Source organism: Schistocerca americana, chromosome 3, assembly GCF_021461395.2.
Source record: "Schistocerca americana isolate TAMUIC-IGC-003095 chromosome 3, iqSchAmer2.1, whole genome shotgun sequence".
Taxonomy (NCBI): Eukaryota; Metazoa; Arthropoda; class Insecta; order Orthoptera; family Acrididae; genus Schistocerca; species Schistocerca americana.
Window position 1 is genome coordinate 482,480,621 of NC_060121.1, and position 72,089 is coordinate 482,552,709.

The window sequence follows — 72,089 nt, forward strand, 5'->3', positions numbered from 1 at the left end:
TTGGGCAGTATGTTTCCAAAATTCTTTATGATTACAATCAGTGCAGAAGGTTTGAAACTGGCGAAATGTTTAATTAAACTCTCCTCCATCATTATTGAAGATACAGTAGGCACAGTCCCCGCAACATTAAACTGTTCACTGTTAGGACTACACGTTCCTGCCTGTACCCCACAAATTGTGTTATAGGTGGCGGAGAACGTCGGGTTTTCGTGTGAAACATGAGAAGCAGGTATATAAATGTCATCCATTCTCATGTTATTTACTCTTCCTGGTCTGGCTGATTAATCTGACCAGTCGAGTGAACTGTACGAATTGCGCGTGTCACTTCTTTCTCTGTTTTATCGTCTATCTGTTTCTCTTTATTATCTATCCATTTTTCTACGACAAACTTAGTATGTTCCGGTAGGCAATTCTGTATTGTTTCCTCATTTCCTATCTCTATATTGTCTACCTTCCCGCTATTTTCCCTTACACCCCCCCCCCTCTCTCTCTCTCTCTCTCTCTCTCTCTTACTCTCTCCTCCTGCTGTCTCTCCCTTCCTAACCATACTCTTTCCCTCTCTCTTTCTCTCTCCTCCTGCTGTTTCCACATTTCTAACTGTATTCTTTCCCTCTCTTTATCTCTCTCCCCCTGTTGTTTCTGGAACTGATCTAACTTCATTAGGATTGCAGTTACGGCGTCGTAACCCTGAGCAGCGTACGTAACTACTTAGTTGCGGGAGCGGCTGTTTCATCCGCAACAGTTGGCAACACGCTGCTATCAACGCTACGCTCTCTCTCTGCATGATCATCTGCAGTCTCTACTTCATGACCAGTAATTTTCTCTTGCATTTTTCTATTGGATGTAGAGTCCATAGGGATTTCCTTCAATTCGTTATCACTACCCTCTCGTGAATCTGTTTACATCTCAATTTCTCTCCTAGTCTTGTTACCTCATCTCTTGGACTCTGAACGAGACATTATTCTATCACAATAATTTTCACATGTCTATCACCACAATAATAATAATAATAATAATAATACAATCTACACCGAGCGAGGTGGCGCAGTGGCTAGCACACTGGTCTCGCATTCGGGAGGACTACGTTTCAATCCCGCGTCCGGCCATCCTGATATAGATTTTCCATGATTTCCCTAAATCGCTCCAGGCAAATGCCGGGATGGTTCCTTTGAAAGGGCACGGCCAACTTCCTTCCTCTTCCTTCCCTAATCCGATGAGACCGATGACCTCGCTGTCTGGTCTCCTCCCCCAAAAACAACCCAACAACAACAATACAATCTACAATTTCTAATTCTACACAAAATTTACAGGAAATGCAAATTTTCTTTCCTTCTTGAATTACTGTTTGCAAAACACTACCACGCGGTACGAACCATGAAAATTGGCAAACAACATGAAACACGAAAGCCAGAGATATTTTCAGAAGCCCTTACCTTAGTTTTTACTGTCCGTTCTATTCTTATTCAAATCTATGGTGGGTTCCAGGTCTTCAGTTTCTCTTAATATCGAAAGTAATAATCCTCGTAAACATGAAACATCTTAATAATATATTCTTTTCACATACATAAATTTTCTGGAACATCGATCCCCACGCTGGGCGCCAATTATAGCGTAATTTGTTTTTTTGTTTTTGAAAGAGAATATTCTGACAACTAAATGAAATGTTTTGTTAAAAATTTTCTTTTATGTTTGTTAAAAGCCACGGCTAAATTTTCTCAGGGCGCTATCGCCAGATATGTCATACGTATTCCAACGTGAAGACATCCGTCTTACTCACGATGGATAACAACAAGGCTTTCTTTAATATTACGCAATAAGCCAATTAATCACAGTGCTTAATTTTTTTCTGTGAGACTTGATGCTCCAGGATAGCTGCCTATGTGCAATGGTAGCATACACATTTATAGAAATGTACACATTTGTAGAAATTACTCCTAATAAAACGGTACCTCTGGCCAAAAATGAATTGAAAAATATTACAAGACGCCGTTTTGTATTTATTGAGATTATTCTTTTTGATATCTTTAGCATTAAATGACTATTAAAATAGCTTATATCATTTTTATCACTAATGGCGTCGCTACAACAATGACCCTACACAAAATGGCCAGAGCAACATTTAATTATTACGTAACTAAATCATGGATAGGAAAGATACTTGCTACTGACAAAAACACAATGTTTATGAGCAGTAGTTTCATACATATTCAAACTATTCTGATAGCGCATTTAACGCTTCCATTGTTGAGTATCGATAATTTAATTTATACTCTTTTATTCCGGAGGCTATGCTGTAACCTGACATTCCACGCTCTGATCAGCAGGAAGCCAGTTTGTTTCTCCTGATGATGACGTCCTCCTGAAGAGTCCCCGCCCGGAGATCCGAATGGCGTACTATTTTACCTCCGAAATATTTACCCAAGAGGACGCCATCATCATTTAACCATACAGTAAAGCTGCATGCCCTCGAGTAAAATTACGACTGCAGTTTCCCCTTGCTCAGCCGTTCGCAGCACCAGCACTTCACGGCCGTTTGGCGGATGTTAGAAGGCCAGATCAATCATCCAAATCTGTTGCCCCTGCAACTACTGAAAAGGCCGCTGCTGCCCCTCTTCAGGAACCACACGTTTGTCTGGCCTCTCAACAGATACCCCTCCGTTATGGTTGCACCCACCGCACGGTTACTGTTACCTGCATCGCTGATGCACGCAAGCCGCCGCCCCCCCCCTCCCCCCCCCCCCCCCCACCAACGGCAAGGTACATGGTTCATGAGGGGAACAGAAACTCTCATTCATACTCTGGAAGTGAGCAAAGTAGTTTCGTTGGATTCCTTGACTTCAAATTAGATCGTGGGTGCCATTTTAGTAATCGATACCTTCACGCGAACTTTCACCTTCCATTAATCTCTGTGGCACTAAACGAACATCATTTTAGATTACACAGGTATTTGACGGTAAAGAAAACATATGAATTTTGAAGGGTAATAATTCTTACCGTTTTTTGTCAGTTATTGGTTGACATTTAAGGAAAAAGTAAACGAAAGTGAAATATGTTGACGCTACGCAGCAGAATTGTTAAATGATGTATGTGGTCAAGCGAACTTTATATGTTCGATGTGTCACTGTTTCAGAGCAGCAAAAGGCTAATCTTACACGACGAAGACAATTTGTTACAATGAGGAGAAGAAAACAGTCTTGTTTCCGATTTTGTAATTAGAATTCAACACTACCTTCAGATGGACCGATAAATGTCAATAAGCAGGTTATTTTCGATATAAATTGCCTTACTTTTGTGGATGTTTTATCATCGATATCAATAAATTGCTGATCAACATTTGTTTGCTAATCACAAGGAGCTTTGAACTGGGCGAAGTATATTTTTGCGGATGTTTTATCATCGATGCTCATTGCTTGTTTATCAACATTTATCGGCCAGTCTGAAAATGCTTTGAATTAGGTGAAACACGTATCATTGATGAATTAAAAAACAATAATCTCGACGTCGCAACCAAGAGTGTTTTCTTCTCCGCATTTTATTTACCGGTTGCTGTATCATCAAGCCATCGAGTGGAAAACATTTAAAATGTGCTTTTAGTCGCTTGTAGTCAAAGAAGATAAAACGAACATGATTACCTATATTTAACATAAATAGGAACATGTACATGACAAAGGAAGATATAACATTACTTACGTAGAAATTTTCGTACGAGATGTACTCCAGTCGATAAACACGGTCATGTACGTTATCAGAATGGTTCTTTGAGAACTCGCTATGGCAAAAAAGGCATTTCTGGCCAAGAGAGGTCTACTAATATCAAATAGCGGCCTTAATCTGAGGAAGAAATTTCTGAGGATGTACGTCTGGAGTACAGCATCGTATGGTAGTGAAACATGGACTGTGGGAAAACCGGAACAGAAGAGAATCGAAGCATTTGAGATGTTGTGCTATAGACGAATGTTGAAAATTAGGTGGACTGATAAGGTAAGGAATGAGGAGGTTCTACGCAGAATCGGAACGGAAAGGAATATGTGGAAAACACTGATAAGGACAAGGGACCTGATGATAGGACATCTGCTAAGACATGAGGGAATGACTTCTATGGTACTAGAGGGAGCTGTAGAGGGCAAGAACTGTAGAGGAAGACAGAGATTGGAATACGTCAAGCAAATAATTGAGGACGTAGGTTGCAAGTGCTACTCTGAGATGAAGAGGTTAGCACAGGAAAGGAATTCGTGGCGGGCCGCATCAAACCAGTCAGTAGACTATTGACAAAAAAAAAAAAAAAAAATTCAAATGTCGACGTTTTACTTTGTCATGAATATACCAACGTGTCTCTTGATTAATTGGATTAATTGAAAGTAGAGAGGCTTTCAGTTACTGAGATTGTATTTGAGACAAGAGTGAGTAACCAGTGGAAGAAGTATCGCGACTGGTAACGGGACGGATCTCCTCAAAGTCTACTGAACATGGGCTATAAAGTGCCTTCTCTAAAAGCTACGGACACTTGCTCATCTTCGCTTCTGTGAAACACATTTCTTCTGCTGAAGAATTACTTAGAGCATTTAACGTATAGTCAATCGGGGTAACTTTGTACCACTTTTTACAATTTTTAGTAAGTACTGGACAAAAAATAAATTACACATCGCAACAGACATTATGACATGTTACATCTATGTTTACTGACTGTTATCAAAAGTGAAAATGTACACTAACTGTGCCGCATTAGAGTAAAATTTTACTTCTAGTGGTAGTACAAAGTAACACTGTCACTCAGAATAACTTTAGAGCACCATTAAAGAACAAAGAACATTTCCCATGTCTAACGCTGTGGGTAAACTAAGATCGTACCAGAAGGAAATCGGAAGTTAATAAGAATTAAAATAGTGTTAATTCAGTACTGCAGGTTTACTCTCAGATATCAAGATATTTGTACTGATCTGGAATTGCTTAACTTAAATCACTGTCCCTACAAGGTCTCTTCACAGCTATCGCAATTAAAGAATATTCTACAAGCCTTTAACACTAACCATTCCACATTATACACCCTCGATATGTAAATTTGTTTAAAGTGGTTTCTCCGTATAAGTTTATCAGTGCTATTTTTTGGCTGTTACCAATTTACGTACAGAGCTGACTTAGAAAGTTGTAAGTAAGCTATTTAGGTTTTTTTATTGGTAACGCCACGTAGCGCTCTGTATGAAAATCACTGGCTGTGCTGTGTGCGGTCTGTGGCTGGTTTGCATTGTTGTTTGCTATTGTAGTGTTGGGCAGCTGGATGTTAACAGCGCGTAGCGTTGCGCAGTTGGAGGTGAGCTGCCAGCAGTGGTGGATGTGGGGAGATGGCGGAATTTTGAGAGCGGACGGTCTGGTCGTGTGTCCATCAGAAAGAGTAAATTTGTACTACTGGATATCATGTATTGATATATATATTATGACTTTTGAACACTATTAAGGTAAATACATTGTTTGTTCTCTATCAAAATCTTTCATTTGCTAATTATGCCTATCAGTAGTTAGTGCCTTCAGTAGTTTGAATCTATTATTTAGCTGGCAGTAGTGGCGCTCGCTGTATTGCAGTAGTTCTAATAACGAAGATTTTTGTGAGGTAAGTGATTCATGAAAGGTATAGGTTATTGTTAGTCAGGGCAATTCTTTTGTAGCGATTATTGAAAGTCAGATTGCGTTGCGCTAAAAATATTGTGTGCCAATTTAGTGATGATCAGAATAAGTAAAGTGAGAAATGTCTGAGTACGTTCAGTTCTGCTCAGCTGTTTGAAAATCAAATAATGTGAGAGGTTTATCAGCACAGTAATTCATTAATTTTTCTAAGGGGACGTTTCAAAGTAGACCTCTAAAATGCTGAGGAGTGACAGCAGAAAATGAAACTAGGAGGACATAGTTTCATAAAAAATTTTATTGCTCCTCATAATTACATACCACAATTTCTTTGTTTCTTTTTTTGTGACTTTCAGCTCTTTTAAGGCTGTTTTAGTTAGTCTTACTGCATGGGGGCTTAATTATATAATGAATGCAATGTAATTTTTAGTAGCTGTGTGTCTGGTTACGAAGTCTCGTAACCGGTTGGCCCTGAGTAGTATTAGTACGCAATCTGACTGCATAAAATAACAATAAAGAATGAAAGGAAATTTCCGTTAACACAATTGATTATTTAAGGCCCCTGAAACAATAAAAGCTACGAAACAATAAAGCACAAGTGTAACTGTTCTGCATGTGGTAGTGTCACTCAACGTACATGTATCTGGTACGGTTCTTCCTCAATACAACAAGAAATTTTAAACACCATTTACAATGAACTAATTGAAAAACCAGAAATACTATAATTGCACATAGAAACCAGAATTACAAGTCTAATACATGAACACGAGCCAGATGCTTTGTTGACTGAACCTGTGACCAAGAGGCATTATTATTAAGGAGATTTCAAATAAAAAAAAATTGTTGCCTCCATATATATTGACGAAAAATACACTGTGATCACTGAAACATCTTCCATATATCCATTACACCAACCGAACAGCATCTACTCTCTCGCCCAGCAGAACAATAACTGCACACGACATGCCCTCAACTAGTACTGCTCTCGACATCCTCTCAACAAGCACTGCCCACGGCAACCTCTGAACTACAACTGCCCTCGACATTCTCTGAACAACTGCTGAGCCAGTGGAGGCGGCGGAATAATACTCTTTGGCGCAATCTGTGGCGCTGTGACTCAGTGTAGCCACCTTTCATATGCCCCTCCTCCACGGGCTAGAATTTGATGGTATTTTTGCCAGCATTGGTGGTGAAAATACCACCAAATTCGAAAAAAAATACAGACAAAAATAAAAGATAATATTAATAAGTAAATATCACATAACTAAATAAATTTTGGCTTTACACTGACCCTTCTATAACCTAATGTATAAAATACAGTAAGGAATACAAATGCTTGCATACATGTGATTTTACATAATAGTTTACACAAGTATTATTCAATCAATGGCACCAGCAATGACGAATAGGTGCAGGTAAGAGTCTCATAACATTTCATAAACAGTAAATAAAGCAAAAATCAGTTTATACAAATATTCACACAAAATCTTTTCAATAGTTCAATAAACAAGTAGCACTCCTCAGAGTAGTTGACAGTTCCAACAGTAGCACCTAGCAATGGTCAACAGGTGCAAATAGCAGTCTCATAACATTTCATTAGCAGTATTTAAACAGCTCCAACAGTGGCACCCAGCAATGGCGAGCAAGTGCAGACACCAACAAGTGACATCATCTCAGAAAAAGCAGTTCCATCAGTGGCACCCATCAATGTTGAACAGCTGCGGACAGCAATAAGTGACATCATTTCAATAGAAGCAGTTCCATCAATGGCACCCAGCAATGTTGAACAGGTGCAGACACCAACAAGTGACATTTTTCAGTAGAAGCAGTTCCAACGTTGACAAGTGCAGGTAACAGTCCATAATATTCACTATCACTAATTAAACAGTTCATCAGAGTTCATTAGCAGAATTAAACATTTCCAAGTGGCACCCATCAGCGTTGAACAAGTCCAGGTAACAGTCCATAATATTCACTATCAATAATTAAACAGTTCATCAGAGTTCATTAGCAGAAATTAAACATTTCCAAGTGGCACCCACCAATGTTAATACGTGTAAGCATGAACAACACACAATTGCTTTTACAAAATTATTATCAATGCTCTTACATTAAACATACAAATTATAATAGACACACAAATGATATCAGATAATTGTCATATTAACTACTACAAATACACAAATATCAGTAAACCTATAATATTTATGGGTGTCAGTGCAAGCCACAACAAACAAGTAAAATAACTGAATAACTGAACAACTGTCAGTGTGCCAAGATATGCAAATACTTCCTCTCTCCAAAAAAACATTTACTGCTTATTGATTTAACAAAGTGTGTGCGTAGGCAATCTTCCTTCTACTTGAGTGTTCTAGTCTGCCATCTTCATCCCCCTTATTCCATATAAACCAACAAAAAATTATTCTACTCACTTACTTTACCTCTTATCCACCAAAACTCGAATAATCATCAGCATCACATAATCTTAATACTTCAATAATACCTCTTACGGCGATACATATAAACCTTATCATCAATATCATTTACCTTACCTCTTGCCCACCAAATCTCCAATAATCATCAACTGCACACAATCTCAATACCTCAATAATACCTCTTCAATACGTCGATACATATAAACCTTATCGCCAATATAATTTCACTTCCATAACAACTCTTTCCTCTAGTCAGTCTCCTTGAACAAGTACAGATAAAATCCTAGGGCAAACTTCAGTTCATCATCCCATACAATCCGAAGACACAATGTCCACACACAACCTTTGTGTAATCCACCTGAGCCAAATCTTTTACTCATTATGAATTATAAAATACATTTTGGTCACCTTGTCCATCATTAAATAAAAGAAATGCATACATGAGCTCTAACAGCCTTTAGTTTGAATAACCTTCAGTAAGTAAGTATGAGTACGGAGTGTGAATGATCGTAATATTTCACAGTGTGTACACCACTTCAAGAATTATGGCAAACCAGAAGCAAACATGTGGAGAATTTCTTCTGTCACGCGTCACTTTCTATTTCAATTGCTCACGAAGAATGCACTGTAATAACTGTCAATGGTCTAAACCTAGTGTTGGTATGTCATGTCGTTAGCTTCCTTTCTATTAGCATAAATTTATACACCTTCCATAAAACCTCCAGCTCGTGTGACTTCAATGAAGTTTCTTCTACCAATGTCGTTCGTAGAATTATAGCAGTTCATTTTCTTATCTTAAAGTATAAATCACTGAGCGTAAGCAAAACATGCAATAGCGAGTAATTATACCAGTAGAGAACAGAATGTCAACAAGTGTATGCAGCACAATCCCTACAACGAGGCTCTGCCAAGCGAACAATCTATAATTAATACCATAGTGTGACCTAAACTCCATGTTCGTACACAGTATATCACCATTTCTATATACCAAATTAAAGAGTAGTTATGACAATAAAACAAAAATGTGTAAATATGCAATTCATACGCAAAGCAGCAAGTATATATCTTACATAATAAACAGGTCATCAGCATCACATCAGCATAAGCAAATAAATGTTCATATGTAATATTAATAAGTAAACATGAAGGCGAAAGCAGATAAATCACAAAGTGTAACCTACATACATAGCCACATCAGCACAACTAATCAGGTGACAACTATATTTTAAATAAATAAGCACAGCAGGCACATAATAAAAAAATATGACATCAGTGAAAAGGCAGAGCAGCCATGCGATGCATAATATACATAAGTAACAACCCTGTTCATTAATCAATCATTGTCAAAATCAGTTTACACAATGTATAAATCACGTAATCGCGAGCAGCATATTCGTCTAAAGTACGTACCTAAGTGGAAATATCTTACCTGAAAAATAAACTCAATTAATAGTTACCTGTTTAGTTTATTACTTTCTTCTTCGAAATTACATTCTTCCTGAAATTTTCTCGATAGCAAGTCCTCTTAACGTCGGACACACATGGAATTTACCTGAAGTTCTTAAATATTTTATACAACTCTATCCTGAAAAAAACTGAACGTTAATAACATAATTTATCAAGTCACTATAGCTTTATACTGAATTTATTCGGAGAAATGAGACTGTGTATTTGTTTACGGCTGTTAGTGCATTGGCACTGAGCGCTCGATCAACTGTAGGTACGCGTGACGTAGGAAGTAATTGTTTGCGGTTAACGACTGCCTTGTGCGGCGCGCAGACTTGACTGTTGCTTTGAGTATGTGTCACCGCCAGAACACGGTGCGGTATCCTTGTATTCTCTGAGTGTTTACGTATAACCGTTAATTTCTCAAATGTATGTCATTCCACAAAAATTTTAACGTTCGATATTTGATGTATTCCTTAGAGCGCCCAGATTTAGGAGTTTCGACTTCGACAGTGATATCATGAATAATTTTGCGAACTCTCTATGGACCGTTATAAAGCAGAAAAAAATTTGCGACACAAGCCTTTTCCTTTGTGAGACAAACGATGAGACTTAATTAACACCTTTTCAGCAACTGAAGGTAAAATTTCGTTTAAACTACGAATGAATGCTGCAGAAGATATAGTAAGTTCAAACGGTAATTTCCGAAATTAATAACAGTTACCAAAGGCTAAAAAGGCAGTGCATTTTCTACAATCAGTGTGGAGTTCTATTTGCCAGAAACTTGCGCGCATATCAATTGTGGATAAAACTTTAATTCCATGGAAATGTTGAAGAAGTTCATCTAAATTTTGTGGATGGTCAGTTTCAGGAATGATAATATTGTTTATCTCTCTGCAATCCAGAACCAAACGAATTGACCCATCCTTTTTAAGAACGACATGTAATGGGCTGGTATAAGGACTGACTGCTGGCTCAATAATGCCTTGGTCTAACATGCATTGAAGTTCACTCTTAACCTTATCTCTATAAGCCAAAGGAATAGCGTACGTTTTTCCTCGAAATGGGGTGTGTTCTTTTACTTTAAATAAATATTGTAAGCGTTGTACAGTTCCTGTGTGAAGTCAAAATTTGGTGCAGTTCTTCTCTTGCAACGTCATCTGGCACTTCAGCTTTGTTAATCTTTCCATTAATTAATTCTTCGCTATTAATTATATCATCCATCCCGCCTCTGTATCTATTGTCGTTGTCATGAATGAACACATTGTCGTCATAATACTTAGCGAAAACATCAGAAGTAAGAAACCTTAAACATTTTGTGTCTGATTCAGATTTCGTTACACACTCGAAAAATTTCAAACATCTCGGCATTCCGGCAACAATCAAGTTCACACTTCCTTCCTTAAGGTTTAAAATTGCCTTATGCGTGTTAAGACACTCCATTCCTAATATAATTTGTATACTGAGTAATGCAGCAACAACAAAATTAGCAGAAAATTCATATCATTGACAAATTAAAATTAAGTTGTTCTGTTGTTTGACTTCCACACCTTTTCCAGAAATAGCTCCTCGAATTGTAGTTTTAGGAACAGGAAACACAGGGCAAGCAATAGTTCTTACACATATACGAAAAACTTATTCACTAATAACATTCAATGGGCTCCCAGAATCTAAAACCGCAGTGAACTTATTCTTACTCACACATACTTCAATAACAGGATGTAAAAATGCGTCTACATTATTTTCCTTTTCGTCTAGCAAAATATCTCTCCTGTCTTCCATGCGTACGTAGTGTAAAGTCGTAGTGTCATTACTTTCTGAACCGTCTATATTGCTGCCAGAAGCCGAAGCTACAAGTCATCGTCGATTGTTTGCGTCACGTCTTTGATTATTCGCGTCATTCCCGGATCAATTTCTACGATTTTCACTTGTCTCTCTGAATTTCTGTCACGTGGAGGATGCCAATTAGGTCCCTCCTGTCTGTTACATGTAAATTCTTGGTTTTGTCTGTTATTAAAATTTCTGTTTTCCTGGCTATCTGCATGATTACTTCTTGTGTAATTTCGACTGTCACTTCTGAAGTTATTTTGTTATACCTACTACCCTGGTTATTTCTGTATTAAGAATTTCTATTATTGTATGAATAATTTCCGTCTTGATGACACCGATTACCGTTTCCGTATGATTGATCATTCCGGTAGGAATTTCCGTTATTATAATTGTCTTTGTAATTTCTGTTAGAACGTCTGTTATTGTCATAAGGCTGGTATCTATTGCCCTGTCTGTTTCGTCTGTCGCTCTCAAAATTACCGCTCTAACGTCCGTTCCGATCATTATCCCTTTTCTCTGAAAATCTGTTGCGATTACCGTTACTTAAAAAATTACAAGAAGTCCCCTCGTCGTTGTCATACTCAAGTTCTTGTAGCAAAGTCGTAAAAGTTTCAATGTCGTCTTTACATCTTCCGGCTAAAGCAATTTGTCTTATCGATTGTGGCAGCTTAGTTAAACAAATGCGAATTAGTTCAGTCGGTCTGTAAGGGTTACAAAGGAATTGATTCTTTCGGATCCTGTCTTCCAAGTATTCTGCTGGCGTGAGGAACTCAGACTGTTTAAAATTATGCTGCATAATAAGACTATGTTTGACTCTGTCTTGCGTGTTTTCGGACCAATATGCCGATAGAAATGATAAAAATCATTTAAATTATTTCCATCTCTAATAAGTACGCGCATCCGCGTCGCCGTTTCGTTTTCTAAATATCGACACATAAATTCCAGTTTGTGGCTTAGTGTCAAATTTGGTGGAAGTGCGTACATAAATTGATCTAACCATGAAAATGGACGTATGTCATTCTCAGAATTGCGAAGGATCTTAAATTTCCGAAGAGTTAAAAAGTGTTTATAGTCAAAGTTTTCGCCTCGTGGCGACAAAGACCTACCGCGTCTGTCCCAGTCGGAATGTCGATTATTGTCAAGTTCGCGCGCCTGGCGCTCTCTTGTTGCATCTGGTAAATAAAATAAATTATTTTCTTCAAATCATGCTGCTATCTGTGTTTCTAAATTTCTTCTACTGTCTTTTCCTACGATTTCGCTTTCAATTTGTTTAACTTGCATTCGTAACGCCTCAAATTCCCTTTTAACGCGTTCATTGAATTTTCCCTGATTTTCGACATGTTTATTTATATTCTGGTACTCTTCTGTTTCTGCAATTGCAATGGATCTGTATCATCTGAATCTCTGTCCACATTTAAACTAAGTCTTGTCAGTTTATCTGAAATCTCCTCAACTCTTTCCGATGAGTTGCCTATTTGTTCTTTCTTTTTATTTACATCTTCCGTAAGTGTCGCGACTCGAGTTTCAGTATTGACACATTTAGTAGTTAACTGTTCATATTGTTATGTTAGGTTATTTATTCTGTCATTTGGTACGGATTCCTCGATTCTTTCAAATATTTCTTCCTTATCGTGTGCACGTTGTAAATTTAACTCTGAAAATTTTTGTACTATCACGCGATCTCTTTCTTCCTGTTCTCTATCCTGTTCCTTTTGTCTAATTTCTATCGAAATTAATCTATTATTGTGAGCATTCACAATCGGTTGCACTCCTTCTCTAATTTCTTTCTTTAATTCATCTTTCATGTTTATAAAACATGTCCCTGTTCATGAGTCTAACCGTGTTTCCATTGTTCCCATATCGGTTTCTAACCGTGTTGCCTCTGTTTTTAATTCAGATCCTAACTGTGATCCCAAATTTAATATTGCACTCATCAACAGCTCCATATTAATTGGTTCGAAATTCTTTTGCCCCTAACAGTTCTCGTAAAACTAACTTCCTTCGTCATAGCTGTAAAGCTATCTGTGTTCGATACTATTCCAGAATCTTCTGTCGTTAATCTCGTATTCTGAAAATTTTATGATTGTGAAAAATTTTGAACTGGTTCTGGACTATTTTCCCGGCTTATTAAATTATTTTCTACTTCATTATTCATCATACTGTTCTCCTGTGTTGGCGAGTTCATTATGTTAACAATTTCGTCATTCTAACTATCCATCATTTTTGCCTCTTTCATCGATTGCGTAATCATTTACAAAACATACAAAACACGTCACTATACGAAAATTACACACAATATAACACTTTATCACCAACAAAACCATTCACACAAAATGCTTCCCAACAAATACGATTAACGAACAATTGAAATCTTCATAATTGCACACAGTTGTCAAACCCATATACGAGACATCAAAAGTTAAAATCTGCAGAAATACCATTGGAAGAGCGACGAGGCAACTACAAATGTTCAATTACAAAATCTACACACGCAATACAGACTACAATTACTAAACTACAAATTACTACAACAATACTACTGTCTGCTATTTTTACTATCAAAAGAATTCCAAGGGACGATCCTGGCAGGGTCGCCACCTGTGTGGAGGCATAATTATATAATGAATGCAATATAACTTTATTAGCTGTGTATCCAGTTACGAAGTCTCGTAACCAGTTGGCCCTGAGTAGTATTAGTACGCAATCTGACTGCATAAAATAACAATAAAGAATGAAAGGAAATTTCCGTTAACACAATTGATTATTTAAGGCCCCTGAAACAATAAAAGCTACGAAACAATAAAGCACAAGTGTAACTGTTCTGCATGTGGTAGTGTCACTCAACGTACATGTATCTGGTACGGTTCTTCCTCAATACAACAAGAAATTTTAAACACCATTTACAATGAACTAATTGAAAAACCAGAAATACTATAATTGCACATAGAAACCAGAATTACAAGTCTAATACATGAACACGAGCCAGATGCTTTGTTGACTGAACCTGTGACCAAGAGGCATTATTATTAAGGAGATTTCAAATTAAAAAAAAATTGTTGCCTCCATATATATTGACGAAAAATACACTGTGATCATTGCAACATCTTCCATATATACATTACACCAACCGAACAGCATCTACTCTCTCGCCCAGCAGAACAATAACTGCACACGACATGCTCTCAACTAGTACTGCTCTCGACATCCTCTCAACAAGCACTGCCCACGGCAACCTCTGAACTACAACTGCCCTCGACATTCTCTGAACAACTGCTGAGCCAGTGGAGGCGGCGGAATAATACTCCTTGGCGCAATCTGTGGCGCTGTGGCTCATTGTAGCCACCTTTCATTATTTCAAATAAAGTTGTCAAAAATTGTTGTGAAATTTGCACTGGCGATCATTTGTCAAAGCTACCACAACGTAGATGACCAGCACTGGATTACCTGACTTTACCACTGTTTGCTCATTCTCTTCTGTAATAACAACAGTAATGTAAATTAAATCTCTTATGAAACATTGGAACAATAGAAATAAGGTATTGGTGTCTTTTTAGAGTATCCATTAACAAATAACGTGGGGTACCCTGTGCATCATTTAGGTAGCACATCCACGATATCAACTATAGAGCATGAGTGACGCTCGTATGAACAGTTAAAGTACAGCACTATAATTATTAAGTACATTTCACTCGCAGTAAGTATTCCACCCAGGAATATATAAGGCAGTATGTTGTAATGCTGCAATAAACACAGTGATTTGCTTATCCGTAGGATCAGACGCTCCATTGTGGAAACATTTCATCTACTTTTTCTATTAGGTCAGAGTTTAATCTGTTGTATTGGATATTGGAATGTGTTGACTAGAGTGTGAGGTCAATGGTTGCTCGCAACAGCAAGCATTGTCCTCTTTAGGTTCTGAGAGAGATTTCGAAGGGAAATGTTTCTGGCACGGACAATCCAAACGTCGCTGTTTGGGGAGGATTTAATGTAGCGTGAAACTGATTCATTCCGCGCCAGCGGATGGCAGACCTCCGCTTGGGGTGCAGTCGCCGTTGTTGTTGCGCTCCACGGACAGAAGTAACTCTCCCAGAAAGGACCGAATGAACTGCTAAAGTCATCCACAGTTTGGTGCACGCTCTTTGGGAACTGAGGAACAGCGAGCTAATCTGAGCTATTGAAGTATCTGTTTGCACCCCAATTCTCTTGACATGGAACACAATGTGGTTGCATGACTAATGATATTACCTTAAAATACCATGACAAATCTATTGCCTCTGGCGTTCAAGATGTTGTAAGGCAAGCGCCATACCGTCATACTTCAAAAGGAATTTAGCATTCCTTATTTTAAAGAAAACAGGACCAAGCTATTGACACGAATTAAATCAAAATACTGGAAAACTAATACAAGCCGGCATCTGGAAAAATGCAGGAAAACGTGAGACAAAACTGATCGTATAACTATAGAACATAGGTTGAGACCAAGCAAACTCACGTTTATAGCATTTGTATGTTTATAGAGATCTTTTGACTGTGTTGACTGCAATACGCTATTTGAAATTCTGAAGCTTGCAGAGAAAAAAAATGGAGAAAAAATTTGTGTGCAACCTCTACGGAAATTCGAATCACAGGAAAAAGATTAAAAGAAATGATGGATAATTTAGAAATATAATTACACTGGTATCCAAAATTAAAGCAACAAACGGAAGTTCTGCAAGATTTCGTTTATTTTTCCACAAAACAGTATAAACGAGTGATAGTAAAGTAGAAACAACGTAAAGAATACAGAACGTAAATAACTGAAACTGTTGTGGTTGGCAGGAGAGCCAACACCGGGTTACTAGAGGAGGCCGAAATGCACGCGTTTTAGCTCACGCAGGCTGGCGTGAGGTCTGGAGCAGGACAAGGAAATTAGAATTTAGAAAAAATGGACGTAGCTGGTGGAACACTTAACTTTAATCCATTAATGATGAACGTCGCTATTGAAGGTACATGATTCACAATATCAATAGTAACTGAATATGACGCCTTGCTAGGTCGTAGCAAAATGATGTAGCTGAAGGCTATGCTAAACTATCGTCTCGGCAAATGAGAGCGTATTTTGTCACTGAACCATCGCTAGCAAAGGCGGTTGTACAACTGGGGGCGAGTGCTAGGAAGTCTCTCTAGACCTGCCGTGTGGCGGCGCTCGGTCTGCAATCACTGACAGTGGCGACACGCGGGTCCGACGTATACTAACGAACCGCGGCCGATTTAAAGGCTACCACCTAGCAAGTGTGGTGTCTGGCGGTGACACCACAGAAACATTCACAACAGTGCACAAAAATTGTCTGCGTTTCTTCCAACTTAAAACGATTTACACACACATTCCAACAACTGGTTAATTTGCTCAATATGCGTTGTGATCTCCTTAGGCAACAGTACAGGCATGGTGTGAATGAAACCACCAATCTTATGCTAAGGCAATAATGCCCATTCTTTCGGCAGACCTACTCGCCAGTTTTGGACCGTAGTTGGTGGACGCTGATATGATACAACCAGTCTCCTTAATGCATCCCAAACGCGCTCTATGGGATTCAAACTGGGAGAGCGAGCAGGTCACGCCATGCATGCAATATCTTCCGTTTCTAAGAAAACACCAACCGCCTATGCTCTACGAGAGCGAGCATTATCGTCCATCATTAAGAATTCTGGGCCTACAAAACCTCACAACAACTGCAAGTGAGACCCCAAGATCTCTTCACGATACCTGACAGCCGATTCACCCATACAATTTCTTTAAGAGGTGTTCGAGTGGTCAACATAATCCTCGCCCCCACTATCTAGGATCCTCCTCAGTGCACGTCTCTTTCCAAAATGTTTGGGTTCCAAAATCGAGTTGCCCGCTCACTTTTCGGCCGTCTAGGGGCATGTTAACGACTCCACACTAGCTGTTCCCGTCTGGGAAGACACCTCTGAGATACACATACAGCAGGTTTACCGCAATAAAGGCCGTTCTGCTAAAGCCTTATGTACACCGTTTGCCTCGACACAACATGTCCAATAGATGCTGCGAGATCAGACGTCAGTTGCTGTGCAGTACTAACGCGGTACCGGTGTGCCCTTATAGTCAAATAAAGGTACCCTCTTCCTGATGTCGGCCCTGTAGCTATCTTCGCGTTACGGTTTCGGTCTCTACAAAATGTCGCCACATCCGAGAAACAACAGAACGATTCACATTAAGCAACATCAGTTTTGCGACTCTTCTGCGTCCATTCTTCCTGTAGCCCTGCACCAAAGAGAGGCTGCCAGGCATTTTCTCTGAGCCACACTGCATCGTCTGCGACTGTGTTTACTGCGGTTGTGCACGTGATACTGCACAGCAAACAGTATCCCATTTATCAGGTTACTTTCCATTTGGAAAGCGGTTGCACTCAGCGACTGTTATATTGACTTGTAAATTATAGATTGCAGCAATCAGTCGTCCTTACTTAAATTTTTTATTATGCAGATATAGATTTCAGCTAGAAGCTAGCCATTCTCAGTGCACTATTTTTTTTTTTTTTTCGCTACAGCATGTAAGTCCCTGTTGATCGGGCTTCACCCACAGTTCATTCAATACTCCCATTTGATAGGTGACCTGACGTTATCGTTGGCATGATTGTCCGTAGACCGGAATTCCATCTTCCGTGCAGAATACGATAGTACGGACATTTGTTGACAGTTTGTATGATTACATCATGAATGAGACACAGGACGTGGAAACAGAGGTTTGTTGCTTTATTTTTGAACACCAGCGTATAAGGAGAAATTACCAAAGTTTTGTTATTTGTAAACGAAATTGTTATTCCGTGAGACGTGGTATAATAACTTAAGATCAATGGGAAGGATTTAAAAATGTCTTGAAAAGATATTTTAGATGAACATCAACAAAAACAGAACATACGCAATGGATCATAGTCGACTCAAATCAAGCTATTCTCAACATATTAGAATAGGAGAGATTAAAAGCGATAGATAAGTTTTTCTAGTAGAGCAACGTAATAAATGAGGATTCCCATAATGCAGAAAATGTGGTTAGATCGCGAAAGCGCTGAAACAGATATGTCGAAGAAGGCGACGCGTAGAAGGGCGGTTTGAGGGTGGGGAGGGTATCTTGTTCTGCGGTTAATATTTCAGTTAGGAAACGGGGTAAAGTGTATTTGGTTCAACCCGGACCATCGGCCATTTTACAACCATTCAAGCACCTATATGATTCTAGATATGTTGCAGTGTATTGTGTAACGAATGAACGACGAACCGAAGATAGTGCTCGGGCAAAATCTGTGAATCAACTAATTTCTTTTGCAAAAGATATTAAATGGGCTGAAATCAATAGTCAGCTAATGGTACCCTTTGTATGTGCAAGTTCGGGTTTTACGCGCAAAAACAAGCAAAACAACATCTTTCTCTGGAAGGTTTCTGAAGTGCACCACAACTGTAGTTTAAACGGTTCAAACTTTCCACGAAAGTCAAAAGGAATTATTTTGTTTCCCTTTTACCCAAAAAATTTCCATCCGTTGTCGAGGTACGGTGGCTTAAAGTCGAGCTAAATGTAGCACGTAAATTCATTGTTACCTGAACTGAATGCGCAGAAACGGTTTAAAGTGAATCAATAAACAAACAGCGCGGTTTTACGATCAAACTGTAAACTCGCTTTCAAAAATTTAGCTTTATTTCGATTTTTCGTACAAAAAACAAGTTTTCTGAGGGTTTTCACGCGCTCCTTTTCTATATTTATGCTTGTGCGAATCGGATAAAAAATTTTAAGAAAAAGAAGGAATACGTTTAATTAATGGTCATCCTGTCGTTTTGTGGAAGTTTCATTCGTTGCCACGATATAGGTAGCGTGGTTCGAAATACGATAATAAAACCTATACTGCATCAGTCGTCACCTCCTCCGTCCGAACAGGACTCGGAAGGCCCAATGGTACCGACCGACCATCTTTGTCATCCTCACCCCACAGGCGTCACTAGACGCAGATACGGAGAGGCATGTGGTCAGCACACAGCTCCCCGGCCATTGTCAGTTTACGAGACCGTAGCCGCTACTTCTGAGTCGCCGGCCAGTGTGGCCACGCGGTTAAAGGCGCTTCAGTCTGGAACCGCGCGACCGCTACGGTCGCAGGTTCGAATCCTGCCTCGGGCATGGATGTGTGTGATGTCCTTAGGTTAGTTAGGTTTAAGTAGTTCTAAGTTCTAGGGGACTGATGACCATAGATGTTAAGTCCCATAGTGCTCAGAGCCATTTGAACCAGCCTACTTCTCAGTCAAGTGGCTCCTCAATTGGCCTCACAATCGCTAGAAGCTGCTAGGCAACAGCGCTAGGCAGACCTGGAGGGTGACCCATCCAAGTACTAACCGAGCCCGGCAGCTCTTCACTTCGGCAATCTGACGGGAAGCGGTGTTACCACGGAACCACAATGAAAAATGCACATAAAAATACTAATATGTCCGGGGAATATTTAGAGACTTAAAAGAAGGGAACTAGCTCCTTGACTTATCTGGCAGCTTCAAAGACATTTAAATCTTAATATCTTGATATATTCACGCTTTTTCGATTGTTAACCCTACTTCCCCAGTGCAATGATCTCTCTTAGATGAAAAGTGTTGGCTACTTGCCATCTTGCCATTTGTAGGCTAATCTTCCTTGTCCCGTGCCCAAAACCCAGAAGATTCAGCAGCCATAGTATGTAGTGTGTAATATCATAGAAGAACATACATTTAATAGCTTAAAAAGTTTTTATGGAGAGATGAAAATTCTGGGGGTGGAACTGTAGCAGGGTGGGACGCTAGAACCAGCCTCTAGAGAGTGGGATGCAACTGCAATAGGAAATATCCGAGGGGTGCATCTAAAATAGTATCACAGAGTGGGGATGCATTCATCTTAAACTATAATGAGAAATTCCAAATTGGATGACATGGTAGCATATGTCATGTTTGACCCGTGAGCGGCTCGCGGTCAAGCCGTTTATTGCTCGTCATCTTGTTTTTATGGTTTTGTCGACTCTTTCTTATTCAATGTTTTTGGCGTCACTAAGTTGCTGGTTTGCTTGCCCTTGAGTGCTAGCAGTAGCGCTTATCGATAAGTGCACCGTTGTTCTATCTCTGGAGCGACCGTTATTATTTCCGGGTCGTCTTCTGTCGGAAGTTCAGTCGCGGACGGACCAGCAGTGTAGACGGGGACGGAACGCCAGCGAGGTGAGGACAGCCAGTACTCGCCCGACCGCTGGCAACACACATGCACTGTCCGACGGAAGGAGACTGGAGCAGGGACGACCGTTGGTTGGTTTTTCGCTCGGTCGTCTCATCGGGCGACATATATTTGGTCTTCCGATCGCTTCTGGGCCCCTTCAATTCATCATCTTGCGGGACTTTGGTCGGTTCCTTCCTTGTGCATGGATCCGAGCCAGTGTCTCCGGGACGTCGTGCGTCCGACGGCAGTCGGGACTGCAGTCGGTGAAAGAGGCGGGGAGGGTTGGGGAGGGGGGGACGGAGTGCCAGTGAGGCGCGGACAGCCAGTACTTGCCGACCGCTGGCCACACACATGAACTGTCCGACGGAAGGAGATTGGAGCGGGACCGACCGCCGGTTGGTCGTTCGGTTGGTCGTCTCATTGTGTATTTGGTCTTTTGATAATTTCTGGGCCTCGTCAGCTGGTCATCTTGCCGAACTTGAGTCGTTCCTTCCTCATGCAGAGATGTCGTCGCCGATGGGCAAGAGTTACCTCTGAATGGGTGGGGCCGAGCCAGTGTGCCCGGGTGGAACGGACATCAAGTTGAGTCGGGTTGGAGCTGCAGTGAGCTCCGGACAGCTAAGACTCGCCCGACTGTTGCCGACACTCATAACTTGAGGGGGGCGACCTTGGTTGGTCGTTCGGTCGGACGTCTCACCGGACGTCGTGTATTTGCTCGCGGACCGCTTGTGGAAACTCTCTTTGTGTGGGATTTGTCATTTCTCATTGTTGTTCCACGGTGATTGGTTTAAGGATTGTCGGTGTAAGTGCTTACGTGGAATTGTGTGTAGCTCCTGTGATTTCCGCTGAGCAGATGAATGCTGTCTTCTTACTTGAGTAGCCAGTCGGTCGGTTGAGACAGAGCAGCGAGGAAGTCTCCACGGCGTTTAGTTCGACAGCTTTGGTGTTTTCATTTTGTCTTAGAGTGTTTATTGTGCCTTGACTGTGTTTAGACGCCATTTGTCGAGACCTAGTGCTGCTGGAATCTTCGTCATCGCTGACATTTTCGATGGTCGTCCCGTTGGTCGGGTGGAAGGGAATTGATTAGGTTGTTGGTTGGTTCGTCAGCTGTCCCTCGGTCGTGCTGCCACTGATTGTTTAGAGTTACACTTGCCTGTCTCACCTAAACTGTTGTCAGAGTTTCCTCCACAGGCAGACCCTTGTAACACTTCTGAGCACCACTGTTCTGTTGTTTGTGATTGTGATTTTCATTTGCGCAAGTACTGTGCCAGGCCTTCAGCCATGTATTAATTTTGTCTTTTTTATGTTTAGTGTATGGGCTTCAGCCGAACCGTATGTGAAGCATTTTAAGATTAGGCCTGCAGCAGCGTTTGTTTTAAAATTTGTGGCTTTCAGCCATAATCTATAATTCCTGTCTGTAAGGTTTCTCTTTAATTATCTTGAAATGTTAAAATGGCCTTTAACCGTGCTGTGTAAATTCTTATCTTAAGGTTTGTCTTTAATTATTTTGAGTAATTGTTTGGGCCTTCAGCTGTAAAGATATTTCAAGTTTTCCTAAGATGATTTTCTGTTGTACTGTCTAAATGCTTGTCCTTAAAGGTTCCCTTTTATTATGTTGAAATATTATTGGGATTTCAGCCGAGGAATTAATTTAAATTTTCGTTAATATGGCCTTTGGCCGAAATTTATAAATGCTTGCCTTTTAAGAATTTCGTTTGCTGATCTGAAACATTATTTGGGCCATTAGCCGAGAAGATATTTTCATTTTATTTAAGTAAGGCCTCCAGCCATTTGTCTAAATTCTTGTGCCTTAAAAGGAATTATTTAAGGATATTTTGGTTTTATTTAAGTAAGGCCTTCAGCCCCTTCACTAAATCCTTGTGTTTTAAAAGGAATTATTCAAACTTTATTATTGAGAAGTTACTTGGGCCCTCAGCCGTGAATTGAGCATTGTTGTTTTAAAGAGGAAACTGTTTATTGGTTTCCGAGGAATAAAGTTGTGTGTTCTTGCGCAACTAGCAGTAACTGATGTTGGTCCCTATCCACAACCTGATCTGCTCTGTCCTCCGAAAGCAGATTTCAATGTTATACAAAGTGACATCATGGACCATATTACTGTACTTGACATGATGCATTTGGTTACTTGGCGTGGTTACTAATGCTAACCAGCAAAATAGGGCGAACATATCAAGATGTTTTGATTTAAACGCCTCTGAAGCTGCCAGATAAATCGAAATGCTAGTTCCCTTCTTTTACATTCCTAACTATGCCCAGGACACATTATTCTTTTTCGTGCTAAGATAGTAGCAGCTTTCATTCTGGCAAAAGGTATAATCGCAATTGAAGGTCAGTTTTTTCTGGAAAGATTTTTTGACATCAATTATAAATTTCCATGTTAGAATTTATTTTGTGGAAGTCTTTAGCCTTAAGAATATCCTACTGCGGCATTGAGACGTGAAATGTAAGAATTTCAGGCAAGAAGAGAATAAAAGCTTCAGAAATGTGATGCTGTAGAAGAGAGCTGGAAATTAGATGGGAGGCGAGATACTAAAGATGAGGTACTGAATCTAAAAAAAAGGAATTTTTTGCAGCACGTGCCCAAAAGAAAGATCCATTAATAGGATACATCCTGAGACAGGGAATGCGCAGTTCGGCATTGGAGGTAAGGGTGGAGGTAAAAATTGCATGGGGAGGCTTGACTGTAGTTAAGACGTGCAACAGCGTGAAGAGCTGCATCGTACCAGGCTTCGTAATGAAGACCACAACGTCATAAAATGAGGGGAAAACCAGCTGAAATACATACATGGGTGACCTACCACAAATTTGGACCTCATATACATTTGACTCCTTGAATAAATCTCACTTCGTAGGCTGCTTGTATTTCATTTTGAAACAAACATTTTATTTCATAGTTTAGCAATCAATTAATCTGTAAGTTACATACAGCAAAAATTTTTAAGTGTGACACGATGTATAGGGTGATTAAGCTGCCTCAGCGACTGGTTTTATGCAACTCCACTCAACATCAATATCAGGAGCGGTATCCACACCGGAGACCGCCAAGTAACCGATATAAGTTCCACTCACAGACACTTACAAAGGAATGCCGATCTACGCCATTCGTCCACTAAGACTTAAGGAGGAGTGTCACTTGCAGGTATAGGAACAGTGTATATAGGAGAACTGATTTCACTGCACCCGTCCTTGCTAGGAGAGACGATACACGAATAAGCAAATTGCCCAAATGCGTCAATTTGAAAAGTAAAATCTATGTGAAAAACTTTAGTGAGCTCAAGATACAAAACATAGGCCTCTTCATTTAATCTGTTCTTTTTCTCGTATGTAGCACTAATTTTATCACAAATTTATTTTATGAACTAAGCACTGAAAAGCTTTAGGATCATTCACGCACTGTCGGATGTTAGGATAGAATTTATCGTAATCTGGCAAAAGTTCATTTTCTTCACAATGATTATTAAAGTTATTAGTCATACCTGTGTTTAGTAATTTTCTTCTCATGTCTTTATATTTTGATACAGCCTTAGATACTAGGTCCGGGAGAAATCTTAGTTTCGAACATGGCTGTCTATCGGCAACCGTATATAAGTTTCAACGAAGGAATACCACAGCCAATCGCTTGCAAATCACTTTTATAAACATTTTGAACTTTTGTTTTTTAGAATTAACTGGTATTTCATTCGATTATTTCTGTCGTAATGTTTCAAACCTGCATGTGTCTCTGTCTGCGGCTGACAGGCGGCGCTACATGTATCCTGTTTTCGTGGCAGCAATGTAAGCCAGTGGGTCAATCAGTCTGATGTTGTTTATTACGAGGGATAACTATGAACGCCGGAAAAATTTTTAACCTGAGCATGTCTGCTCGTAATTCTGACTATTGCCTGCTCGCAGTGAAAACTTCGCATAAATAACTTTTATCTTACAACATTTTCATCTTTGTTAAGATTTTTGTTAACACTTAATTTTTATGTATTTTGTAGTGCTGTTACAATTTCATCCAGATGAGGACATCCGTAGAGATGTCGAAATATAGGCCTAGGTCAATTTATTAAAAACCATTTGCAAACGGTTGGATGTGGTATTTGTCCGTTGAAATTTATATACGGTTGAAGAGAGGCTGTCATGTTGAAAACTAAAAGAGATGTTCCCAGAATGAGATTTTCACTCTGCAGCGGAGTGTGCGCTGATATGAAACTTCCTGGCAGATTTAAACTGTGGGCCGGACCGAGACTCGAACTCGGGACCTTTGCCTTTCGCGGGCACTCCGCTGCAGAGTGAAATTCTCATTCTGGAAACATCCCCCAGGTTGTGGCTAAGCCATGCCTCCGCAATATCCTTTCTTTCAGGAGTGCTAGTTCTGCAAGGTTTGCAGGAGAGCTTCTGTAAAGTTTGGAAGGTAGGAGACGAGATACTGGCAGAAGTAAAGCTGTGAGGACGGGGCGTGAGTCGTGCTTGGGCAGCTCAGTGGCAGAGCTCTTGCCCGCGAAAGGCAAAGGTCCCGAGTTCGAGTCTCGGTCCGGCACACAGTTTAAATCTGCCAGGAAGTTTTAAAAAAGACGTTGTTTAAAATTAAATACGACTACCTCACCCTACCCAAGGACGGAAGTGGGCTCGGTCTCGTCAATGTCCATGACAGGGCGGTGGCTCTCTACATCAGTGCCAACCTAAAGCAGCGGCGTTTATGCCCATAGAACCTTACGAGCTCGTTACTGATCGCAATGGAACTCTCTCGACTCACCAATTATGTTAGGGGCCTCCCGTCTCCTTTCAGTCATCTTGGGAAATTCTGGTTGGACCACAGTTACCTACGCCAAGTGGCGACCTCAACTTGAACGATGGTCAAACGATTCTACGGTGAACTACAGCACTACCGCCGACTTAACGTGCTCGAATCCATAAATATCCTAATACGCAGTGACGAGTGGTATGGAGAACGGTAGACCTTTCCTTTCTTGATTGTAATGCACAAGCTGTGTGGTATGTGGCTGTCAACAGGAAGTATATGGCACACGAACAATTTTATCAGATCTACCTGGAGGATTCATCCACATCCTCGACGTGCTGAGAAGTCGATAGTATTGGAACACGGCCGGTACCATTCCAAAATACCGTCACCAACCCCCCCCCCCTCCCGCCTACGTATACGCGCTAGACATGAAATGTTTTCATAACACCGTCACCTTTCCAAAGCATCGTTAGTCGACAAGGTCGCACGCAATGTATCCGGCATGTGTTCACTCTCTAGTCTTTATTACCGGCGCGGGGTTGTGACATAGAGAGAGAGAGTTAGCGCCATCTCTCTCTACGCACGCAATGTATCCGGTGGGGTGGTGGAAATGGCTGTATCCAATACGATCCCTTAATTGAGTCACATGTTCGACTTCTACCAATAGGATTCAACTATCCTATGACCTCATTGTAGGACATATATAGGTTAAGTTCCGGGACCTCAGTCTTGGTCACTCAGTCAGCGGAAGACTAAGATGAACAATCATGAAGCACCAGTCAACCTCCAGTGCAGTCACTCAGAACAGGATCAAACGGAAAAGTAAGTATCATATTTCACATTATTCTATCTCGTTCATTATCCTTATTATTCAATGTTTTCACTTATTCGCTAATATCTAATCATTCATCTTCTTTTTTCAACAGAGTCAAACGCAACCATGCTTAGCTCCGCAGACGCGTCCGAACCTGCATCATCATTAGCTTCGTTAACCATCTCATCCGGACCTACACCAGCGACAGCCGACTCATTTGATCCAGTAGCGACCACGTGGGATCCTGTAGCTTACATGTTGGAGCAGGACAAGGAGTTGCTGCTCTCCGTCCCACTCAGCAACTTGTGTGATGAAGACGCTCGATCTGCTCACCACACAACGAATTCAACCACTGGTGATGTTAAAGATCAACTAAATGGTGGTCAGTACTGTATGCCTACATATAACTCATCACAATCGAACGCTCCCGTGATAGTGCAACCACCGAGTTTAGATACTGTAAATAAAAAGAATACGTCTAGTGCGGCTACGCTATTCACCACGACATATAAATTAACCTCCAGTGGTTCCAAACGTGTGAACATTGCTATAGACGTCCATCATGTCTGGGGGATCCAAGCTATAATGGAGATTGAAAATATTTCCAAAAGTGTTAAAGTCCCGATTTCCGAGTTCGACTGGGCCGGGATCTGTCATGCAGGGCGCTACATCAATCAACAAATGACCACCGAATATGATCCAACTCATCCCCCACCAGAAATTCGTCTTGCCGATGTCACACTTTCCATTACTACTGTATATGACGACTGCGCCTTATGCATTAAATCAGGTGTCGACAGCGTCTATCTAAGGCATCCGTCAGTTATCAAATTGTTCAACCTAGACTCCTCTGTACGGTTTGCTCTCGAGAGACTGAATCGTTGGGTTCCTAGCATAGAGGCAGCATATAGTGATGTTAAAAACTCTCTACGTGTTAATAATATACATATTGACGATTTTGAGCAGCATCTTCGTTCGCATATGGCCATTAAAACTATAGACATCCAATTGAAATGCGTGTGTCAAAAACCAGAGTACTCAGAGTCACCTATCGGATTGCGTGAGATACGTGCAGAATTTATTGCCAACCAAAGAGAATTATTTGGTATGTATTGTACAGGTTCTAAGAAGAAACGTGCAGATTATGATAACACCTCAGAAATAGTACATCCAATGTATGATTTTTAAATAAATAATTTATATTTAATCTTATCTCCTGTTTCTCTTTTATTTCAGACCACCACTCCTATTATAATCAAATTGATCCAATAATTTTTAATTCTACTCAAATTATGACCATCTTGCTCTTCATACATGTTTCTCGTGTAGGCAGTATAGCTCAATCGGTTAATTGATCGAACTATACTGGCTACACACAAATATTATTATTATTATCCTCTCAGTTATATTTTCTATATATGTCAAGTACTTGTTTGTACATGGCTCATTTACTATCATGGCTGGCTGGGTGAAGCACCCTCACCACAAGGACTTTGTTGTCGGTGACTGGTCATGTAAAGATTCAAGTGAAGAGCAGAAGAAGAAGAAGAAGAACAAGAAAAATGGAATTCTCCTTCCCGATAATATAAGATCAATTATTGTAGGCCCATCCAACTGCGGCAAGACTAATGTCCTCATGACTCTGCTAACTCATGTGCAAGGTGTCCGATTTGAACATGTCTGTCTATTCTCAAAAACACTCTTTCAACCCAAGTATCAGCTATTGCATGAGATATTTCGAGGTGTAGATGGCGTTACATACACAACATTCAGTGAAAGCTCTGATATCCCCCCACCTGAAGAAACAAAACCAAACACAGTATTCATATTTGACGATGTTGCAGTAGAAAACCAAGACCAAATTCGCAAATATTTCTCTTTCGGTCGCCATATGGGTGCTGACGTATTTTCTCTAAGTCAAACATATTCCAGAATCCCCAAACAACTTGTTAGGGATAACGCAAATCTCATTATAGCCTTCAAGCAAGACAATCTTAATTTAAGACACATTTACCAAGCACATGTGGGGCCGGATATGTCGTTCAATGATTTCTTAAAGATATGTGCAGACTGTTGGAACCATTCACAGTATGGGTTTCTCGTTATTGATAAAACAAGAAAACTGTATGATGGTAGATACAGACGAAACTTTCAAGAATTTTTGCGTATATAACAAGGTAATAGACGTTAGCACATCAGTCTACGTCATACCATGGACAAATTCGCGCGTATGTCCACCTCTCAACCTGAGATGATTGGTGTACACAGACAGAACATTCGCTTGTACATGGATGCGAAAATTCAAGCTATGGCTCTTAAAGTTGCAAGTATGCGCAGGGAACTAGAGACCTATTACCAAACCCTTCTGAGAATGGTGAATCAGTTAAATGAGCTAGTTAATCAAGTCAGTAAGAAAGTAACCGACTTAACTGAAAAGGTCGATCATATTCAGAGAAAAATAGATGTAGACCTGATTGTTGTCGATAAGGGCGATCGTGATCATACTAAGAAGCTGAAGAAAATGAATGCATATATAAAGCCTCATGTCGCAGAGACGTCTGATTAGTATACGTTGAGATGTCGACGACCAAACAGAAAGTCATTCAAGCCCGTAAAGCAGTCCGAGAGAAATTACGGTTGCTTAGGTTAGGGTATATTGATCGTCAGCAAACACTAAGAGAGACCTTTAAGCCCGTTACCGAGTCTCTCCGACAGCTCTCACCAAAAACAAAAACGACCCAAAACGACAGTCAAGCCATTGATGAATTCATTATTAGTCACGCACTAGGCCAGATAGGTAGAACATTCGGCGTTAGCCCGGGAAGACCATACATGTTGGGCACGCATCCCATAACTGTAACAGAAGACAAAATACAAATAGCTGATAGACAGTTTGACCGAACACCAGGCTTAATGAATCTTATTTTCCTAAGACCAACTAAAAAACCTATAAATTATTCAGTTGGTGATAAGGACACGTACCGTCAAATACTACACATGACTGGTGTACACAAGATCACCAAAAGCCTAACCAACAGGAAGTATAAAACCATTATAAAACCAATACTTGAAGACCAAAACAACAACAACGGTGCCAGCAGCGGAGATGGTATTGACATTGGTCTTAAGACAGTGAACAATCGAGTCCCTCAGTATATATATTATGACGACCCCAACGAACTAATAGATCGACTACGTCTGCTCATGGCATCAGCTGCTGCAGGTAATACAGCTCATTCGAATGAAGTTATCTCCATAATCTCTGAGCTTCGAGAGAGAGGTATCATCGAATAAGTATGGAGACCGTAGTTCGAGAACTACACAAACCAGCACGCAAAACATACCCGCGCAGGCATGTCATGATTAAAGGGATGGATGACTTGTGGCAAGCTGATCTTGTAGATATGCGACAATATTCACATGAGAATAATGGCTTCAAATACATTTTAATTGTTATTGATACATACTCCAAATTTGCATGGGCAGTACCAGTCAAGACAAAAACCGGATCAAATGTCGCTGATGCTTTTGAACGCTTGCTACAGATAGGAACCAATCGATGCCCTGACAATCTCCAAACCGATCATGGTGGTGAGTTCTACAATAGGTACTTCAAGACAGTGATGCAGCGGTATGGAATACATCACTACTCGACATTCACTCACCTGAAGGCAAGTATCGTAGAGCGCTTGAACATAACAATAAAAGGCAGAATGTGGATGCGGTTTAACCTTCGTGGCTCATACAAATGGACAGATATCTTCCCAGAAATAATTGCTCAATATAACAGAACCAAACATAGCACAATAAAAATGCGGCCGATTGATGTTCGTGATAACACACTCATGGATACGGTATACTTTCACATTAAGATACTGGATCCACGCAAACAGAAATTTAATGTAGGTGATTTGGTGCGTATCTCAAAACACAAGACCGCATTTGAGAAATCATACCTACCGAACTGGTCAACTGAGATATTTACAGTTTCAAATGTGCAGCGAATTTATTGAAAGACAGTAAAGGTGTAGAAATTGCAGGCTCCTTCTACACTGAGGAGATGCAGAAGAGCTCACAACCAGATCTTTTTCTCGTGGAGAGAGTCATAAGACGACTTGGAAATAAAGCCCTAGTCAAATGGCTTGGCTTTCCTGCTACACAAAACAGTTGGATTGATGACAGGGATTTGCTATATAATGAACATTCGTCGTCCACAACCACCACAGTAGCCTGACATGCGCGATCGAGGGCACATTAGAGGAGGCGGTGGTGTTCTGGACAAACTACCTTTGGAATTACACATCCCGGGGTATAACTACTGCGGACCTGGGACAAAGCTTCAGAAACGCTTGGCGCGAGGTGATAAGGGAGTGAATCTGCTTGACGAAGCGTGCATGGAACACGACATTCCATACGAAGCAAATAAAGATCTACCAAGTCGTCACATTGCAGATAGGATTTTAGCTGATAAAGCTAAGGCGATACGGAAAAGAAAAGATATTGGTATAGGTCAACGCATCGCGGCATTCGCAGTTGATAAAACCATGCGCGGAAAAATCAAGTTAGGATTAGGAGTGATGAATTTCAAGCGCGTTATGAACGCTGCACGTCGCGCACTAAACATGAAGAACAAGAAGGGTTGTTTGAAGAAATGTATCCTGACAGCGATGTATGCAGCTAAAAACGCGATGAAGGACAAAGAATCACCAACGAGAAGATCCGTTAAAGCACCTCGAATTCTACCAATACCCAAGACATTCGGCGGCTTTATTCCTTTTCTCATCCCAGCCCTCTCCGCGCTCTCAGCGATAGGTTCGCTCGCCGGTGGGGCTGCAGCTATCGCTCGAACAGTCAAGAATTCGCAAAACTCGCAAACCCAGTTAGAAGAGGCGAGAAGACATAACCGCATGATGGAAGCAGCAGTCATTGGAAAAGGCCTATACTTGAAACCGTACAAGAAGGGTCTTGGTCTATTCATAAATTAAAAAAAAAAGCCCAATAGCGGTCCTACCAGATCGACCACTCACAAATACAGACCTTCTTAAGTTTGTTAGACATAAATTCAAGATACCAAGATTCCGTGGTGTGTTTATGAGGGATACATTACCTAAGACTATGTGGAAAACTGGTGAATGCGGTATTGTGAATTTAGATGTTGTCGGAGGTCCTGGCACCCACTGGGTGGCGTACGTTATGAAAGACGCTGGGGTAGTGTACTATTTCGACTCCTTTGGCGACCTGCAACCACCCGAAGAATTACAGCAATACTTCACTCACAGAAGACATGTGCTATACAATTATCAACGGTATCAGGACTTTAATACATACCTCTGCGGGCGTCTTTGCATCATCTTTCTCTTTACGTTCACAAAGAAGAAGAATAAGAACAAGAACTAACGTATATAAGCAGGATGTTTTAACCTTCATTCATCAGTTCACGTTCAGATGCAATGTCGTACACTTTGACGTTGAAAGGACGGTCATCTGTATTGCGTGCAAATTACTTCCCACCAATTGATTTGTGTGCAGGTCAATGGAGTGTTGCATTGATTGGACTGGAGACGTACAACAGCATCCCGAATATCACCAACACTAACAATAAACTGCATCTCGATATTAATGGTGAAAAAGATATTCTAGAAATAGAATCTGGTGCATACGATATTGACGATTTAAACGAACTCTTAAAACAGTCTGGAAAAGGTATTGAACTACGTGCAAACATCAATACACTTAAATCTGAAATAAGGACTCTAAGTGCAACGATTGACTTTAGCCAGAAACATTCAATAGGACCCCTGCTTGGATTCACAAAAGGGCAGATTTTGAAGAAAGATCCAACTAAATTTTACAAGTCCAATCAGTCTATGGATATACTCCCAGTCAGCACAATACGTGTCGAGTGTAACATTGCTACGAATTCCTATCTCAACGATACTGTCATTCACACTATTTACGGATTCTTCCCCTCAGTTGCAGCGGAGTATAAGATTGTTGAGACACCTGCCAATGCAATATACCTTCCAGTGACTGCTCAGACGTAGGGCTATTTGGAGCTGCGTATTGTGGATCAGAATAATAAACTTGTCGACTTTCGCCATGAGGAAATCATTATACGATTACATCTAAAACAAGATGGGCTTGCGGTATAAAACAAGTGCACGCAATACAGAGCGCGCCACTTCGCTACTGAACAGCAAACTGATAACACCTGTGAACTACGAATTTCTTAAATCAGTTCGTCTCAAACCCTGCAATGACGTCATCACTCAATATAACCAATCCAGTAGAGTATGATGACAGAATTATACGTCAAGAATACTTCTCTCATAAATCTTACGCTTCAACCACGTTTAACAAGAATGATGAAATCAGGATTGTCATACAGCACCAGGACACACTCACTCTTCCGTGCAAGAGTTTCATATATCTCGAAGGGTCATTCAAGAAAACTGATGGCACCGATACAGTGGGGTCCAAGCTGACACGCAACGCATTGGCATTCCTCTTCCAAGAGATTCGCTATGAACTGAATGGTTCTGAGATTGATCGTACACGCAATGTTGGTCTAACATCGACCCTTGAAACATACGTCTCGGCATCACCAGCAGATCTGCACAGTTTAGAAAATGCTGGATGGTTCATAGCCCCAGGAGTACAAGCGATTTACTGCATGCATACCTCTAAAAATACTTATGGGATATTTTGAGGATATGAGACAGATTATTATGAACGCTAAACAGGAACTTATTCTCGTGCGGAGTGCGACAGACAATAACTCGTACATTCAAGGAGCTCAAGAAGAGAATAGAATCACAATCAACAAATTAATATGGAAAATGCCTCACGTCAGTGTATCCGACGAGGAACGATTGAAGCTTTTGAAAGTGTTGAATACAGGTACATTTTTGTCACTGACCTTCCGCTCATGGGAGATCTTTGAGTATCCAGTGTTACCGACCGCGAGCAGACAAACATGGGCTATTAAGACCTCCAGTCATATCGAGACACCCAGATTCATTATACTTGCGTTTCAGGCTGATAGAAGAGCAAATACATCAAACGATTCCACCGTGTTCGATAACTGCAAGTTAACTAACGCCAAAGTCTACCTCAATTCAGAATTCTACCCATATGACAATCTACATCTGCAATGGAATGAAAATGTATACAGCCTCGCGTATGACATGTATGCAAGGTTTCGTCCTTCTTACTATGAAATTGCTGAAGGAGAGGGAGGGGGGTGTCTACTGAGTCCTCGTAAGTTCAAAGAGCTTTCACCGATCATTGTAATAGACTGCTCTAAACAGAATGAGATAATTATGTCTGGACCTATAGACGTTCGAATTGAATTTGAATCATCGACAAATTTCCCAGAACACACCACTGCATATGCATTAGTCCTACACGACAGAATAATCAATTACTCTCCGCTCACAGGTGTTGTGCAACGAGCTGTATAAATGAAAATATGCTCTCCTGTACATTGATCATTTGACGATGGCAACTCAGCCTGTGAAGATCATAGCAGATGTTCAAGGATTCCATGATGGAGAGCGAAGACAGTTCGTATTTAAACAAGTTGCTTTTGTGGCCTACACACAAGACGCAGGAATAATTGAAACCTTCTTCGCAAATATTCGATCACCAAGACCGTTCACGCAAGTGAAATCTTGTAAAACACGGACCAGTGCATTGTGGTTAACTAATTTTTATCATGGAATTCACTGGTATGATCCCGGCATACCCTATAAAGATGTGGTGATCACACTTAAATTATTCGATCACAAGGACACCATCGTTAACGTGAAGGGAAAGGACAAAACCTCCTGGATGCGTCAAATATTTAAACTTACATCTATTCAAGACCTTGAATGGTACGGATGTCCATCCATCCATCGACTGAAGAACGATTACCAAAAAAGTGCTTTTGTATCTGCATATGAGAATGCAAAATTACTTTTCAGTTTTATTAGAAATAAATAATAATTTATAAGATTGAGTGTTTTTTCTTTCTATGACATCCAACGTCCCTAGTATTGTAAGTTTATTCTTTTTATATCGTATATGAAGGGAACTGTCCGAGAGAGACACATACCCCGGCCTTTGACGTGGAATGAGCCTACTGTCATAGTTAGGCGCGGATGCGTCAGATGCCGATCTCGCGGCCTCCGTCGAAATTGACAGACACGCGCAGCCGCTGACGTATGGTAGGGGGTTGCACCAGTTGCCGGCCTCGCGGCCGCTGTGGAAAGCGATGCGTCAGATTACGATCTCTAAAGTATCTGTTGACGTAGGACTGTAAGAGATAGCGCTTCAGTGGGCTGTGTGTGTTCGTGACAACTAGCGAAGTCCGGCACTTGTGATTAAAAGCAGGAAACCTTATAACTTTATGCAGTGCGATGTGGCTGTATGTACGTATTCTGCGTACACACATAAATAAATTTCTAATATTTTTAATAAAAAGAATAATCATTATTAGGGTATCAAATAATAACAACATTTTTTTAGAAGGAAATAACTGAGTTTATTATTGAATTCAGAATTTAACATTTTTCACATTATATATAAATATGAGTTTACAGATATAAGATTGGTTTTTAACAAAAAATCTGAAATTCCACATCTTTTTAGATAATTTTTTTAACAATTTTAGATAATTAAGAAATATATATAAGCATTCTCTTCAGATAAATTATATATATAATTTTAAAGCTAATGCAGAGGTACTACCCTATCTTACAAAGTAACTAATATCGCTAATGAAGTTCCACCAGAAAAACAAAGCACTTTTAATTAATACCAAACCTATTTGCTTAAAGTCAATGGCTCTAAACATTTTCGAAAAGAACAACAACAAATTGAAGATATATTTTTTTCCAAGTAAGTCGATTTAAAGATTTTCAACTACAAGAACAAGGTAAACATATATATTTTTCTTTAAAGTGGACGTCTAGAAACATTTTCCGCTAGAACAAGCAATTGAACATATAGAAAGAATTTAATTAGTGGAACTCATACACTTAAAAACTGGTTCTGACTGGGTGGCTAGCGGTAGGTGAAACTTACAAACTAAAATCTAAGCTCTATAATGACCAGAAGTGATGGATATATTAAGTGAGAAAATTTTATTATTTTTTTTGTTCATACAGAAGTTAATTGGCTAAATTTATAGCCTTTTCATATACATATTAATAATGGTCAGCAATATGTAAATATAAAGACTATTTTATTTATTATGATTTTCTTTGAAAAAATAATGATTATATTTACATACACACACACACTTAACACAAGTTCGCGCTCATTCGCACACTCAGACATGCATGGAAGCACGCAAACTGATACACGCAACAAAACACTCTCATCAACTGTTTACACTATGATAAAAGAGCCATACTATTTCCACGCATAGCCCACATTCATAACATTCACACGCTCATTCCCTCTCTATCACTCAACCAGAGTCCCCCACCCCTACTTTCGTTTCAAGTAAATAGTGTGAGTATGGGAGGGTTCCCACCCCATCCTCACAAACGACTCTTTTATCGTCATGAGGAGACAGTCCGACTTTAGACTGCAGCACAGTGTACACCTCGTGAGCTCGTGATCGAATGCTAGTTTGTTGAACCATTTGTGCATGAGCCCCTTCAACGCTACGACCGTACAGGCACTGCAAATAGTCCTCGACCGTAAGCGCACGAGACGCGATCCGTCTAACACCCTTTGCCCGCGTCAGAGTGCTCCCGTCTACTGTGCGATATGCATACATTTTCGATCTCAGTCCTACAAACTCTACAATTGGTAAACCATTCGACTCGTCTTTAATGAGACCGATAACCTTCTTGTTCTGTGGAACAATACCATAAGGATTATTGATCTCATAAGAAGAGGTGTCGAATTCTTTACCATTGCACCTAATTACTTCATATGGATCACAGTTCTTGATCCAGTAGATAAAGCTGTCTGTATCCATATAAAGTAATTTTGGATCTACGAAATGAGGTTTCGCAAACTCATCGTGGAATCGGTACATGTAGAATTTGGAGATATCGAGTATACACATCCCCAAATAGATGGGTTTCATAAACTCTACTGCAGTCTTCGACATCTCCACAGCAACAAAGTTTTCATTGAAGATGGTGGCACGCTTAAAATTTGGCCTGGCTATACATTTTCTCACGCCGTAACGCCCTTCCCATGCGGTTCTAATAACAATATCGCGTTCATTTTTTACATTTTGCATAGTTTTCCCGAAAATGGAATTATTCATTAATTTATTAAAGTCTTTTTCAAAATCATTACTCGCGACCGCCCTCTTTTCGGTGTTTAGTTCAATATACTCCTTCAACCAGGGGGATTGCTTGAAGGAGATTGCCCGGGTGATTTTAATGAGCTCCATTCCTAATCTGAGACACTGCTGGAGGTTACGATAATGAATAATATACCTCTGCTTATCCCCAACAGTGGCCATCAGTTTAGGGATGGTGCTTCCTCGTGGAATTTGTTGCTCTGGACATAACGGCAAGTCGCTTGTCTCTCCATGCAAATTATTAGGGTACGCGATGTCTGCCTCAAGCACATACCCTACATCAGAATCGGCCGCAAGACCCATTATCTGTCCACCTAATCCCTTCAATTCGTCTTCAGGCACCCATTGGAACCCGGCAACCGGCAGCGGTTGCTTCATAGCATGCCCATATAAATTGTAAACATCTCAGTACAAAATGTAACTAGAATCAAGGGATGCGTTGTACTCGACACCCATCCGCGGATTATTTCCCTTGGCGTGTCTGTGAACACATTGAGCGTAGCGTCCCAGGACAACCCAGGTGCCGTGTAATAAAAGGCAGGGTCCAGAGAGTACGTGGTCATACATACACTCCGGAACTTTTCGAAAACATCTGCAAGCAAACGAACGTCCGTGTCCATGTATAACCTTGCATATTCTCCCATATTGGGGATGTTGAATTCCTGCCATACATTAACGGCATGTTCATAATCTGTGATAGTTATGGTATCGTCAGTGAGAGTACTGGTAAAAGAAGTTATGTCGGGAAGCCTGGTTTCATTGAGTTTTGCCATACTATCAAGATACTCGTACGGGAAAACTCCTTTCCTCGTCGCAAGTTGAAACTTTTCCTCATCGGTAAATGCAGATCGAGTGATATGCATATCATTCCGAGGTAAAGTCTCAACCAGTTTCTGGAGCGAAGTTTGCATAAATCGTAGAGAGTCAAGGAAGCGGAGCGTAATTTTCGGTGTCATTCGTTTTGAAAAAGAAATGTACTTTTCAACACTTTCAGGCAGGATATTGACCTGATCCTTCTTCATACCGAACTTAGCCAAGTGCTCAACGAGAAAATGAGCGTCATACCCGCTCAGATTATAAGAAAAGACGGGTATGTGTGTAGGTAACTGATACTTCAAGTTGCATGCATTGTGGGCTGCACCGCGGAACTTACCCGTAAGATGACAATGGTCTCTACGAGGAGTCTCCGCTTTTCTATCTAAGACCAGCCCGCAAATATGACAATTAACAGCCTTTTCATACAAGTCATCATTTCCCTTTGATTTGTTCATGGGAATATTGATGCTGTAGAGCTTGTGAACTTGCCAAGAAAGTTTTTCAAGCTCTGTGAGAAGCCAAACCGCCGGGTCGTTCCCTACATAAGACTGATAGCTATTAAGTTTACAATCATATGCGCATGCAACTTGGAACGCAGCCGCATAAGGTACGTGTTTTTGTGTGAAGGTTGTGTGTGAGGCTAAGGGATTCCCTTTACAACGAGTAATAGGAGCCAGCAAGCATTCAAAATCGGCGTACACAACAAAAGGACAACGCTGCTGGTGGTGAGCATTTTTAAATTTAATGAAGTTATTTTCCTCAGTGGGCATAACAACACGTACCGGGCCCTTGCATGCACAATCTAATAGATGTGTCGCTAATAACTCTTGAGATGAAAAATAATTCAAACACCTTATACAAATGTGTCGTTTATGATCATTTTTACTTAACTGGGAGGAAATGAGTCGGGACATGTCTTTGATCCAGACGTAGTGATAATTATCACGTTCGGAGAAGAGCAGCATGTTGACATGCAACTCTCGTTCACCTGCAAATTTTGAGAAATGGAGGGGGCCTACTACTGTATGCTTGTTCTGCTCATCTGACTTGCTTTTCTTCTCCAGGCCATAAACGTGGACCGATATTGCGGTATTCTGAGCCTCAAACTTAGGTATGTCCTTGATTCTTAAAGGGAACTCTATTCCGTCAAAGTTATACTGTCTCTTAATATCTTTGACTTTATAACTGCTGGGACGCTCGGGATGATGTTTGTAATTGTAATTTCTCTCGCAAGCCAGGACTGACCATGCAAAACACGCCTTATCATAGTTATTTTGAACATTAATGCACGCCTGCTTTTTCTCAATATCTATAGGGAGTTTAATATAACTGGACCCTCCATTCATTGGATCATAGACATGTATATGGATGTCGAGGTGTGGTATACTGCTGAGCGCTTTAGCTGATCCACGTACTTCCATCTCGGAAAATCGGGCCATAATAGCGCTCAAGGTGGATTCTCGATACCACTCAGCAATCGATGTGCTCTGAGAAATAACGCCATTGTCACCCCATATATAATGCAGAGTAGCCGTCTCCGCGTCACCTTGATGTTTAGGGGGGTGACTCAATTCACAGCATAACACAGCACTGCATTTAAAGGCGTTAAATTCCGGATCTTCTAAGAGTTTGAGTAGCTCGGTCTCCAAGACGGGGAGGCATGCCTCCAAAAACCTTACAGGATCGCGATACCTCCCGCCTGGATTCTCAATTCTGGTGAAAGAGATTCGCCCCTCAAACGCTCTAGCAACTGCTGAGTATTCTAAGGGAGTCATTACGCCGTTATTCTGATCGACTTCGTTATCGATAGGACGGGTGAGAGAACTACCGCTAGCCATAAGAAAATTACTATTATTACTGTTGCTACAACTAGGAGTCCACCCGATAGATGAATGGGCTGGTGATGGGTGATCGTAATCATCATCATCATTTGCGGGGAGAGGTATACGTCTCGGAACGCATACCTTGCGTGGGCGGCGGCGGTGAGCTGCTGCTTCTAGAGGTGGAGGGGGTGACAGCCGGTTTGAAGGGCCAGGCTGTGGCGATGGCGGACGGGCTGCGCAGCCAAACGGTTGCGACAGCGCTGGGGGAGGAGCTGGTGCGTGTTCTGCATCCGCCTCCCGCGAAGCCCTTATAGGGGCTACGCAAGGCGCGGCGTGTCTTTGCGGTTCGGTGCGCCCGAGTCCCGCCCCCGCAACCACCGCTCTAGGAACACGGCCTACGCCGTGTGATATACCTGTAAGATAAATAAGGAAAAAAAATTAATTTAGTGATTTATATTTAAAAGAGCGATAAATAATAACAATAAGAGTAGATAATGGTGATTATGTGAAGGAATGTTAATGTTCAAAATTATTCACCTTCTCCGCTCTGACTCCATGGTTTGAGCAACTCATTGCCAAAATCAAGTAGATCCTCAAACCACTCAGGTAGGTTGATCTCCTCCTCAAACGGGTCAGGCAGGTTGGTCTCCTCCTCCTCTAAAGACTGAGTGTCCTGTGTGGCGGGCGCCGTTTGAACGCTACCGTCGCCTCCTTGAACGTTTTGGGTGGTTGAACCGAATTCTGAATTAGGCGCATCTACAAAGAAATGACCGGCTTATGAGGACTAAATGTATACAATCAGGAAACGGGTATATATTAGATGAAATTATTTAAGTTTAAGAAGTATGATTGTATTATAAATGTACTTACATTCGAGCTGCGCTTGAGCCCTTTCCATCTCGATCTGGTTGTCTAGATCAACCAAGATTTGCTGGAAGAAATCTAGACTTATGGAGAAGACTGAATATAATATCGCATATGGAAATGGAAGTGTGCTTTCAGTTAAGTGATAGAGAAATAAGCGGACCAGCAAATTTAAAAGAAAGGAACGAAATGAAATATTTACAAAGAGCACTGCACAACGAATATAACAGATACACAACACGTGGAAGCTCTATCTTTATAGCGGATACGGTAAATTAATTATAACACATACAACATGTGGAAAGTCATTCTTTACATTGAGATGTCCAAAACGGTTATAAGACTTAACACATACACAAACACAGAATCCGTTAAAAGACTTAGTAAACTTTACAGAGAGAGATCGAAAACGGGTATAACACGTAACATACAACACGTGGATGAACAATATTTATAGAGAGCAGTACAAAACAAATGTAACAGTTAAAATAAAAGATTCAGACACCCAAGTTAGAGGTAAAAAAAAGGCGTGGATAAGCAATTTTTATAGAGAGAGAGATTCAAAAGGGTAAAAAACGTAAGCCGGAACACACACAGAACAAGTGGAGGAGCGATCTTTATAGAGAGCATTATAAAAGATATGTAGCACTCATACACAGAGTTAAAGGGTGTAGATATCAGAATTCTGAAAATGTACTTACCAGGGAATGGAACTTCGTCCACATGAGCACGTTTGCTGCTGCTGCTGCTGTCACTGGCGGTTCGTGATCGTTTCATTTTTACACGTTTAATTACGAAGACGTGACAAGTATTGGATGAATGAAGTATACGAGCAGTGTGGGAGTGAGGTAGGTCGGGCATTGATTTATATAGGTCCTGCCTAGCGTGTGTATGTATGCGCGGGGTTGCGACATAGAGAGAGATGGCGCTAACTCTCTCTCTCTATGTCACAACCCCGCGCCGGTAATAAAGACTAGAGAGTCAACACATGCCGGATACATTGCGTGCGTAGAGAAAGATCGCGCTAACTCTCTCTCTCTATGTCACAACCCCGCGCCGGTAATAAAGACTAGAGAGTCAACACATGCCGGATACATTGCGTGCGACCTTGTCGACTAACGATGCTTTGGAAAGGTGACGGTGTTATGAAAACATTTCATGTCTAGAGCGTATACGTAGGCGGGAGAGGGGGGGGGGGGGGGTTGGTGACGGTATTTTGGAATGGTACCAGCCCTGTTCCAATACTGTCGATATCGACGAACACCATCTCTGTTGTGGGGATGCACTGTAGGTGTGTGGTACCCTGTGCGCCAGATTTTGGGACGCCGCTCCGTGTCGGTGCTCACATGATTCTCCTACCGGATGAAACATTCTATCCCTGGGCTCGGACGAATACAGTCCTGTGGATTCACAACCAGGCCGCCAAATATCTCTAAAATGATGACACCAAACACGTTCTTGATTTCTGGGGTATCTCCATGACCGGCAGCACGCAACCCTCAATACAGTCAATATTTTTTAAATTAGCTATGGAGTGTCTCGTAACATCCACCCAGTAGCTGGCATGTTCCCGGCGAGAGAAGTTAATACGAGTGGTCATGTACTTTGACGAACGAACGTCGCATAACACAGACTGAAACGACAACACACTTTGGGAGACCCAGAGCCACCTACGATGGTGCGTCACTTACGCCGTATCTGATAATGTTCTTCTCAATGTCTACCAAACGCTACAAGCGTCATTTAGCTCTCCCGCTCCATCAAAGCACGACGTACCATAGGTCTTCCTCTGTGGTTCTTCATGTATTTATAAAAATAATAAATAAATAAATAAATAAAATAACATAATTGTTGCTCTGTGGCTGAGAACCACTATACTTGTCTTTGTTTTTGGTTTGTCGCATACTTCCCGTTCTCCCATTATGCCGTAAGGTCTGACGGAGACACCGTGGCCAGATCTCGGGTTGCGACACCTGCCCACTCTGCTCCCTGACCCCCTCCCCTTCACCACAGATCAAAAAAAGCTGTCGGAACAAAAAAAGTTAAAAAATGGGTAGCGTCTTTGACTAGAAATCGAAATTTCCCCTGTCCCGGGTTCGAAACACGCCACAAAAAATAAGCGGGAGCCTTGGGTTCAAATCCTGGCTGACTTTTAATTCACTACTAAAGAAAGCGGGGGGTTGCGTCTTTCAGAAATAATCAAATCAACCTCGATCACGGCTTCGAACCTCGCCACTGCTTAAATTTTTAGTAAAAATTATCATCTATGGGGCCCGATGCTTTTGGCATAAGAAGTCACTCTGCTTCTACTAACGGTTATGTCAGGAGGAGCGGACTGAAGTACAAACACTATCTTAATCTTGGGGTGGGGAACTTCCCCACAAAGGCGGAAGTATTAGTAATGATCAGCGGCATGAGGATACAGAAGGCAATGGAAATCACTGCATCTAAGTCACATGATCTGTATCCACAGAACATGTAACCTGTAAGTGGAAAAGCTCATGATGACCTCTCAATTAGCAAAAGATTCCAGACTAGCACCCGTTCGGGTCTCCGGCAGGGAGATCTTTCAAAAACCGGCGATGGGGTAACGTTCTACGGGTTGGGGTGTAGAATTTCAGAAGTCTGAACGTGGCAGGGAAGCTACAAATCTGATAAAGAAAATGCTAAAGCTCAGTCTAGATATAGTGGGGATAAGTGAAGTAAAGTAGAAAGAACAAAGGGACTTCTGGTCACCCGATCATAGGGTAACATCAGCAGCATCAGAAAATTGTATAACGGGTGTAAGATTCGTTATAAATAGCGAGGTAGGACAGACAATGAGTTACTGTGAACAGTTACTGTGAACTGATAAGGCTGTTCTCATCAGAATCAACAGGAAACCAACGCCGAGAACGATACTTGAGGTGTACATGTTGACTTCCCAAACAGAAGATAAAAAGATAGCGAAAGTATATGACGATATTGAACTGGTAATACTGTATGTAAAAGGGGATGAAAATCTAATAGTCATGGGGGATTGTAATGTAGTTGTAGGGGAAGGAGTTGGTTGGTTGGTTGATTTGGGGAAGGAGACCAGACAGCGTGGTCATCGGTCTCATCGGATTAGGAAGGATGGAGAAGGAAGTCGGCCGTGCCCTTTCGGAGGAACCATCCCAGCATTTGCCTGGAGTGATTTAGGGAAATCACGGAAAACCTAAATCAGGATGGCCGGACGCGGGATTGAACCGTCGTCCTCCCGAATGCGAGTCCAGTGTCTAACCACTGCGCCACCTCGCTCGGTGGGGAAGGAGTAGAAGAGGGTTGAGATGGAATATGGGCTTGGTAGTAGGAATGAGAAAGGCTGAGCTCCGCAGTAATTTTCGGCTAGTAATAACGAACAGGAATCATAAACGGAAGACATATACTTCAAAAGGGCCAGAAGATACGGAAGATTCTAGTTAGGTTACATCATAGTCAATCACAGATTCCGAAACCAGATATTGGGATGTAAGGCGTAACCAGGAGCAAATATAGTCCCAAATCACCGTTTAGTAATGATGAGGAGCAGGCTGACGTTTAAGAGACTACTCAGGAATGATCAACGCGCAGAGAAGTGCAATACGAAAATAATACCAAGCCATGAAGAGATTCGCGAGAAGTTCTCTTATGCTATACAGGGTGTTACAAGAAGGTACGGCCAAACTTTCAGGAAACATTCCTGACACACAAAGAAAATATGTTATGTGGACATGTGTCCGGAAACGCTTACTTTCCATGTTAGAGCTCATTTTATTACTACTCTTCAAATCACATTAATCATGGAATGGAATCACACAACAACAGAACGTACCAGCGTGACTTCAAACACTTTGTTACAGGAAATGTTCAAAATGTCCTCTGTTAGCGAGGATACATGCATCCACCCTCTGTCGCATGGAATCCCTGATGCGCTCATGCAGCCCTGGAGAATGCACAATACGAGCACGAAGAGTCTCTACATTTGGTACCGGGGTTGAGTAGACAAGAGCTTTCAAATGCCCCCATAAATGGAAGTCAAGAGGGTTGACGTCAGGAGAGCGTGGAGGCCATGGAGTTGGTTCGCTTCTACCAATCCATCGGTCACCGAATCTGTTGTTGAAAAGCGTACGAACACTTCGACTGAAATGTGCAGGAGCTCCATCGTGCATGAACCACATGTTGTGTCGTACTTGTAAAGGCACATGTTCTGGCAGCACAGGTAGAGTATCCCGTATGAAATCATGATAACGTGCTCAATTGAGCGTAGGTGGAAGAAACTAAAATGAGCTCTAACACGGAAATTAAGCGTTTACGGACACATGTCCACGTAACATCTTTTCTTTATTTGTGTGTGAGGAATGTTTTCTGAAAGTTTGGCCGTACCTTTTTGTAACACCCTGTAGATGCTGCGTAATAAATAGCTCAGTTCAGTTTGAGAGGAACGGACAACTTTAAAACGGGCAATCATAGAAGTTGGAAAGAGAAACATAGGCACAATAAATTTAATTGCCAAGAAACCATGTGGTACAGTACATTGAAGGGTCCATGAGATGAGGACTTGTCTGAGAGCGTGATAGAAGAAGAAACCGGAGTCGTCAGTGAAGCGATAGGATATCCAGTATCAGAATCAGAAATTAAGAGTATTGGACAACTTAGGATCAAATAAGGCGGAAGAGACAGATAACTTTCCGTCGGAATTTTTAAAATCATTAGGGAAGTGGCAACAAAACGAGTACTCACTTTGGTGTGTGAAATGTAGAAGACTGGCGATACATCGTCAGCCTTTCGGAAAAACATCTTCCACGCAACTCCGGAGACTGCAAGTGCCGACAAGTGCGAGAATTATGGGACAACCAGCGTAACATCTCATGCATACAAGTTGCTGACAATATACAGTTTCACTTTAGGAAAGATAAAGGCACCAAAGAGGCAATTCTGACCTTGCAATGGTAGTAAGACTGAAGAGATATCAAGACACGTTCATAAGTTTTGTTGACTTGGAAAAAGCGTTCGACAGTGTGAAATGGAACAGGACGCTTGCAATTCTGATAAAAATGGAGGTAAGTTATAGGAAATGACGGGTAATGCACAATATTTACAAGAACGAAGAGGGAACAATAAAACTGAAAAACCAAGAACGAAGTGCTCGGACTAAAAGTGCAAGAAAGGGAAGTAATCTTTCACTTCTATTGTTCATTCAGCCTATACATCGAAGAAGCAATGACGGATACAAAAAGAGAGGATCAAGTGGGATTAAAATTCAAAAAAAAATGGTTCAAATGGCTCTGAGCACTATTGGACTCAACTTCTGAGGTCATTAGTCCCCTAGAACTTAGAACTAGTTAAACCTAACTAACCTAAGGACATCACAAACATCCATGCCCGAGGCAGGATTCGAACCTGCGACCGTAGCGGTCTTGCGGTTCCAGACTGCAGCGCCTTTAACCGCACGGCCACTTCGGCCGGCATTAAAATTCAGGGTGAACAGATATTAGTGATAAGATTCGCTGATGAGACTGCTGTCCTTACCGAAAGTGAAGAAGAATTACAGGATCTGTTGAATGGAATGAACTGTATAATGAGTACAGAATACGGACTGAGAGTAAATCGGAGAAAGTCAAAAGTAATGAGAAGTAGCAGAAATGAGAACAGAAAGAAAACTAACATCAGAATTAGGAATCACGAAATAGATGAAGTTAAGAAATTATGATACTTAGGCAGCAAAATAACCCTTGATGGACGGAGTTAGGAAGACATAGAAAGTAGACTTGTACATGCAAAGAAGACGTTCCTGGCCGAGAGAAGTCTACTAGTATCAAATATAGAACTTAATTTGGGGAATAAATTTCTCAGAATGAGAATGTACTTGGGGCACAGCATTGTATGCTAGAGACACATGTATTAAGGTAAAAACTGAACAGCAGAGAATCGAGGGATTTGATATCAGATGTGGAGCTACAGAAGAATGTTGATAATTGGGTTGACTCATTAGGTAACGAATGGGGAGTGGGGAGGTTCACTGCAGAATCAGCAAGAGAAGGAATATATGGGAAACACGAAGAAGAAGAAGGCGAACGATGTTAGTTCTGTTAAGATATCAGGGAATAACTTCCACTGCAGTAGAGGGAGCTGTAGAGAACAACTGCACAGTTGCTAGTCATAGACAACATGGTTCGCACAGCAGAGCAATTCGTGGGGGGTCGTCTCAAATCTTTCAGAAACTTAATGATTCAAAAACGGGGGGAGAGAGACAGAGAGAGAGAGAGAGAGAGAGAGAGAGAGAGAGCAGTTACTTACCTCGCCTGATCTGCTTCCTTCCTTCTTATGATACTTTTCACCACTTCTGTTTTTCTGTGAAGGATTGTCGACAACATGAATGAGGGATACTCGAAATTTTTAGTTATATCCATTTTAACACATCCTCGATGGTCTCAATAAATCAACTCTTTTTTGTTAAAGTCGATCACTTGTACTTCGTTGAAGTCTTGTATGAAACTGATTTATGTACTGTGATAAGTTGTGTTCTGTTGAGATAGAAAAAGAATGTCACGAAGTGTTGAAATTATATGAAAGCTTGATGGATCGGTTCGAATTACTGCGTGTTTAATAGTTGCCGCTTGTATTTATAGAGTGTTTGCGGTATTGTCTGTCGTGTCAATAGCTTCGACTTAAAGATTTCACTGAAAAACGCAAGATCAACTCCGATTATGGTGGCTTCTTACAGTAGATTTGAGATACATTTCGATTTATCGTGAAATTCGAATCAAGGTTCGAATTACAAAGAACCATCTGTATTAAGACAAACAAACATTCCCTTTCGAATAATTTGCTTGAAATGGGAGTGAGGTTGGAAATTTATGCAGACAGTGATCATCCTCACTTTCTTGAGGATCAAGAGCGGAAAGTTCTATCAAGTAAGGTATAAGACTGCAGATTTCTGTAAGAAATATATAGACATCCATAATATATACACATCCATAATAAAAGAATTAGAAGCTCCATTCTCATATTTGCAGAAAATAAAACGAAACTACAGCAAACAGTTGTCCAAACAAAAACCTTAAGAATTTTTATTGATTTCCACGGGTCATTTTGAACATAAAAACCATACAAACATCACATTTAGCAGGAAAAAATATATTCAACTCAGACGTTTCTCTAACATACTAATGTTTCAGATGACATGCTGTATTAATTTAGACTTGCAAATGATTTCTGTTGCCAGCTACTATGTGACACTAATAACGTAAAGAAAAGGCGAAGTATGCATTTAAACTGAACAGAAACAAAATAATAATTCGACATATTCCTAAACTACTTAAACTTGTACAATTTGTGTATATGTATTTCAGAATCAGTAAAACAAAAAAAAACTCACTGAAGACACCACACATGTTTGAAGAGCAAATAAAACCAAAATTGTTTTCTTGCAAAAAGGCACATCCCCTTTAATTAATCATTCTTATTTATACAGAGGTATATATTAAGGGTACAAAACATTATGTGGCTGGCCTTGCTGATGATGGACCACACTGTAACTGACCGCTGTAGATTCGGGTGCACTGTGAGACAGTGGCTGTTTGACTGTACAGCTACATCAAAACCTGTGCAGCTGTTTCATCGTTGTTCAGCTTGCCTTCTACGTAGTTGTCGGCTAGGCTTTAGTAAATAAGATCTATTCCCTGTCAATATCACAGTGGTACAGACTATGCAAATTAGTAAATAGAAGGGTTTCGCTGTTATGCTTCTTCTTTAGTTTCGTAGAGGCAGTGGTGCTCCTTTTTTTTTGATTTTATGGGGAAAAAGTCACCTGAACCCGGGCCCTTATGATCGACAGTCTGCTGCGCTGACCACTCAGCTACCAGGGGCGGACAAAGCGCCGATTTCGGGACGGGAGGTGTGTCGATGTGATGCATGGTGGATGTGATTGTTAGGAGGTTTCTCACATTCTACTAGATGCATACCGGCTGGTTCCCAAGTCCCGCCTCACAACATTCGCAAACATTTAGAAAACTTTCGCTCACTTTCACGTGAACTGGTACGCGTACGACAGCATGCGTACCTAATACGTTCCAGGATGCCGCACATAAAAACAGGATTTTCGGTGCTCATATCTTAGGTTCTACTAGTGTTAAAAATGTAGGACCGAGTGTTTGGGTAGCCCTTGGCCTAGGGACCACTTGTTCACCCAACAAGTGGGTCATCTTAGTGTCACTATTCTACAGATTAGGCAAATGGAGCAAATCGATTGGTTTTGTTTGCATTTGACATCGTCTACGGTGGACTTGATGGGACATACGTAGGTACCATTAGCTCATGGGCGGTTCCTCGGGAAACCTCACAAAATGGGTTTCATGCTGTATCTAGGCGGTCACCAGCAGACCAAAACCCAGCAGAGGATCCAAGGATGGCTGTAGAAAGCAAATGGCTGAATTTTTTACAAAGAGTTCGCTGATATCTTTATCCACTTCCAAGACACAGAAGTTTGAAAGAAAAAGACGTGAAATGCAGTATGAAGCGAGATCTATATAATGAATAACCGCAGAAAATTGTGCAAATTTTTAAGCAGTATTTTTTCTAGGCATTTACATACAAGAGTATTGTCCCTGTTTTCATAATTCTTTTTCCGTAACCGACAGAAAATTTATCTTTTGTATATCAAAACCCATTCCCAGATTCCGACACGGCTATGTATAGCAGTTGGCTGTAGTATCTACGATGTATTCCTAACATCACGCTCGCGGACTACCTTGGAAAATATCTTCTTATCTTTGTCCGTTTACAAGATATAGAGATTCAAATTTACCCTGCTTGTACACGTACAATACGCATGCAAAATCCGAGGTGAGGCGGAAATATGGTTTGTAAAGTGACATAGCACGCACAAATACGCTGTAAAGTGTCTCAGCTACCATTTGGAAACGCCATGTGTAGTACTGAAGCATAAAGAAATTTTTTTTCGACGAAAAATTTGATCTGAGGTTCAAAATTAGGTTTGCGTTATTTCAATTTCAGCTTTGCAAACTATCTACATTTTACCGACGGATACAGTTTCGTTTCGTGTAAGTTGCATACCCCAGTTACATACCCTGCCGCAGTAGGGAACATAAGGGACCTATCGGGAAAATGTTCCTATCTGAGAACAAAAAATGTGAGTATGTTTCCTTTTATTTAAAAGACTCCGTTGGAAACTGAGGTACCGGCTACCTCATTCTACATTTCTCAGCACCTTAAACAATTTTCCCAAAAATTTTGACACGCGAAGATAGTTTCGCTTTTTTATACTGAGACAGAAGAGAAAATTGGCAGTGGCAAAGGCCTCGAGAAGTAATAAACACTGGAACATAGAATAAAGTGTTTGTTTTAAAGAAATAGCGAGGGACACAATAGCGGTGTGAGAGAATGGGGCTCATTGGCAGTAGAACATCGTTAACAAGGACAGAACAGTGCTAGGGAAAGAGCGAAGGAGACAGTGCCAGGGGAGGGGGGACGAATAAAACGAAAGAGAAAGTGTAGATGCGTGAGAGCCACTGATACTGGGAGACAGAGTATACGAAATGACAACGAGGAAGAGACAGAGAACGATAGTGATAAGAGACAGTAGCAGTAGGAAAAAACGAATGAGGTATTAGCAGTAAAAGAGAGCAAGAGAAAGATAGTTACAGAGAGATGAGACAGTAACAATTGGACAGAACGAAGGGGACTGCGGCCGTGACACAGGACACAATCACATAAAGACACAAATAGATAATGATGATGAGTTGGAATGAATGAGTGAGAAAGGGCAACTGGGAGTGGTTGGGTATGAACGACTTACAGCGTTGGAATAGTGGGTGTGAGCGAGTTACAGTTAGGGGAACTTACGGGAGTTTGAGGTGAGTTGCACGTAAGAAAAAACTCGTATATGTTAACCAGCCAGAATTTTTGGGAAAAATTTTGAAGGTGCTGAGGAAGGTAGAATGAGGCATCTGGAACCCCACTTTTCAGTTAGAGTCTTAGAAATAACTAAAAACGTAATTGCATTTTTCTGTGCTCCAATAGGGGCATTTCTCCGCCACCAGCACTTGTCCCAAACAGTTGGCTTGTATTCAGTCCAGGGAGGTAATGTAGAGCGACATGAAGGGCATCCGGCACCTCTAAGACTAACGATGCCAGATCCGTTAATAACCACGCAGACTCTGCGCCGATGCGAGACAAAGGTACAAGAAAAATTAAAGGAATTTTATGAAAAACGGCAAGTAAGTCTCGCGGAATTCTTGAGTGATCTCCACGGAAGTATTGTCAAGTAGAATGTAAACCAGATGACATTCGCATGTGGACCTGGCTCGAAAGTTGTTGCGTGGCTATGGGGGGGGGGGGGGGGGGGGGATGAGTCTACCCTCGCTGCCCTGTGTAAGTGTGTAGACGTTGCAGCAATGCGGCCAGACCGCAGCGGCATGTGTATTGGCCACATTCCGCGGACCGCTATGCACACGCAGACACACACACACACACACACACACACACACTGTACGCACGTACTCGCCACGGTTTCGCCCTGTCATTCGTTATTATAACCATTTATTGCGGATGACATTATCAGATATTTGTCATTTACATTTATCTCTAATTTACATTGGCTGTCACAAGCTAAAAGAAAATAAAAGAAACTGTGGACTTATAAAATAATTCTTTAAAATGAGACCACAGAATCAGTGCCGTGCACTAGGTCATCGAATTTCATTCACATCATGCTTTCCTGACTCATAAAGCATACAGTCTCCTCCAGTATCTGTTTTATTCGAGGGCTGTTCGGAAAGCAAGGAACGATGAGTCACAAAACGGAAACCACAGTGAAAATCAAAATCGTTTTAGATACAACAGTTAGCCACATCTTGCAGATACTTCACTAGATGGTCGCCGCTCCAACTTAGACATCGGTCGTAGCGTTATACCACCCTCCCACTTTCCTCACCATAGTAGGCAGCGTCATGTGCTCTCCGACATTTTTCTACCCTGGACTCCAGTTCGTTGTGTATGCCAGAATGTTGTCTTCATAGCCAGTGGTTCATTTGAGCAGAGTAAAAAATCAGAGGGAGCCTTGTCTTTGCTGTATGGTTGATCAAACGCTTCGCATCGTAAGCGCTGCAGAATAATCCATATTGCTTCTACAGTGTGCTGCCGAGGACTGTCATGAAGAAGGAAATGCAAGACTGTTTCAGTGTGTGTGGTTGCATGAAATCAAGGGAAATCTCCAGGCAGGCACACCTACTTATCTGGAGACACTATGTGTTTGGCATTCTAATATGCTCACTATGCGCTCAGAACAGAGAAGAGCAACATAATGCTCGACGCTCTATACTGGCATTCTAGAGACACTGCCCAACACATCTGTGCATAGTTTCATCAGATTTGCCCTGCGTCTTTCACGTATTTCTTTACAGGTTTGTTATATAGAAGGTTAGGTAGTTCGGAAACTGTGTGTTGAGTCTTCCTTTTTTGTAACCATAAATATTTCATTTCACTACCGTAATATCTACACTGTTAAGTGTCAATAGACTTTGTTGCTTGATTAAATGAGATATATCACTTACTGGAGTATTAAAAAGATGATGGTCTACATCTAAATCTACATCTGTATTGCGCAGTCGACCTTAAGGTAGATGACGGAGTGTACTTCTGCCAACACTTTCATTTCACTCTTCCCCGTTCCAATCGCGAATAGTGCATGGATTGAATGATTGTACGTAAGACTCTGTGTGAGATTAAATTTCTCCAATTTTCGCATGGTATCCGTTTGCGGAACGTATCCGGCCGGATATAATATCTTTCCCGACACGTCTCGGAACGCGAGCTCTCAGTATTCCTACAGGAAACCTCTCACTGATCCGACAATCGCTTGTTCTAACGTCTGACCCCGGAGTTTCTAACATTTTCCTCCGGAATTTACAGCGCAAGAGGAAAGACTGGAATACTACTATTATGAAAACTTTCCTCAGTACGTCAAGGCAAATAAAAAAAATTATTATTACGCAATGAGAGAGAAACATTCAGATACGGTAAATCTGAGAAAAATACACTCCTGGAAACTGAAATAAGAACACCGTGAATTCATTGTCCCAGGAAGGGGAAACTTTATTGACACATTCCTGGGGTCAGATACATCACATGATCACACTGACAGAACCACAGGCACACAGACACAGGCAACAGAGCATGCACAATGTCGGCACTAGTACACTGTATATCCACCCTTCGCAGCAATGCAGGCTGCTATTCTCCCATGGAGACGATCGTAGAGATGCTGGATGTAGTATTGAGGAACGGCTTGCCATGCCATTTCCACCTGGCGCCTCAGTTGGACCAGCGTTCGTGCTGGACGTGCAGACCGCGTGAGACGACGCTTCATCCAGTCCCAAACATGCTCAATGGGGGACAGATCCGGAGATCTTGCTGGCCAGGGTAGATGACTTACACCTTCTAGAGCACGTTGGGTGGCACGGGATAAATGCGGACGTGCATTGTCCTGTTGGAACAGCAAGTTCCCTTGCCGGTCTAGGAATGGTAGAACGATGGGTTCGATGACGGTTTGGATGTACCGTGCACTATTCAGTGTCCCCTCGACGATCACCAGTGGTGTACGGCCAGTGTAGGAGATCGCTCCCCACACCATGATGCCGGCTGTTGGCCCTGTGTGCCTCGGTCGTATGCAGTCCTGATTGTGGCGCTCACCTGCACGGCGCCAAACACGCATACGACCATCATTGGCACCAAGGCAGAAGCGACTCTCATCGCTGAAGACGACACGTCTCCATTCGTCCCTCCATTCACGCCTGTCGCGACACCACTGGAGGCGGGCTGCACGATGTTGGGGCGTGAGAGAAAGACGGCCTAACGGTGTGCGGGACCGTAGCCCAGCTTCATGGAGACGGTTGCGAATGGTCCTCGCCGATACCCCAGGAGCAATAGTGTCCCTAATTTGCTGGGAAGTGGCGGTGCGGTCCCCTACGGCACTGCGTAGGATCCTACGGTCTTGGCGTGCATCCGTGCGTCGCTGCGGTCCGGTCCCAGGTCGACGGGCACGTGCCCTTCCGCCGACCACTGGCGACAACATTGATGTACTGTGGAGACCTCACGCCCCACGTGTTGAGCAATTCGGCGGTACGTCCACCCGGCCTCCCGCATGCCCACTATACGCCCTCGCTCAAAGTCCGTCAACTGCACATACGGTTCACGTCCACGCTGTCGCGGCATGCTACCAGTGTTAAAGACTGCGATGGAGCTCCGTATGCCCCGGCAAACTGGCTGACACTGACGGCGGCGGTGCACAAATGCTGCGCAGCTAGCGCCATTCGACGGCCAACACCGCGGTTCGTGGTGTGTCCGCTGTGCCTTGCGTGTGATCATTGCTTGTACAGCCCTCTCGCAGTGTCCGGAGCAAGTATGGTGGGTCTGACACACCGGTGTCAATGTGTTCTTTTTTCCATTTCCAGGAGTGTATATAAGTAAATGATATTAATGATGAGTATCAAAAGATGTAAATTACTTACTCAAGTAATTTTCAGGTTACCGTCTGTTAATATCATGTCACTTAACCGACTGCCGACGTCACTGTTCGAAGGAAGTTGACCGACCAACCATTTATGGTAATAAATGTACGTAAGGAATGAAAAGAAATTATCGCCAACTAGATCTCAGGGTGGTTCTGCTTAGTGATATTGACTAGCTGCGAGGGAACACGTAAAGTGTTCTATCGTTCTAGCGTCGAACAATTCATCAGTCCTTGCTTTACGGCCTCTGAACAGAAAGTTACAAATATTCGTACAAAATTATGGTTATTATCATGGTATACAATAACGTCTCATACTATAAAGTAAATTCCATTTAACATTTCGAAATAATATTTTATCCAAAGATACGCACGTAGAAACACATGCAATGGCGAAAATAAATGAAATGGCATATCATTTGCTTTACAGCAAATGATAAACAGAGTTCGTTTGCGTTTGGCTTCTTTAGCAAAATTCTCTGATCAAATGCATTCATTATGATTTTAATTACGAGACGTATTTTTACACAGAAATGCTCCCGCTTAGTAAGTTATCCCGTGACAGAACTCCCTCTGTTTGTTGAAACTTTACAATCTGTTTTTCTAGATCTACATGGATACTCTGTAAATCTCATTTAAGTGCCCGACAGAGGGTTCAACGAACAATCTTCACAGTTCTCTACAATTCAAATCTCGCATAGTGCGCGGGAAGAACAAACATCTATATCTTTCCGTGCGAGCTCCGATTTCTCTTTTTTTACCGTGGTGATCGTTTCTCCCTATGTAGGTCGGCGTCAACAAAATATTTTGGCATTCGGAGGAGAAAGTTGGTGATTGGAAGATTCCTACGAACCGAAAAACGCCTTTGTTTTAATGATGTCCATCAAAATCCTGTATCACTTCAGTGACACTCTGTCCCCTATATTGCGATAATACTTTACGTGCTGCCCTTCTTTGAACATCTTCAATGAAATCCGTCATTCCTATCTGGTAAGGATCCCAAACCGCGCAGCAGTATTCTAAAAGAGGACGGACAAGCGTAGTGTAGGGAGTGTCTTTAGTTAGAGTAGCCTTCCCCCCCCAGTAATTTAGTGGATTACCCCTACTACTTTTCTTAAAAATTGGTGTGATCTGTGCATCTTTCTAGTCTTTGGGTACGGATCTTTCGACGAGCGAACGGCTATATATGATTGTTAAGTATGGAGCTGTTGCATACTGTTGCATCAGCATCGCTAAACATGTCTTCCCCCCCTGTAATTTAGTGGATTACCCCTACTACTTTTCTTAAAAATTGGTGTGATCTGTGCATCTTTCCAGTCTTTGGGTACGGATCTTTCGACGAGCGAACGGCTATATATGATTGTTAAGGTTGGTTGGTTGTTTTGGGGAAGGAGACCAGACAGCGAGGTCATCGGTCTCATCGGATTAGGGAAGGACGGGGAAGGAAGTCGGCCGTGCCCTTTGAAAGGAACCATCCCGGCATTTGCCTGGAGCGATTTAGGGAAATCACGGAAAACCTAAATCAGGATGGCCGGACGCGGGATTGAACCGTCGTCCTCCCGATTGTTAAGTATGGAGCTGTTGCATACTGTTGCATCAGCATCGCTAAACATGTCCTGGTTGTGGCCTAAGGCTGCTGAGAAATATTCGAGAACCGACCGAAAAAACATTTTGTGAGTTACTTATCCCAAGAATGAATTGTATTTCCTGAAGATGTATCTGTCTGGTATTCGCTTTTCGTACAAATAGTCCTATGTTATCATTTCACTTCGCTTCACTTCGCGCCGGACGTCCTCTCCTTGGTTCTTTACGGAAATTAGGTTTTTCGCCTACTTAATAACAAAGAGTGGAATTGTATCTGCGAGAAAGTGCAGAACACAATTACAAATCGGATCCAATGTCAGTGCGCTACTTCGTCTAAACCGACTGCCAAAGTTTTCGCATCTCAGTCTGACTAAATGGAAACAGTTTGCCCAGTTAACAGGCGAGATAAATATTGATATGCCATTGGGATCTCATGTTATTATTCTACCCAGTACCAGACCGTGAAAAGGCATGTACCATTACCCTACTTGTAGAGAGCCACTGATTTGACTGGATACTGGAGGGAAGGGTGGTAGAAACCGCAAAGCAAATGAAAGATTTAAAAACCAAACGAAGATTTATCCTGAAATATGCCCTCTTAACCGAGGGCAGCGTCCACTGACATAGACACATCCACATAAAGGCACATAGAAATAGCATTCAGCTATGACTAACGGGTTTAACTGAGAAAACGTTGGAGAGAAAATACTGGACCATTATAAATTGGGTTCGGCAACAAAAGGGGGGGAGGGGTGTCAGACTTCATTGACCATTTCCTTCTGGTAGGCGCTGCTGCCCTACCGCAGTAACGCGAAACACTCGCGACCGCCAAACGACCGATACCGCGATCGAAACCGAGCATCATTAATAGACAGTGTACGAAGTAATGAGCCGTTAAACTTTCCACTGGATGGCGGAGCGTAACTGACGACAACAGGTGGTCGCGGGCGAGGCGGCAGCTGGTGGACCTCCCCAGAACACGTTGCAGAGTGGGGCTGGTGTGTCAGTGCGCAGAGGTTTTAGCTGGTCGGCCCCTCTCGCTAGTATGCCTGTTGTTCTGGTGCCAACTTGCTGGGTGGGCAAGCGGCTAGCAGTTACCTGCAGGGGCATAGAGTTCGTTGCTTCCTTTTTGCACCAGAAGTTTTCTAACCTGGCACAGCCTCGACCGTTGGCACAGAGGGCTTTCCTGCTGTGTTCGTACACGCCACAACACTAAGAAGACCCTCCGTTTAAACTTGAATTTTTTTGAAGGCCGTCGCCAGATTGAACAATTTATTAATTCCTCTGAAAAAGACGACAGCTGAGATTGGTTTACAGATTTCGGTTCCTCTGTACATAGGGAATTATTATTACAAGATTTCTTTCGCTTCTGTACTTATTTAGGTGCTTTAAATCTTGGTTGAAACCTTAGATACTTCGAAATAAAACTGATATGCAAGTTACGGATAGAGCAGTTGCTTGTTCTTCATCAAAAGACGCCTAACCGGTAACCTGATTTCATATGCATTAATGACTTCTTGACTCAACTTTGGTTTCGGGCGTAATGCGGCCGCTCAAGCGCTCTTCAATGCACATGGAGCTCTTGAGAAAGTTCGTAACACACTGTGCTATATCAGGTAAGCTTATATTTTGTTTAGCTAACGAAAGTTCTGAACTGTACTGGATGCCTTCCGGAAGTTAAGGCAGCCTATAAGCCTTCTCCATATCGTTCACGCCGGCCTCTGTGGCCGAGTGGTTCTAGGCACTTCAGTCCGGAACCGCGCTGCTGCTGCTACAATCGCAGGTTCGAATCCTGCCTCGGGCATGGATGTGTGTGATGTCCTTAGGTTGGTTAGATTTAAGTAGTTCTGCTTCTAGGGGACTGATGACCTCTAATGTTCAGTCCTATAGTGCTTAGAGCCATATGAACCATATATATATATATATATATATATATATATATATATATATATATATATATATATAGTTCACGTTTTATGGAGGAATGCAGTGTGATGCTTCACAAGATCTTTGTTTAAGTATCTATGTGGCTTTTTATGAAGGAGATTTGCTTTCTCCAAAGTTGTCATACTGCGTGTTTCATAATTCTACATACACTCCTGGAAATGGAAAAAAGAACACATTGACACCGGTGTGTCAGACCCACCATACTTGCTCCGGACACTGCGAGAGGGCTGTACAAGCAATGATCACACGCACGGCACAGCGGACACACCAGGAACCGCGGTGTTGGCCGTCGAATGGCGCTAGCTGCGCAGCATTTGTGCACCGCCGCCGTCAGTGTCAGCCAGTTTGCCGTGGCATACGGAGCTCCATCGCAGTCTTTAACACTGGTAGCATGCAGCGACAGCGTGGACGTGAACCGTATGTGCAGTTGACGGACTTTGAGCGAGGGCGTATAGTGGGCATGCGGGAGGCCGGGTGGACGTACCGCCGAATTGCTCAACACGTGGGGCGTGAGGTCTCCACAGTACATCGATGTTGTCGCCAGTGGTCGGTGGAAGGTGCACGTTCCCGTCGACCTGGGACCGGACCGCAGCGACGCACGGATGCACGCCAAGACCGTAGGATCCTACGCAGTGCCGTAGGGGACCGCACCGCCACTTCCCAGCAAATTAGGGACACTGTTGCTCCTGGGGTATCGGCGAGGACCATTCGCAACCGTCTACATGAAGCTGGGCTACGGTCCAGCACACCGTTAGGCCGTCTTCCGCTCACGCCCCAACATCGTGCAGCCCGCCTCCAGTGGTGTCGCGACAGGCGTGAATGGAGGGACGAATGGAGACGTGTCGTCTTCAGCGATGAGAGTCGCTTCTGCCTTGGTGCCAATGATGGTCGTATGCGTGTTTGGCGCCGTGCAGGTGAGCGCCACAATCAGGACTGCATACGACCGAGGCACACAGGGCCAACACCCGGCATCATGGTGTGGGGAGCGATCTCCTACACTGGCCGTACACCACTGGTGATCGTCGAGGGGCACTGGATAGTGCACGGTACATCCAAACCGTCATCGAACCCATCGTTCTACCATTCCTAGACCGGCAAGGGAACTTGCTGTTCCAACAGGACAATGCACGTCCGCATGTATCCCGTGCCACCCAACGTGCTCTAGAAGGTGTAAGTCAACTACCCTGGCCAGCAAGATCTCCGGATCTGTCCCCCATTGAGCATGTTTGGGACTGGATGAAGCGTCGTCTCACGCGGTCTGCACGTCCAGCACGAACGCTGGTCCAACTGAGGCGCCAGGTGGAAATGGCATGGCAAGCCGTTCCACAGGACTACATCCAGCATCTCTACGATCGTCTCCATGGGAGAATAGCAGCCTGCATTGCTGCGAAAGGTGGATATACATTGTACTAGTGCCGACATTGTGCATGCTCTGTTGCCTGTGTCTATGTGCCTGTGGTTCTGTCAGTGTGATCATGTGATGTATCTGACCCCAGGAATGTGTCAATAAAGTTTCCCCTTCCTGGGACAATGAATTCACGGTGTTCTTATTTCAATTTCCAGGAGTGTAGTATAGGTAAATAAGACTTTTCCTGTCCAATAAAAATGCACAAGCTGGAAATAATTTCAATCGTTAAGCATCCCAAAAATGAGGTGTATGATTTTGCGTCGAGTTCTGGATTGTGATAAACTTTTGAGAGCCGAAAAAGAACGATGTTTTTTAAATTTTGTTCGTCTTCGCTTATAACTTGAAAATAGTGGATTTTACAAAAAAAATTCCGAACTACCAACATGAAGGGTCATGAAGTACCGCGTAGAATGACCTACTGAAAACTAAAATCAGTTCACCTGTTTAGCCACAATCGATCATCAAGAATCGGCAATTTTTACAAACTTGTCGAAAAGTGAGTGGGCTATGTTCATTTTACAAAGGTTGTAACTCGAAAATTGTTACTCCAAATGAAAAATGTCGCAGATAGAGGCTGTAGCGCATCAACTTATGCGTAAAAAGAGTTCTTAAATCTTAAAATTCGCTCTTTTCTGTACAAGGATCCAACAAGAACGTGCAAGTATTCGCAGAGCCTAAGACATTTATGTGAAGTCAAACTACTTGTGAACCCCAAGTAATCCACATTCATACAAATATTCAAATTTTAGGGCTATTTAGTTACATACTTACACACAATGGTAGTTATCTCTGTATATTAATATTAATTAATTACCATGCCAGTGCAAAATGTTAATAAATGGGTTTAAAAGTGAAAAAAATCAAAATTGATGAGAGATCAATTGTTTACAAACGTCCTTTAAGCAATTATAGTTTTGTTTTTACACTGTTTTACAATTTTTTGACATTTCTCTGCGTTTCGGAGAAAATGGACCCGGGGAGGAAACGTCGTCATCCCATTGTTTGTCTTCTTCTGTCATTGAATCGTCTTTGTCTTCTTTTGTCAATCGATTTCTTCCTCGACTGTTTCAGCCTCATCGTCGGTATGCATCGAATCATAAAAGACATGGTCTTCCGTTAGGGAGTTAACCTGAAAGGTCCTTGAAATTGCTACATATAGCAAAGCTCTTCATAGACGCTTTCTTGCATTAACAAGCTGCTTGGCATCCCTTCTTGCACGTTCAAGATATTATGTTGAGCAGTTCCTGGGGCGCTGGTGGTTGGGAACTTGCAATGGGATCAGTACTTCCAATGGGATAAGAACGTTTTTTTGTGGTCTTCCATCCACATTACAATAGATTCAGTTGATAGTTCCTTAAGATCGGAAACTACAAGTAGAACGTGATTGACTACTGGCGATCGGCGACTTTGGTGGGAGACAAACATGTCAAACTGAAGTTAATATTTTTCGGTAAACTCTCTGGAACAGTTCAGTGTAAGATTTGGAGCTGCCACCTGTGTACAAACACATAATGAACTACACTCCAGCCTCAGGGGCCTTACCAGGGATGGCGCTGAAAGCCACGAAGTCTGAGGCGACTTGCTGTAGGCTGGTGTTTCGAAATGTGTTCCTAAATTTTGCCCTATGGAAAAAATTGGGATTCTTCATAGAGCTTAGAACCTTGGTTGCATTTTCAGGTTTTATAAGGAAGATACAGGTGACGGATTGTTCCTGCTGGCTACTATCATAACTTTTTGTGTCAACTTGGGATAAGATGCTTCTCATTAAGTTCGTTCAGTAAGAAACGTTCTTTTGAAACATTTGGTGACATTTTCTCAGACACTGTCTCAGCGAATAATACAGAGGCAGACGACATAGGCGTGGGCTCGTCAGGCGTGTGCAGCAGATTGAATTATTTTCTCAGCTTCCTCCTCATGGTATCCATCAAACACTACGGTGCGATTGGACCCTAAGTGTAGGTTTTTCTTTCTTTGGCATAGTGCACGTACTTTTCAAGGATGGAGAAAAACACTTCATCAGCGTGCCATACATTTACTGAAATATTCAGCAACCAGTTGCATAAAAAGAATTTTATTTCCTTAACGGGTATCGGGCACTTAGTGCCCTTCCTGAGAAAGTTAAAACTATCACACTACTTGCAAGTGTCAAAAATAAGATGATGCAACACGTTTCTGTGGTAGTGTGGCATTTAGTGCCTGAACAAAAATGGTACAAGGAAGCCAGACAAAAGTGCAGACATCATTCCAAGCACTATGAACCACATGACCACAGCAGCATCTTATTTTTGACACTGGCAAGTAATGTGATAGTTACAACCTTCTGATGAAGGGCACTAAGTGCCTGAAACTGGTTAAGAAAATAAAATTTCTCTTGTGCAACTGGTTGCTGAATATTTCAAGAAATACAGCTGCTGAAAACGGGTAAAATACTAAACTCAACACATTGCCACAACTGGACGCGGAGCACCTGATAGGCAACATAGACTCAATCACCCATGACATAAGGCCTCCAGAAGCGAATTTTTATGTCTCGAAGGTGGAAATAGGCGAAAAACGTAGAAAGCTGTATTGTCTTGGGGCACGTCGGACGCCACAGATAACACATAGAAAATGGAGCGAGAGCCCGCAGTGTGGGATGCCGCCAAACGTTTGGTCCACAAAATTGAAATATTTACGCAATATATGCACTGCAGGCATTGGCAAATGTAAGTAAACTGAAAGTCAGAGAGGGAAACTCGACTGTACTGCCGAGGTCCCACTTCATTGGCCAGAAACGTAGACAGACAGAGAGGGAGTGACATGCCGTTTTTTACCAATATACCCTTGGAAGCGAGTTACTGGTAAACGGTCTGAAGAAAAACTCTGGGAAGGAGACCAGCATCTCTTAATAAATATTTTTACTGGCCGGCGCTCGGAATGTCTGTAATCCAGCCGATTAGTTCAGAGTAAAGAACTCAAAAAGCAGAATTACAAGTCTCCCTTCTAATAATCAGTCGCTACAGATTCGTTTGGTTTTCAGTATTCGACTACAATAGCGATTCCTGGTGAGTTTGCAACACAAACATCTACTGTACGGCAGCTTGTTTGAACAGTAGTGCTGTTGACAAGATGACCCTTGTATTCCGTGTCTAATGACCGCTTTGTCGACGGGACATTAAACACTAATCCACCCCCCACCCCCCCCCCCACCCCCCACCCCCCACCAAAATCTTGTGTATACGATTATTTATGTATGTGACGATCCCGGCGCTGATTTTGTGTTTAGCTTTTGACGATGCCAATATGGGAAAAGTACGCTAGGATATGTTTTTATAAAACAGATCTGCAGATGTTTATTGCTGACGAAACCGGTAGCCTGAGGACGTACAAGTTTGTGAGCATAGGCGTGAAATAAAAGAAATTTATTCTGTTACAATCTTACCCTGTTGTGTACGACTTCGTAGACAACGGGAAATGGGCTACAGAGTGATGCAGCAGGTGTCGTCGTACGAAAGCTGGACAGGAGCAGAAATGATTAGCGAACAGGTTAACGCAAAGAACAGAAGATTTAATTAACTTGTATTTCTTCAAGCGAATGTAGACTCTCACAAAATAGCAGCAGGAACTGGAATCCGCCCCCAACAATAGCAATTAGGATTAAACTCGCTGTCCGAAGCAGAAACGAAAGTGTCGTAGCGTAGTGGCTCCAAGCGCAAGTGGGCTGAGTCACTGTCACCGGCCATTCTATATCGCGGCAGCAGAGGGCGCTCATAGTCCAAAGCTCCTGGACGCATGGCTCAGCAGTCGTGCTCCATTGGGTCCACCGGATCCTGTACGACCACTGTCAGCATCAGACGGAAACTTACTATTCTATTACTAACCTTGATATGCAATGGCATCGTATCGATAAACGATACTACACACTCCACACTCCTCATTCAGGTATGTCAAGGTTTAACCTTAGAATAATCACTGGTTGTCATGCGATTTATGAGCCAAATTAAAGTAATAAGCCAAATTAATAGTAATTCTTGATTCATTTAGTATTCATTTAATTAATAATTCATCATTTTTGAGGGTGTATAATTAATCCATGTCAGATAACACAGACAATTAGAATGCATTCCGACTAGACAACCTGTAATATATCCAGAATAAGATTTATACACTGCAGCGGAGTGTGCGCTGATATAAGACTTCATGGCAGATGAAAAATATGTGCCGGACCGAATCTCTAACTAGAGACCCTTGCCTTTCACGGACAAGTGCTCTACCGCCTGAGCTACACAAGCACGACTCGACCCGTCCTCAAAGCTTCAGAGCACTTGCCCAGAGGGGAAAGGCAAAGGTCCAGAGTTCGAGTCTCCGTCCGGTACACAGCTTTAACTTTTAATATACAGGGTGATTCAAAAAGAATACCACAACTTTAGGAATTTAAAACTCTGCAACGACAAAAGGCAGAGCTAAGCACTATCTGTTGGCGAATTAAGGGAGCTATAAAGTTTCATTTAGTTGTACATTTGTTCGCTTGAGGCGCTGTTGACTAGGCGTCAGCGTCAGTTGATGCTAAGATGGCGACCGCTCAACTGAAACCTTTTTGTGTTATTGAGTACGGTAGAAGTGAATCGACGACAGTTGTTCAGCGCGCATTTCGAACGAAGTGTGGTGTTAAACCTCCTCATAGGTGGTATATTAAACGTTGGTATTGTGCCATTTCAGCCAATAAAGTTTTTGGTCCCTTTTTCTACGAAGGTGCTACTGTAACTTGACTACAGTATCTGGAGATGTTAGAGAATTGGCTGTTCCCTCAGCTCGAACAAGGAGCACAACAATTCATATTTCAGCAGGATGGAGCGCCACCACATTGGCACTTATCTGTCCGTAACTACCTGAACGTCAACTACCCGAGGCGATGGATCGGCTGCCAGGCAGCCCGTGACAGAGCACTTCATCACTGGCCTCCAAGAAGCCCTGATCTTACTCCCTGCGATTTTTTCTTATGGGGGTATGTTAAGGATATGGTGTTTCGGCCACCTCTCCCAGCCACCATTGATGATTTGAAACGAGAAATAACAGCAGCTATCCAAACTGTTGCGCCTGATATGCTACAGAGTGTGTGGAACGAGTTGGAGTATCGGGTTGATATTGCTCGTGTGTCTGGAGGGGGCCATATTGAACATGTCTGAACTTGTTTTTGAGTGAAAAAAAACCTTTTTAAATACTCTTTGTAATGATGTATAACAGAAGGTTATATTACATTTCTTTCATTAAATACACATTTTTAAAGTTGTGGTATTCTTTTTGAATCACCCTGTATATATATATATACATATATATATATATATATATATATATATATATATATATATATATATATATATATATATATATATATATAGCTAAAGCTCCACCTACTGGCTCTATGGCTCCACTGAGTTCCGATCTGCCTCCACATCACCCTGTAACAATGACGTCCTTCGTTCGGCGTACAGTTCTTTCTCCCCGTCGATGACAGCTCCTCCTTAATCAGATGGTTCAAATGGCTCTGAGCACTATGGGACTTAACTTCTGAGGTCATGAGTCCCCTATAACTTAGAACTACTTAAACCTAACTAACCTAAGGACATCACACACATCCATGGCCGAGGCGGGATACGAACCTGCGACCGTAGCAGTCGCCCGGTTGCGGACTGCAGCGCCTAGAACCGCCTGGCCACCGCGGTCGGCCCTCCTTAATCAAGTAGCGCCACAGTTATTGACATTACAAGGATAGGTTCCACCCGTTCCGGTCATCCCAGCAAGGAAAAATACCTGGCACTACTGGGAATAGAGTTCTGATGCTCTGCATCGCGGTCAGGGGCGCTGACCACTTAGCTGTGGAGGCTTACCTGTATTCTAATACGATGTTTGTGATTTCACTGCTGTTTACTTCTGGTGTCGGCCACATTTCAGTTTTGTACAGTAGTGTGCAAAACTTAAGGACGAAAGTAACTTTCTCATGCTGTGTCACAGCCAATTAACATTGCTCGATGAAACTTGGACCATACACAGAAAGAACTATTATGGTATATTAACAGATGCTAACCGACAGAAATACGCTATGACACAAAAAGATATGACAATTTTATTCAAGGACAATAATTACTCTGAGGTTAACGCTATTCATGACGGTGCCCTGGAAATTACGAATGTCGATACACGGTTCTTAAAAGGATGTGTGTTCACCACAGACGCCTGTGGATGCTGTGAAACGAGCTCGCAAGCAGACCACGAAGTTCGTACGGAGTGCTTGTGATACAGTGTCACATTGCTCCACCAGCGCTATTGCCAACTGGTGTTTGGTCGCTGGTGCATGTGGATGTGCTGCAATATATTTCCCCGGCGCTTCCAATACGTGCCTGATAGGATTTAAGATAGGAGAATGAAGAGGCCAATCCATTTGCCGAATATACAGCTCCTTCACCTGCACTGTTGGATTGGATCGCACGTTGTCAGCCCATGAAAATGAATTCTGGGTCAGCAGGCTACCGGTTTCGGCCAGCAATGGTCTTCTCCAGATCTGTTTATAAAAAAATGTCCTAATATACCGGAGCCATAGTTGCATCGTCAAAAGCGAAATACAAACTTAGCGGCGGCATCGTCACACTTTGGGAAAGAATATAGTGTCACAATGTTGACCAGTGGGTGCACCGTGTTCAAAAATTTGGAGGTCAGTACGCCCATGTTAGATCATGTCTTCATACTTCTAACATGTGTACCTCGAAAACGGCCATGTTCGACAATATTTATGGATTCATTACCTTTCACCAGCTCTCGGCATATGAGGATACTACCAGAATCACTACTTAGACTGAATCTGCTCTCATACTAGAAGATCATGCGAGCTCACTCTTTGTTGGCCCTGTCCCTATGCACTTGGCCTTATCACAGACGGTGCCACCAATTAGCGTGTATCAACGGAACACACTTTCCGTCGGGCCTAGAGACCACCCACAAGCAGTAGCCGTGGCACTGCGGGGCGCGAGATTGCGAGCCTTGCAGGCCTGTTAAATGCGGTTGCGTTGCACCTGCTGTATGGTGTGGGTCCCTTGTTGCCTGTTGGACACTGTAGCGGTCATATGCTGCTGTAGTTCAACATGACTTATCACCTCCTCTCTTTGGTTTGGAACGCTCCCGATGTACATCAAACAATGTTCTGAGCATTGGCTACACTAGTCACATTTCGTCCTTCTTCTAGTTTCCCGATGATTCATTCCCATGCGAAACGTTCAGAACGTTCTCTCCGGGCCATGCTCTAAGGAGGAACACCACCACAGTGCTCCGCAACGGCTCTCTGATTGGCAGACACTGTCTTTTCCCGTTGCTTCAACTACCTAGTGTTGCAGGATCAGCGCCGTTCTATCCCATGCCATGTTACATCCAAGTTTCTGTGTACGACTGGGAATGCTCTTGCTGGCCGGAGTGGCCGAGCGGTTCTAGGCGCTTCAGTCTCGAAACGCGCAACCGCTACAGTCGCAGGTTCGAATCCTGCATCGGGCATGGATATGTGTGATGTCCTTAGGTTAGTTAGGTTTAAGTAGCTCCAAGTTCTAGGGGACTGGTGACCTCCACTGTTAAGTCCCACAGTGCTCAGAGCCATTTCAACCATTTTCTTTCTTTTTTTGTTTCTTTTTTTTTTTGGGGGGGGGGATGGGGGAATGCTCTGGCAATGTGCTCCCGCACTTTCATTCATGTACACTCAGTTGTTAATAAATTTTATTAGTTTATCAATATGGTCTTTAAGTTTTTCAGAGCAGGGAATTTCTGGAATTGCTACTACTTTGCTGGATTTTATTTTATCTCCTTTTCTATTTGTTGTCAACGTTCTGTGTGTAGCACCATACAATATTTGATATGTACGAGGGTTGTCCAGAAATTAATGCACCTCATTTTCTCTTCAAGAATTCTTTATTGAACATAATGCGAATTATATTCATGAAGAATGGTGTTTTACCTACACACCCTATTTTTCCACGTAATCTCATATCCTGCCCTATGGTCTTCTTCCAGCCGAGGCAAGGGAGTGTATGCCCTGTCGGTACCAGCCCTTGTCCTGGTGGCGGAGCCAGTGCTTCACAGTGTGAACTTCCTCTGCTGATTGGCAGATGCAGCGCCAACTGCCGAGTCGTAACACTAGCTTGCTGCAAAATGTCAGGTGTGACAGCCGTGTGATGGTCTCCCCGACCGCTGCAAATTGTGGCGTTCCGCCGAACCACCCTCGGATGTCCTCACCCTCCGTGTCCAACGACTAACTTTACTTCTGTCGACAGCAGATGCACCACAGACGTTCCACAAGCGTTTGTCAATGTTCCCCACAGTTTTTTCCTCTGCAGTGAGAAATTCAATGACGGGTGTTGCTTGTAACGTACATCACCCACGGACGCCATTTTGAAACTCTCCTGCACCTACGCCACCTGTCGCAAGTGACGGATACTTTTAGTACTCACTCAGAAGGCTTCAGGTATACTTACGTAACGTTTCGCATTCATAATATTGTTTTCGGCTGAGAAAAAAGAAAAAATGCGGTGCATTACTTTCCCAGCAATCCTCCTATCTGGTTTCCTTCTTCATATTTTACTCTAAAGGATCAAAAGGTATAATGTTAGGCCTGCTCTGTTAATCAACAGCTGTCTTGGAACATGCTAATTGTTTCAGTCTGAAAAATGTAATTCTTGTTTTCTTCCAGTTATTTAAAGTATATCTTTCACATAATTTGTAAAGCGGTATATTCAATCCCCTAAGGCACCTTTCGTTCTTTTTTTAATATTGCAATCAAACAACATTGTATTTACGATTAGTTGTGATATCTTTCTTTCATTACTGTACAAAATAAAGTGAGAAGCAGACTTCATTCTTGTCACTTTCTTGTATTATATTCCGCTTACACGTATACTGGACAACGTACTTCTTAATTCTGGAGAGCTTTCCTCTTCGTCCAATATTCTCTCATCCTGGTTTTTCCATTCCTAAATATTTCCAGTTGCCGGGGGACTTTTAATGACTGGAGGGAATCTGATGAACATTCTGTACTGAACTCTGTCGTGAATGCTGCTGTGTTCAATTTCAAGTTGGTCAAGGCCTTGCCAAACTAGTGACGCCTTGGCTTAAGGTCACCTTCCCTCTGCAGATAGTGTGAAGATCCTTGCCACTGCCCATCGTGACTGCATAATGCTACAAAATTCCGATTATTATTGCTGCTGTAAAGCACACTAGCTGTTGTTTCCCGTTACGTCTGATCCTGTAGACACCACTTTCTTTGATGTAGCTCACGACTCTTGTCAGAATCTTTCTATCCTTCTAGTTACATGAATTGCTCTTTTATGACCATGTTCATGCATTCTTAGGCATACAGAACTGAAGGTGTTACTGCGATGTTGTAGAATTAGGGTTTCAGGTTGACAGAAAGGGATGTAGATTTTTTTTTTAAATTTTGCACATCTGTTGTTCATAGATAGACCCTTCTTGGTTTTCGGGGTTATTCATTCCCCGAGGTATTTGAAAGATTTAATTTTCTGTATGTTACCCAGTGATGCCGTGATAGGTGCATTCTCCTACTTGTGAAGAACTGTGCCATATTGATGCCCATGTTGATGACGACTTTCAACCCCAATTTATCTGATTCTTAGTGAAGGAGATTCGGTAAGTAGTTTCTTCTGCTCTTTATGTGTTATGTTATCTGCCATGACTAGGCAACTGATTACCAATTTGACGTCTTGTAGCCGATTCGCAATCCAGAGTCACCTGTATCTTCGTCCATTCACGAACAACTTCCTCCAGCAAGACGCTTAAAACAATTAGGGTCAGTCCTCTTGTCTGACGTAATTTCTGAACTCGAAGTACTTTCATAATGCTTCTCTGAATTTTACTTTAGACGCTTTGCTTCCTTCAAGATTCGAGATCTTGTTAGCTATGATGGAAGAGGGAAGTCTGTCTACCAGTTCCTAGGCCATTTTGAAGTGTGGCTGTATATGCACATGTGGATGGTTTTGACGGTCAGAATCTTTTCCGTACATGGTCTTGACTTCCTGTGCCTGGCTTGGTACTTTCTTAAGCAGGAGTGTAGTTAGCTCCCAACTCATACGCGTAATGCCTAGGAGAAGATCTTGCATGTCACTGAAAGAAGAGAGTTTGCTTTGTATTTGTTAAGGTCTGACCAGCCTCCCAAGCTGTTTAGCGGGCGGATGACATCAGAGGACCAATGGGACGTAGATCATTTTGCCTTCCAAGGCTCGGTTATAACCTCATATGTACTCTGGAATGACTTCTCACTTGCATAATTCTACAGCTCCTCGACGATATCTTCCCCTTCCTGAGTTCGGAAATAAACATTTGTGTATTCTCTTTGGTTGCTTGGAGGCTCTCTGGGTTCATCCGCAGATTTTTGTGGGTGATATTCCTTTATTAACTGTTACTTGGTATCTTTGTTTAGTCATGTATTTTTTACAGTTCATGTGCTTCACTGCTTCAGAGATATCACTGACGTACCTAGGATAAGGGTTTGTTGCGGTCGTAGATGACCTCGACTCCTGTACCAGTCTCTTCATGTCAAAGTAGCACTCACATCCGAAGTCCTCTTTCGTTTTCCCGTAAGGTCTTTAAACTCTACAGATCCGTATTGTTACTCTTTGAGGTCTTAATACACGTTATCATCCTGTACCTTTATCTTCTCAGTGTATCTACATACCAGTCGTCGATATTGTGTAGATGAGCCTAATTTCTAATCAGTCAATTCAGTTTTAAGTATCCTTTTCTAGCATCACAACTCAGATGTTTCGATTCTCTGCTTTTCTGGTTAGTTCGTTTATTTGGGCGGAGGGTACCAAAAAGCGAGGTCATCGGTCCCATCGGATTAAAAAGTATGGGGAATGAGGTCGGATGTGTCCTTTCAAAGGAACCATCCCGGAATGTTCCTGCAGCGATTTAGGGAAATTACGGAAACGGACATGGGTTTGTACCTTCGTCCTCCCGAGTGTGGATCCACTGTGCTAACCACTGCGCCACCTAGTTCGGTGCTCTTCTTGATTTTCCACAGTCTGTGATTCAGTTCCACACAATGCTGTGCCCAAAACGCAGATTCTCTAAAATTTCTTCCTCAAATTAAGGTAAACGCCATGTGTGGTTCAACTGGTCTCCTTTTTGTGTCCTCCCTGCTCCGTCCGTCATGAGATATTTAGCTTCCTTCACTTTGTCTGTTTCGTAATCCCCAATTTTTGTGATAAGTTTTTCACTAATCAAATTACTTTCGCCTTTCTTCAGTTTGCTGTCAGTCGACATCAGTGCTTAGTCGGCTATTCACTCCTTTCAGTATGTCCCTAATTGGTCGACACTTTGACTCAGGACAGCGATGCCGTCAGTGAATCAGTGATATTCTTTCACACTGAATCTCATTTCTGGACTAGTTTTTTGTTATTCAGCGTAACTGCACTCACATTGTTACCTTAGGACCTAACTGTCCTGTATGTGTTTCGCTGTTCTATATAAAAAACATGTTAATAAATTACTTTCGGTGATAGCCACACATTAGGAAATGTAATTTACAATTTTTAATTCTACTATCTCCGCCTTTTCTGCTTGGTTCTTATTTCTCTTTTTGTATATTTGTCGTACTTCTGCTCAAATGTTATGATTTCGTTTCAATGAAGTATGATAAAAAGGACGCAGATCAAGACATTAATAGTCTTCCAATAAGCGAACGTTACCACAGAGCGTGACTTAAAAAATCTGAAGTCGATACTGGCTTCCGCTGGAGCATTTACGATAACGCAGCACATTTGCAACACGTAATATACTTTACTTCGGCTGCTCTCAATTTTAGGCTGATGAATAGCGCGTGTTTCAGCTTCAGATGTGGCCCCGTGTTGGGCGGGCTGCGGTGCTGTGGAAAGGCCTACGCGCACGCAAAGCGCCGGGACATCCTTTGTAATGAACAGCCTGTTTATGCTTGCTTTAACGGCCCGCTATGGCGCACTGCGTAATGGACGGGATTAAGCGCAGGTGGAGCTCAGCTTTCTCTGATGAACTGTACTGAATTAGAGTGGTGGCTGCCCGCATCGCTTCCTCTGCTGAATGAGGCGCAGACGAAACGAGCTGAACAGCTTGCGACAACTGGGTACACGCAACAAGGCATTCCTTTTCCTTCCTTCGTAATTCATCGCACACCTTTTACGGCAACACTGAACTGCAGCGTAGGGCCCATAATCTACATGGTCAGTCGTAACGAGAAAATTCCTCACTTAAGGCATAACACGTGCATCAATTCTTTACCTGCTGAACAGTATGTTTTGTTTATAAAATCCTAGCTGAGTAGCCGGCGTTGTCCGAGTATGTGTTTATTCCAATCTTCTGTTAGTCCATATCCTCCTTCCTCTTACCTCCTCCTCCCCGACATAGCTTTGTAATCAATCGAAACATATAATAACTTCAAGGAACCTTAAAACGCGATTGATTATATATAGAGAAAGGAAGTAATAAATAAATGCCCCCTCTCTTCCTGCAATTCCACTGCCCACCTGCTCCTCCCTCCTCTCCCTGTGTATCTGCTCCTCCCCCTATCTCTCTCCATTTGCTACTCCCTCTCTCTATCAATCACCTCATACCCGCTCTAAGTAATTTTCCTCTCCCCCTCTCTAAGTTCATCTCCTCACCATCTTTGTTTACTCCTCCTCCCTCTGTGTGTCCATCTTCTCCTCCCTTTCTCTCTGTCCATCATGATCCCCCATCTCTCCATCCTTCTCATCGCTTTCCTTTCTCAGTCCATTTCTCCTCCCCCTCTATCCGTCCTCCATCTCTTCCACTAATCTGTGTCCGCCTCTTCCTTCCCTTTCTCTGTTGATCTCCTCCTCTCCACCTACTCTTTCCATCACTAATTTTCCATCAACAAAACATCACCTCCACCCCAAAATTACTGTGGTGCTTCTTACTCTCACAGTATATCTTCCCAGATACTAATGTGTGTAAACTGGATATACATTGACCGGCCCGATTACTTTGTTACCTACAGGATTTGTCGACCTGTAAAAAGCGTTCGACAATGTAAAATGGTGCCAGATGTTCGAAATTCTGAGAAAAGTAGAGGTGAGCTACAGAGAGAGACGGTTGATACAAGATATGTACACGCGTCAAGAGGGAATAAAAAGAATGGACGATCATCAGCGAAGTGCTCGGATTAAGAAGGGTGTAAGACAGGGATGTAGTCTATCGCCCACTACTGTTCAATGTGCACATCAAAGATCAATGATGTAAATACACCCATCAAAAAACGTTTTGCACCACCCCGGATCCCAGAACTCCTGAAGATAGACGTGAATTTTCGTGCAGCCACAGGACGTCGTGTTACGACTCAAACTGTGCGCAATAGGCTGCAGGCAGAGGACACCTCCCCAGCCCTCTCTGTTTTGGCAAACTTGACTTGGATCGCGTAAGTGGAACGATTTTTCATGCCGAATTCGCGGGCGAGTGTTTCCATAAGTTGCTGTAAATTCGCTGTAGAAGCTTCCATTTCTTTCTAGACAACAAGTCAGTTAAAACAGACGAAAAAGTGAGCCGCTGCGCGTTCTTTTTGTCGCCAGCTGATTAGACCATTGTGCTACATCCAGAAACTAGGCCCATGATTGGCCGGAAGGTATGCCAAGAAGTATAGCCTCTCGGTGGTGTTGAGGAGCGAACGGTGGGCAGTTGAAAAGCGGCGATCTAC